This window comes from Ambystoma mexicanum, chromosome 12 (genome assembly GCF_040938575.1).
Source record: "Ambystoma mexicanum isolate Mex_15411 chromosome 12, UKY_AmexF1_1, whole genome shotgun sequence".
Taxonomy (NCBI): domain Eukaryota; kingdom Metazoa; phylum Chordata; class Amphibia; order Caudata; family Ambystomatidae; genus Ambystoma; species Ambystoma mexicanum.
In genome coordinates this window covers 142,509,315-142,581,403 of record NC_090936.1, presented here as the reverse complement: position 1 = coordinate 142,581,403, position 72,089 = coordinate 142,509,315, and positions in this window count along the sequence as shown.

Sequence of the window (72,089 nt, the reverse complement as noted above, 5' to 3'; positions counted from 1 at the left end):
GGAGTCAATATTAGTGTTGGTAATGGTGGAGTCTCCCTGGTGTTTTTTGGTTGTGGCCTTATCAGCTTAGATTATAGTAATAATCTCTGTCATTGGGTCCGAGTCTCCTCGTTGTGAGTTAGCACCAGGTGTTTGGTTGTCGTGTGAGTTTTCACGTATGTTGCTTCTGACGTGCTCCTGAGTGTCTTCACTTCCTTTCCTTGGGTGCGTTGTGATTGAGCACCCTTGTTTCTCCAGATATTCAATCATTTTTATTTTAGTTTGTGTCCAGTCTTCCTGAATTTGTTGCCTAAGAGAGTTGTTTAGAGTCTGCCTGTTACCTTCTCCAGCCATAATGAAACCTTCCAGATGGTCCAGTTTCGTATTCATTGAGGAGATCAGGGACATTTGATCATGCAGTGTATCGTTGAGGGCCTCATACAATTTACTGAATGGGGCGAGGGCGATCGTTACAGTTGACATTATAATCATCAAGTCGGACTTTCTCTGTGATGAATCTCTTGATACTTTGTGGTGTAGTTCACTTAGTCGTCTCGACGGGATGGGTGTAGTAGGTGAAGGGAGCTGTGTACAGACAGGTGTGAACTCCTTCCTGCTTCTAGAATTTAGAATCCTCTCAGGAGATTTTGGGTGGACCTCCACATGAGTGGCCACTGATGAATTTTTGGGTATGCGTTTTCCACCCTCAAAATTTGCACAGTTTTCGCTAAATTTGGAGATTATATGTGGCCTGGTCCACTCTACATTTGTTTCTCGATCTTCCATACTCTGTTTTTGTACTGCAACCAGTTTCTCCGGTTTTGTTTCTCTGGCCTCAGGAGGTGGGATTGTGGACTGGGTGTATGGCTTCAGCATGCCCAAGTTCTGATCGTGATTCATAGGGGGGAGAGAAGGTTTCCTGAAGTGCCATCTGAGAGGGGATTCGTTTTTTTCTGAGCTGTTGTCGTTTATTTTCGATGACCGCTGCACCTTGGTTGTATCTACGGGGGCTAGATTTCTGTCCTCCGTCGTGAATATGCTCTCCAGCATATCTCCATCTGATATTTTAACCAAGGTAGTAACTGGGAGGCTGGCACGTTTCCTGAAGTATGTTCTACTGAGTCTGCTTTGATGGTGTACTTTGCCAAGGGTTTAGGACCCATTTTTTTGTTGTTGTTGGTGGTTTGTGTTTTGGTCCTCCTCACATAGGATCTAGTATGCTTTTCCACCGTAAAACGTCTTCCTTGTGTTTTCTTTTCGTACCAATGGTTGAGTCTTTATTTTCCTGAGATGGTGTGGCAGCTTCTTGGGTTGTTGGTACAAGTTCCTCTCCCAACGGAGTGCCACGTTCTTGTTGATCTTCCAGGCCTGAATTATGTGGCAGTCCCTTTGTGCTTTTGTTCCTACTTCTACTGTTTTCCTGATGTTGCATTGGAGTTTTTGCGCTCTCCTCGTTGGTTGCCCCCATTTTTATATTATCTGTGGGTACAGCTTTATTAGCGCTTGGTTTAGGGGTAGGGTTTTCTTTGGGTAAGCTTAAATCACTTGTTGGGTCTCTCCATTCCTCGTCACCACTTGCCGATTCAATGTCCGAATTGGGGCGAGGCATAGTGTCAATGTCTTCAGTAGTTTCTTTTAGTTTCCCTCCTTTACTGGGGGATTCGATTCTAGTGTTTAGTCCCTTCAGCATGCTTTGGGCTTCAATTCTGTCCTCCTCGTGTTCCAGAATAAGTGTGGTTCTTGCTTCTACCTCCGCCTCAGTGTAAGCCCCCTCCTCCTCCCCTCCCCTCCCTGACTCCTGTTCCTCGCCTCCTGCATCTACAGGCGGCGCCGGCAGGGGGTGGGTCACGAGTGCGTCTGCTCTTGCCGGAGACGGTTCCCTGTGCACCGATGCCTGAACGTCTACTTTCTCCCTCCGAGCTGCAGTCTCCTGCCCCTCCACAACGTGCCGTCAGGGAACACCAGCAGCCCCCTCCGTCGGCTTGCTCTCCTCAACCAGCTGCCTGGCGGCGGACAGCTTTGCAGCACGCGTCTTTCGGGTAGATTTAAATATTATCGATTATTTTGGGGGATGGAGCGTGCGTTTGTTTGGCTTTTTCGGTTCAAGGCTCTCACAAAAATAGGGTCTAGATTGAGGATTGGAGAGCGGGTTAGTGTGTTTCTCTTACCGGTTTCTTCTGACGGCATCCCTCGCCGTAAGTCATGTTTTCCAGGCAGCGGTGTCTTGACTCCGCTTCTCTGCTTTGCTGGGATGGGGGTGGGGGCGAGGGTATAATCTAGGCTCCTTGTTCTTGTTTCAGAGTTTGACTGTTGTTCGCTATACAGTGGGCTGTCCGCCGGGTCTGAGGCTTTTTGAGCCAAAAGTGCTGCGGGTGCAGAAACAACTAGTTCTTCATTTAGTTTTTGCTCGTGCCCATGGACCGCAAGCTCCAGGTCATATGGCTCATCTCGTCCCCTGCAGGTGGCCATTTCCAGTGTAAGCATCTTGCGCTGTGAGTTCTAATTTTTGTTTTGGCTGAGACCAAGTCTGAGACTAAGGCAGAGGGGCGCCTTCCCCTGCCTGCCACAGTTTGCCAATGTCTGCAGCAGTCAGCGACTGCACTCCGCGGCCTGCTTCGCGGCCGCCTAGGGTTTTTGAGAGGTAGCAGGAAATGCCTCTTAATAGAAACCAAGGACAGACTGTCCAAGGTAGTGGTTTGCCAATGTCTGCAGCACTCAGCGACTGCACTCTGTGGCCCGCTCCGCGGTCACCTTGGGTTTTTGAAAGGTAGCAATAAACGCCTCTCAATAGAAACCAAGGACAGACTCTCCAAGGTAGTGGTCTGCTAATGTCTGCAGCACTCAGCGACTGCACTACGCCTTTGCATCTTATTCTTCAAACTGTGTCCTGGTAACACTGGTCATGGCCATCATGGTTTAATAAGTCTGTGGATTCATTGAGAGAGGCTATTTGCCACAATGCACTGCTGAACAGCGCCAGTATTGTCAACTGTCGACCTGCCTCTGAAGCAACTGTATTAATGCCAAGAGGGTACTCGGAATGAGTGAACCATTTTGTTTAGGCACAGCACATCACTTTTGCTCATAACTTCACTTCCCCTCTTTAAAGCAATGGCACTTTAATATACAATTACCAATGTGACTGTCTTTTATGCGCAAAAAGTTTAAAAAAAGGTATTTTCGTACATACAAAAAAAAGGTCATTTTTCTAACAGGCGATTACTATCCTTTCATAAAGCATATTTTTAGGGGATCCTTTTTAATAGGTAATGAGGAGCTGAGGCTCAGACATCTGCTCACATAAAATATTTTGATTGCCCATATGAATTTATGATAGCAAAAGATAATAGCGCTTAAAACTAATTTTGTTTGCCGCCTGATACCCGATTTCACCAGCATTGGACCTTTCATGGATTCACATTCTTTGAATAGTCCCTGTCATCAGGCTGGGAATCGTAGGGAGCCTTATTATTGCATTTTCTTTATAAAAATGTTCCTTCAGTTTAGTAGCCATAGGTGTCGTTTGGGGTGCATTCAGCCTCAGCCAATGGGCCGTCGGGTATCAGGCTCCACCCAGGAGGCCCTCTTTAGTTTCTAACCGCAAGTAGTGCTGAGGAGCCCTGTTACCTCTTTCTCCAAGTGAGAGCTCTGCTGCTTTGGAAAATCTTCAATTGGAAGGAACTTTATCATCTGGACTTTCATTAGCCTTGCTTCTCTCAACAACAGATAAGTGGGAAGGGTGACAATGGAATCTAAACCCAAGAAATCTCTTTTTTAAGAGCCCTGTAACAACTATAGGTTTAAAAATAGTACTCAGGTATATGGTCTGTGCCCAAACCATATTCCTGAGTAATGTGACATTTGCCGCACTTTCAGTGCTAAATAAACGGAGAGACCGTCATACACGTCTCATATGCTGGCTAAATGAGGGTACATTAATTTATCTTTTTATAATGCGCTGGAGCCTGCAGGCATCAGGGTGCAAAAGGATTTGCTAAAGGCATACAGATCAAAAGAGAGGAAAGTTTGTTCATTTGAAAAGGTCTGAAATCATTCTCAGCTCCACAGGCAGTTTATTCCATGTAGACGCAGTTAGTGCTGGAAAGGAACGACCGTTACCCCAACTCTTTTGGTGTGGGACCAACTGAGGAGCATCGTGTCACTTCACCTAGTCTTCCTCATGGATTGCTTCGATTGAATACTATCCCAAAGATATGTCGGGCTAGTCCATACAAGCATTTGTGAGTGATAGTGCAAATTTTAAAAATGATCCTCTCATCAATGGCTGACCAATGAAGAGCTCTTCTGTGTTTGTTGACAGGAGCACCTCTTGGGATACTTTTAACAATAGGGACTGCATCATTCTTCAGTACCTGCATCCTATGGATGCACCTTTTGTTAACCCCGGCCAGAACAGCATTACAATAGTCCAGCCTTGGCATAAGCACTGCCCTTGCTAATGTGGTGCAGTTAGCCTGGGAAAGGAAAGGTTTGATTAACCTAAGTAACTGAAGATAGTATTGTGCTTTCTTTTTACAATATTGCTGGTGCGGGCTTCTGAGCCCAACAAAGACTCAGTCATGATGCCGAGTGTCTTAACCTCTGTAGAGGTATGAATCAAGCGATGTTCAATGCGAAAAAATCTGCATATTCCGCACTCAGCTTCGTTTTTGATAGGGTGGACCGAAATACAAGAAACTCAGACTTGGATCCATTTATACATAGTCTGTTTTCCATCATCCATATCTTAATTGATTCGTACACAAGAGAAATTTCCTCTGAGTCCCTGCTATAGTCCCCACTTAGTTCCTGGGTATCATCTGCATAGTTAGTAAAGCGCACACCCAGCTCATCTAAAAGGTCACAAAGAGGCCAATAAAACACATAAAATAGTGCCGGGGACAAGCAAGCCCCCTGTGGGACGACTCTGCACTCTATGTATTCTGACTCAGAGCTTTCCTCTCCCATAGGAATTTTCCTCCCTCTGAGCCTGAACCAACCACAAGTACAGTCATCAAAGGCTCAGAGAAAGACAGCCTTTTGGTTCTAAAAGCCATAAAAAGACAAAATTGGATTTGCTCCCTAAAACCATTCAGTGGTCGGGGGAAGAGGTGGCGTTACATTAAAAATGCATTCACCGGCAACACCGAAGTCTTCATCGTCAGGCAAGAGGCCGCTGTCAACAAAGGATATGCCTTTATTTACATGATCGTCGCCACCATCTGTACCAACAAAATCGATGACGACCCAGCTTTCTGGGTCACCTTCTCCCAGGAAATCACCACTGCCACCTCCAAGGTCAAGGTCTATGGTCTCAGAACTGAGGGAACCTAATGCTTAAATGTTGCGGTCTTTACAAGTACTGGCATCAATACAGTCGCTAGTGAGTCAGCTAGATGAGAGTCTACCAAAAGCACAGTATAAGGCCAGGGAACTGTTGGGCCCATCAGGGGAAGCACCGGACTGGTACAAGCAATGCCCCGTGGAACATGGGACGAATGCAGTCTCTCAGGATATCTCCCATGATTGAAGATCGTGCTCACTTTGCAAACACGATAAACCCATATGTGTAAGATCCCGGTTCCCAGTGGACTCTTCAGGCCGGAGGGCAAGGTCCCCCAGTAGGAAAGGCTCATCTGATCCAGGACCATCACTGGGGTGGCGCCTGTTGTGTACGTGGTACACTAAGCGCGCATGCGCGGCCCAGCGGGCCGGCGCATGCGCGCCAGTTGATAAAGGCGGCGCCCGGGGCAGTTCGCGCCGGAGCGCCGGAACAGGCGGACGTCTCCAGTGTTCGTTCTTGCGCGGCATAACTGCGCCCTGGGGCCCAGACCCGGGGAGGGCACACACTCCACCACAGTGCCCCCGGGGTCACAACACTGGCGACGAGGAGGTACGGTCCACTTCCGTGCCCGACGACCTCGGAGAGACGGAAGTCTGCCGTATTACGGACCCACGGAGCGCCGGCGGCCATCTTCTCTTTCACTCGCTCCCCGTCACACGTGGCGACAGTGGTTGCGGCCCGACGGGGTGCTCGTGCGCCACTCGCCAGCGGCGTCGGAGAGCACTGACAAGCAATTTTTGGAACGCCCACAGTCCTGCAGGCGCAGGGCTGTGGCACTCGAGAAGAAAGAAGTGGGTTTCACACCCAACCCTGCCACGAGGCCAGGACAAGCCACCCTCTCCCGAGACAGCCAACTGTGAGTACGTGGCGCTGAGATGGGTGAAGAAGCTGACGATGAGGGTGCCGCCGCCCCAATCCCTCGCAGAGCTCGTAGCTCCCTAGCCCCCATGCCAGAATTCGATACTACTGGCCCCCCTTCCAAGCTGGGCCCGAAGTGGCTATTGTGGGTCAAAAGACTAGATATGTTCTTCAGGGCATCTGGGGTGGACGATGATGACGCCAAAATTGCAACCATGATCTATTCAGCAGGCGCAGAAGTCCACAAGATCTACGAATCCCTCGTCATCCCCGTGGTCACATATGACGCAGTCAAGCAGGCACTCAAAGACCATTTTCTCCCCATGGCTAACGTAGATTTTGACAGGTTTGTCATGGGCGCTGAGAGACAATTGGACGACGAGCCCCTAGACAAATTCTGTGCCCGCCTGAGACACCTGGCGACCTCCTGCAGATGGGCCAACGAGGAGGAAATGGTCCGCAACCAACTGCTGCAGGGGTGCAGCTCCGGAAAACTTCGGAGGCAAGTATTGAGGGAGCCGGGCCTGACCCTCCAACAAATTCTGGACCTGGGCAGAGCACACGAGCTGGCGGATGCCAGAGGTGCGAAAATGGACGCTGCCTCGCGACCAGGACATAACGAAGACGCATTTGCAGTAGGACGGTCGGCTGCGGGTAGGTCGAGATGGGCACCGAAAAGGCCTGATACCACATCCACACCAAGCAACACCCCATCGTGCTCGTACTGTGGGTATGACCTCCCCCACAGTGGTGACTGCCTGGCGAAGTCGAGAACATGCGCCCGGTGTGGCACACCGGGGCACTTTGCCAGGATGTGCCGTGCGGCTTCCCCCGTTGCAGCAGTAAGAGGACCAGAGAGAGTTGGACGAGGAGGTGCTCGCAGAGTGAGAGGCATCTCATCGATCGATCAGGGCCTGCAGGACCTGGATCTGGCGGAAGAAGAAGAGGAGGAGGAAGAAGTTTTCTTCATCTCCAGCATCGCGAAAGGTCCCGGCACGAGGCGCCAACCCACATGCACCGTCAACATCAATGACGTTCCCACCCCCATTCTTATCGACACTGGAGCTTCAGTCTGCGTGCTAGCCACCAAACATTATGTAGCCCTACCAGGCCCACCGGAACTGTCAACATCCACAGCAAGAATATATGCGTTCGGTGGTGAAACACCCTTACCCATCCAGGGTGCATTTGTCGCCCCAGTCTCTCATGGACAAAACTCCATCAAAGCTAGATTCTTCGTCACCGACGTCAGCCCACATTCCTTGTTGAGCTGTGCAGTGTCAGAAGCGCTCGACATTGTCCATTTCACATTTGGGGTATACCACGCCGATCTGAAAAGCATGCTACACAAGTTCGGAAGTCTCTTCAAGGGCATCGGCAAACTGAACGCAGACCCCATCCGCCTGCACATCGACAAGTCTGTAAGGCCTACAGCCCTCAAACATCGCCGAATCCCTTTTCACCTGAGGGCCCAAGTGGAGGAGGAGCTACAACAGTTGGTCGACCGAGACATCATCGAAAGGGTGGAAGGCCCCACCCCTTGGGTTTCGCCCATCGTAGTAGCCCCAAAGCCGAAACAGCCGGGGGCTGTACGCATCTGCGTGGATATGAGGCTCCCAAATGCTGCCATCAAAAGGGAGCGCCACCTCACACCCACCCTAGATGACATCGTCGGTGAACTTCAAGGCGCCAAAGTCTTCTCCAAACTGGACCTCAGATCCGGTTACCATCAGTTGGAACTGCACCCCGAGTCGAGGTACATTACGACGTTCACGACGCACGAGGGGTTGTACCAGTACAAGAGACTTAACTTTGGGATCTCGTCAGCGGCTGAGGTCTTCCAGAACGCCATCAGAGGGGCCTTGTCCAGTCTGAAGGGGGTCATTAACATGTCCGACGACATCTTGGTCTTCGCCAGATCGGAAAGTGAACACCTTAAAAGGCTTGAGCGCACATTTGAGAGGCTCCAGGCGGTAGGCCTAACCCTGCACCAAGAAAAGTGCGAATTCCTCAAGGACCGGCTGGAATTCTTCGGGTTCACTTTCCATGCGGGTGGCATATCCCCAGACCCTGGAAAAGTGAAAGACATAAGAGATGCGCCTCCACCGACATCACCAGCGGAGGTTCGGAGCTTCTTAGGGATGGTCAACTACTGCGGCCGATTCATCAAAGACCTGGCCTCCCTGTCAGAACCACTGAGAGCACTTACAAGAAATGACGTGGCTTGGCAGTGGACAGTGACTGAACAAAGATCCTTCAATGCCATCAAAGAAGCCCTGTCAGAGCAGGAGACAATGGCCTACTTCCACCCCAGCCGGGAATCAGAGATTGTGGTCGACGCCAGCCCTGTAGGACTTGGGGCAGTCCTCATGCAGGCTGACGAACTAGGGGCCATGAGACCCATAGCATACGCCAGCAAGGCCCTCACCGACACGGAAAGGCGGTATTCACAAATTGAAAGAGAGGCCCTTGCCATCCTGTGGGGGTGCAAACACTTCAGAATCTACATCCTCGGCAAACCTGTTGTCGTGGTCACCGATCATAAACCCCTGATTCCCATCCTGTCTGGCACATCTTCCAAGCCGCCTCCCCGTATCGAGAGATGGATGCTGTCCCTCATCGAATACGGCGTCAAGTTGGTGTACCGCCCGGGCACTCATAACCCCGCTGACTACCTGTCCCGCCACCCAGGCACGAGGAACGCCCAGAATCCTGTAGAGGTGTCAGACGCTGGAGACGCTGTGCATCTCGTCGTTGAGTCAGCCCTGCCAGTGGCCCTGTCAAGAGAGGACATTGCGGATGACTCAAACTCTGACGAGGCATTCCTACGAGTGAAAAGAGCGGTGGCCACGGGGGAGTGGCGGGACGTCCTCCTAAACAACGCCAGAAGAAACCCAGAGGTGCAGAGAGACCTACAACTGCTGTGGAAAGCTCGACACGAACTCTCGGTGACCACGGACGGCCTGCTGCTGCGTGGAGACCAGATCGTGATCCCCAGGTCCCTGGTCATGAGAGTACTCCAGTTGGCCCACACAGGGCATCAAGGCATGGCGAAGATGAAGGCGCGCCTTAGGCTGAAGGTCTGGTTCCCCGATCTAGAACACAGAGTAGCCGAATTCATGAGGACCTGCATCCCCTGCCAGGCCACGGGTCCGGCGGAAAAGGGTCCGCCCATTCAAGCCATGGAACGGAGCGACGTGCCGTGGGGTACAGTACACGCAGACTTCGGCTCGACCGGCAGAGGCCTATACTTCTTGGTAGTCACAGACCAGTGGTCGAGGTACCCGGAGGTAGAACTCGTGGAATCCACCGCCAGCGATCACACCATCCTGGCCATGGACAAGATCTTCGCCACCCATGGTTTCCCACTTGAGATCTGCTGAGACAATGGAGCGCCGTTCCAAGGGCAGCGCTTTGCCAGATACTGCGCGGAATGAGGCATCAAGCACCGAAAGGTGACCCCGCTGTGGCCGAGGGCCAATGGAGAGGTTGAGCGTTTCATGCGGACGCTTAACAACATTTTTCGTATCTCTGTCAACGGTGGGGAAGACCTGCGCCACAACTTAATCGACTTTCTCCGTGAGTAACGGTCCACCCCACATCGGTCCACCGGAATCACGCCCGCCGAGGCGCTGTTCAGGCGAATACCCAGAGGGCTGATACCGGAAGCGGGAGAACGACGCCCAGGAATGATCGATGGCGCACAGGTGGCAGCAGACAGAGCCGCGAGAAACGAGAGTGAGACAACAAGGAGGAAGCTGCCGGAGAAAGAGATAGCAGTAGGAGACACCGTCCTCGTCCGGAACAGAAAACCGGAAGGGAAACTCTCAATGACTTATGAAACCCAACCAATGGGAGTAACTCACGTCAAAGGCTCCATGGTCACGTCTGCGAACGCGCGCGGGACGGTGACCAGAAATGTGTCCTTCTTCAAGCGCATAGGACCCATGGCCGCGGAAGAAGAACCCGACCCCGGCCAAGGGCTGGCGGCAGAGGCGCCGCCGGAAAGCGTTGAACCGCCCGAAGATCCTGGGAGGCCAGAGAACCTCGAGAGGAGCCCGCCCAGATACCCCCGCAGGGAGGGGCGCCGCCCCCCACAAAGGTTCCAAGATTTCATTATGGACTCGGCAGCCTGAGTAACCAAGTGTGTTAAGTATAAGTTGTTTTGAGCCATGTTGGCTCCCCATGTTTAATGTATTTGTTGTTTGAGGGGGAAAAGGAGGGATGTTGTGTACGTGGTACACTAAGCGCGCATGCGCGGCCCAGCGGGCCGGCGCATGCGCGCCAGTTAATAAAGGCGGCGCCCGGGGCAGTTCGCGCCGGAGCGCCGGAACAGGCGGACGTCTCCATTGTTCGTTCTTGCGCGGCATAACTGCGCGCTGGGGCCCAGACCCGGGGAGGGCACACACTCCACCACAGTGCCTCCGGGGTCACAACAGCGCCCATTGGCAAGAGACCCAATAGCACGCCCTCAAACCTCACCACGGCCCTCGCCGGTCACATGGCCTGACTCCCCAGTTAGGGAGCAGGAAGAAGGAGAGCTACAGACCACTGATACAGATGGGGATGTGGATACACTCACCACCACCACCACTCATTCACCGCCACGGGACGACTGTGATGAACACCATGTGGACATTGATCCAGGTCTAAGTGAACTATCCAAGCTATCTCCACCTGATGAGGTGGTCTCGTTCCATACAATAATATTAAAAGCCTGTGGGGAGTTTGGCCTTGTACTATCTGAACAAAAGAAAGATTGCTTTTTATTTGACTTGAAGCAGAAAAGGCGTAAATCAGTGATATCTACACCCACCCTAGACCACATTTGGAGGAAGGGTTAGTTCTTCTGAGAGACCTTTCTCGGAGCCAGCTCCCAAAGGAAGGTTAGAAAAGAAATACAGGGCTCCTTACAATTCAGCCAAATGTCGAACATCAAAGCTTGCGCCTGATTCGGTAGTGTCAGCTCACAGGGTAACAAGTGCTCTGTGATGCCAGACAACGACAACAGGAAAATGGACACGTTTGGAAGAAAAATATTGGCAACAGGGGCTACCACAGTAGAGGGTGCTAACTCTCTGGCAATCATGACCAGGTACGATATCAGATGTTGCACCGAATAGCCCCAATACCAGAACATCATCCTGCAGATAAACGCAAGGAAGCACAGTGAGGCGAGGAGGAATCTAACCATGCCATCTTTATGGCTGTCGACATTGCCGAGAATGGCTTCAAACAGATTGGAAATGGCACCGTCTTAAGAAGACAAGCCTGGTTAAAATGTACAGAGTTTAGACCAAAGGTGCACAACAAGGTGGTTGAAATGCTGTTCGATGGTGACCAACTCTTCGGGCCTAAGCTTGACGAGGCCTTGAAGGCAATTAAAGTGGATACTGACACAGCTAAATCGCTCACCTGTTGCGAAACAAAACACCCTTTTCGGCCTTTCGGGGTGCGGCAGGGCGTTTCTTCTCCATGACCAGAGGACGACAAAATCAGAAAGGGTCATACTATGCACAAGGATATAGGAAATGCTATCAATAAAAGGCCAAAGACCAGAAACTCATGCAAGGCAGCACACTGGCACCCCTTCACAAAGGAGCAGGCAACAAAAATAGTCCTGTCTCCTCGACCAAGCCGGCCTTCCTACATTTGTGACAGCAAGTTGGAGGCAATCTAAGACACTACCTCTGTCAATGGAATACAATAACCTCAGACAGATGGGTTTTAGACATCATAAAAAAAGGACATATTCTAGACTTCAAAGACATTTCACCTCTATTACCTCTAGGGGAGCGTCCGCCTGCACACCTCAGTGCCTGCAGGCTGGAAGTCATCAAAATGCTCATAAAACAGGAAGTTCAGAGGGTACCAGCAAAAGAAAGGGGAAAGGGAACTTTGTCCCGGTTCTTAGTGGTAAGAAAACCCAACAAAACATGGCGACTCATTTTAGACTTTCAGAGTCTCAACAAATCAATACATTGTTACACTGGCAGACATCATCAAAGTGGTGCAAAATAGTGACTTCCTTGCTTCTCTAGACCTCAAGGACGCCAACATCCACGTGCCAATCCACAGAGCGCAAAGGAGGTTTCTCAGGTTCGAAGTGGGACTGGAGTATTATCAGTTCAAGGTCCTCCCCTTTCGACTAAGATTGGCACTAAGTACATTCACAAAGTGTCTGGCCCCAGTAGCAGCATACCTAAGGAAGAAAGGATTGCATATTTATCCATACCTCAACGATTGGATGGCAAGAGCAAAGACAGAGCAAGAAGCGTTATGGGCAATTCAACATACCACAGCCACACTCAGGTGGCTGAGCTTCTCCAAAAACTACAAGAAGGTTGGTTTTACTGGGGGCATAGTTCAACACCAACAAAGGCTAGGTTTGCCCATCACAGGATAGAGCAGAGTCCATCCTGCATCTGCTTACGGAATTCAGACCAGGAAGGTTTCTTTCAGTCAGACAATATACAAAGCCACTCCGTGCAATGTCATTGTGTATTCCCCTCATCCCTTACTGCCGTCTCCACATGAGACCACTGCAAGAATGTCTTGTGGACCAGTGGGAACAAACAACTGGTACGTGGAACGACAAACTAAAGGTAACAGAACAGCTGGTGGCCCAGTTAGAATGGTGGAACAATCCACAGCGAACTATCCACAGCATATTTTGAAAGAGATGCCATTACAGCACAGGCCGTTCCAGCAAACCCTGCTAACGGACTCGTCACTGAAAGGATGGGGACTGCATGTAAGAAACCTGTCCGTCAAGGGCCAATGGAGCAGGGAGGAAGAACAAATGCAAATAAGCGCGTTGGATATCAGGGCGGTATTCCAGGCATTACGCTCTTTCCTGCCAGTACTCAAAGGCAAGCTGGTGAAGGTGTTGACAGACAACACCACTACCCTGTGTTATGTACGAAAGCAAGGAGGAACACTCTCTCAAACTCATTCTCACTCACACTCATTCTCAAACACTCTAAAAAGAAGCACAAGCGCTGTGGCATTGGGTGATCCAGAATCAGATATCACTACAAGCCTTTCGCCTGCTGTAGTGTCTGAACCCAGTCATGGTAGACATGGCGCAGGGAGCACACAGGAGCCAGCAGGTACAAACAGTAAGTACGCTTAATTGTAGTTACAGGTTAAAGGCTAGAAGTAAGGGGAGAGCATAGATACAGACAACCTTCTAGTACCCCAACTGTAATCCATAGAATCCTGAGGAAACACAAGGTTCCAACCTGACCAGCATTCCATGGTTTGCATTGCCAAATACAATGCAAGCCCACACTATACCTGCCCAGCAAACAGAATGAGACACCAGACCGGCTCAGCACAGAGACAAGTCAATTCCACAAATGGCAGTTGGCAGAGTAACAAGGGTTTTCAAAAAGTGGGGTACTCCCCGATAGACCTGTTTGCCACAGAGGAAAACAGAAAGTGTCCAAAGTTCACCAGTTGAGGATCTCAAGCAAACCTCCTGGGAGTCAACTTCACGCTACATGGGACAACATGTTCGCATTTGCAATGTCAGGGTCAGGTCCTCCACCACAACCCAGATTCGCTAAACCTCAGTGCATGGTTCCTGATCACATAGAATCCGGCAATGTGAATATACCACAGGAATGCACAGACATCTTGAACGCGGCTAGAGCAACAACTACAAATACGTCCTACAAGTACAAGTGGAGACGGTTCTGTGCTTGATGTGGAAATCAGGACACAGTGGGAATTGTACCGCAGGATCTACTGCCTTATTTACTCAAGTTGACGAAGGAATGCCTCTTACATTCATCAATAAAAATGCACTTAGCTGCAATTTCTAGATATATCCGTGGTAAAGACAAGCCTCCACTGTACGGCGCAAGGATAATTAAATATTTTATGAAGGGCCTGTTACTCACGTATCCACCGAAGCAAAACCTGAGCCCCAATGGAGCCTTAACATTGTGTTGGCTGCTTTTATGAGACCGCTGTTTGAGCCTATGGGCACTGCACACATCTGGCGTGTATCCTGGAAGACAGTGTTCCTATTATCTTTCACATTGTTCAGGAGAACATAAGAGCAACAAGCACTGTCTGTGAAGGTACCATGTCTGCGCCTCACAAAGGACAGAGTCTTGTTAAGAACTAACCCACACTTTGTCCCGAAAGTGCCTACTGAGTTCCATACGCATTCAGACATAATCCTGCTGGCATACATCTCTAACCCTTAAATGCCAGCAGAGAGACGACTACACACATTAGACCTTCGCAGGGTCATCAAGTTTTATAGTGACAGAACTAAATCCTTCAGGAGGTCGTCGCAGCTACTGGCAGCATTTGGCCCCCCAATAAGGGAAGGGCAATTTCCAAACAAGGAATCGCCAGATGGATAACGGCTACCAATGCAAAGGTTCATACAGATGCTAAGAAACCACTGCAGGGAGCGATAAAAGCCCACTCAATGAAAGCGATAGGGGCTTCCGAGGCCTTGTGGGCAGGCATCCTGCTGCTGGAAATTTGCAGGGCAGCTACCTGGGCAGCACTGCATACCTTTGTCAAGCACTACGGCCTGGAAAGCCGGATCCAGGGTGAAGCAAGAGTGGGGCAAGCCGTGTATAACCCCTGTTTCAGTAAGGTGAAAATTCCTGGAGTAGGTTCTACTTCTCTATAGAGTTGAGTTTTCTCCCCTGCTGCTCCGGTTAATTTTTAATACTGCTATTTATTCTATTCAAAGCATGTGAATCCATGAAAGATCCAATGCTGGAGAAGGAGTTTGGTGCTTACCTGTAACTCCTGTTCTCCAGCATTGGAATCTTTCATGGATTCACATGCTCCCACCTACTACCGTGAGGGTCAAAAAAACGAATATACAACTGACTACTCCAGGGGTTAGAATCTGAAGTGTGGAGCCTGATACTCGATGTCCCATTGATTGGGGTTGACTGCACCAAAAAGGACACATATGGGCTACTAGAGTGAAGGATAATTTCATAAAGAAAATGTAATAATACGGTTACCATGGATTCCCAGCCTGCAATGGTGAATATTCAAAGCATGTGAGTCCATGAAAGATACCAATGCTGGAGAACAGGAGTTACAGGTAAGCAACATACTCCTTGTCTTGCTCTGGCATTGTGAAACTGGCATGGTAATTTTATAGAGGCAGTTCCAAAATGCTTAGTAATCTTCAGAATGGCACATTGAGCTCAATTTTTGCAACACAATATTCTATTCGAGCAGCACCCAACGCAGGTCAACACATTAAGAATTATATTATTTGAAGCATCTTGGAATATTTGAGCCACATTGACATACACTCTGAATGTAATACAGCATGTGCTGGCTGTGCCTTGGCATATGTACTACTTATGCAGTACTTAAAATAGTTATGTTTTCCTTTGCATTTTTAAGGTGACTCACCACGCTAAATAAATACTGTAAAATAGAAGAGACGTAGTAATCATTGCCTGGTTTGCTGGTAACACTACATCAGTGTTTTTTATTCAGACACATCAAAATCTCATTGAGGTGTTAACATTTTTAGAAACCTTTATGTTGTGGTATGCCTCTACATAGGATCCTTACTTGCTGTACCTAGGAAATCAAGCCGCACCTCACTGATGAGGAGAAACCAGTACAAAACTTGTCTGAGTTTGCTTCTGTTCCCCAGTAAAGGGGACGTTACCCAACTGTTTCGGTCGGTCTACCCCACTGGTGGCAGGACCGAGACTGATCTTCATATGACTGGTCTCCTTCTGCGATGGCGCAGTGAGTTCAAAAAGGTTGGAAACACAATCTAGTCACAATTCTCAGTTATTCTGACTGATTCAAAGCTTTTTATGTTCTCTGACAAAACGTCAAACGATTATCAAAAATGTCTAAATCCTCTACCCCAAAGAATGAGTTCAAGAAATGTGTCGACTGTGGGTCGAAAATGGCCATAACCGAACCTCATTGCATTTGTTTGTGGTGCCTCGGCACTGCCCACAGGTCGGTTGACTGTGGAACCTGTCAGTCCATGATGGAGAAATCGTTCAAGGAACAAAAGGGGAAGTTCGCTACGGGTAAGCCCCCTCAGAAATCCCCTTCCACAACACATTCCAAAAGACGTTGATTGGACGAATCGAGGGGTGAGTCGCCACTGAGGAAATGTTCCAAGAAACGTTCACACTCTCAAAGTGGTTCTCGCCATTCCTCCTAAAAAAAATGAAAGCAATGAAGTCACACGTCTAGGGCCTCGTCCTTTGACTCCTCGCCTGAACGCAGAGTAGCCTGCCCAGGTAAGTCAGCTTCCAATGCTGAATGGGAGGCCATTAGGCTTAAAATCATGAACATGTTTTTAAGCCTGTTTTTAAGGGCTGCCTGACCCCCTCAAAAGATAGGATGGAAGGCCATGAACCTGTCAAGCCTATTAAGGCTGAAAAAGAGGCATAAAAAGGCTATAAATTGCGCACCCTCAAACCCGGGTGAAAATCCGCTGACCCATCGCAAGCCCTCGAGGCATCAACTTGAGGAGAGGCTCAGTCCTCGAACCTCAAAGGCTCCTTCGAGTCACGTGTTGAACCCGTTGAGGCCGGTACCATCAATGTCGAAGGAGTGAAAACCTTCAACAACCTCGAAAGAAAACGAAAGGTCTTTCAAGCCTCTTTTGAAAAAGGAGTTTTTCAAATCCAGATCTGTTCCTCTTGCAGGAGATTTCCAGTCTGCTCTGGAAAGGTGCAATAGAACCAGTACCTGTGATAAAGAGGAATAGGGGGTGGTACTCCCCTTAATTTTTGATCCCCAATAATGACGGAGGAATTGAGACCTATTTTTGACTTGAGATACTTGAACAAGTTCAAAATGGTTACCCTTTCTCAGATCATTCACGCCCTCCAGCTTCAGGATTAGATGGTGTCATTGGACCTTCACAATGCTTACTTTCATGTGCCTATCTGTCACAAGCACAGAAAGTACCTGAGGTTCAGCCTTGGCAGTTCTCATTATCAATTTTGAGTTCTGCCATTCAGGCTGACCTCTGCCTGGAGGATTTTCACCAAGTGGATGGTGGTGGTGGTGGCAGCGAGTCTCAGGAGAGGGAGGATCCACGTCTACCCCTATCTGGACGATTGGCTGATCAGGGCCCATTCTCCTGAACATGTCCTGGAACATCTCAGCGTAACCTGCCACTCTCTCCACAGACTTGGCTTCTCAATCAATTTCAAGAAGTCCCACATGATACCTTCCCAAAAGCTCAAATTCATTGGAGTGATCCTGGATGCTTCCTCTGTGAAAGCCTCGTCACCCAAGGGGAGGGCACAACACATTCAGCAGATGGTCACCAAATTCCAGAATGCGAAGTGTCTTCCGGCCTTCGATTTCCTAAGTTTGCTTGGCCTCATGGCAACCTGAATTATTCTGTTCCCGGAGGCTCATCGGAGAATGAGATCCCTCCAGTGGGCCCTCAGGTCCCAGTGGTCTCAGTTTTCCTGCAAGATGTCAGATCTACTTCAGGTTCTGAGCAGGCCAGCACAGGATCTCCTGTGGTGACGCTGGGCGGACAACATTCTGAAGGGGGAACCTTTTTGGCAGTCATGGCCAGAAATTACAGTAGTTATCTTTATGGCTGTCTACATTGCCGAGAATGGCTTCAAACAGATTGGAAATGGCACCGTCTTAAGAAGACAAGCCTGGTTAAAATGTACAGAGTTTAGGCCAAAGGTGCACAACAAGGTGGTTGAAATGCTGTTCGATGGTGACCAACTCTTCGGGCCTAAGCTTGACGAGGCCTTGAAGGCAATTAAAGTGGATACTGACACAGCTAAATCGCTCACCTGTTGCGAAACAAAACACCCTTTTCGGCCCTTTCGGGGTGCGGCAGGGCGTTTCTTCTCCATGACCAGAGGAGGACGACAAAATCAGAAAGGGTCATACTATGCACAAGGATATAGGAAATGCTATCAATATAAGGCCAAAGACCACAAACTCATGCAAGGCAGCACACTGGCACCCCTTCACAAAGGAGCAGGCAACAAAAATAGGCCTGTCTCCTCGACCAAGCCGGCCTTCCTACATTTGTGACAGCAAGTTGGAGGCAATCTAAGACACTACCTCTGTCAATGGAATACAATAACCTCAGACAGATGGGTTTTAGACATCATAAAAAAGGACATATTCTAGACTTCAAAGACATTTCACCTCTATTACCTCTAGGGCAGCGTCCGCCTGCACATCTCAGTGCCTGCAGGCAGGAAGTCATCAAAATGCTCATAAAACAGGAAGTTCAGAGGGTACCAGCAAAAGAAAGGGGAAAGGGAACTTTGTCCCGGTTCTTAGTGGTAAGAAAACCCAACAAAACATGGCGACTCATTTTAGACTTTCAGAGTCTCAACAAATCAATATATGGTTACACTGGCAGACATCATCAAAGTGGTGCAAAATAGTGACTTCCTTGCTTCTCTAGACTTCAAGGACGCCAACATCCACGTGCCAATCCACAGAGCGCAAAGGAGGTTTCTCAGGTTCGAAGTGGGACTGGAGTATTATCAGTTCAAGGTCCTCCCTTTTCGACTAAGATTGGCGCTAAGTACATTCGCAAAGTGCCTGGCCCCAGTAGCAGCATACCTAAGGAGGAAAGGATTGCATATTTATCCATACCTCAACGATTGGATGGCAAGAGCAAAGACAGAGCAAGAAGCGTTATGGGCAATTCAACATACCACAGCCACAATCAGGTGGCTGAGCTTCTCCATAAACTACAAGAAGGTTGGTTTTACTGGGGGCATAGTTCAACACCAACAAAGGCTAGGTTTGCCCATCACAGGACAGAGCAGAGTCCATCCTGCATCTGCTTACGGAATTCAGACCAGGAAGGTTTCTTTCAGTCAGACAATACACAAAGCCACTCCGCACAATGTCATTGTGTATTCCCCTCATCCCTTACTGCCGTCTCCACATGAGACCACTGCAAGAATGTCTTGTGGACCAGTGGGAACAAACAACTGGTACGTGGAACGACAAGCTAAAGGTAACAGAACAGCTGGTGGCCCAGTTAGAATGGTGGAACAATCCACAGCGAACTATCCACAGCATATTTTGAAAGAGATGCCATTACAGCACAGGCCGTTCCAGCAAACCCTGCTAACGGACTCGTCACTGAAAGGATGGGGACTGCATGTAAGAAACCTGTCCGTCAAGGGCCAATGGAGCAGGGAGGAAGAACAAATGCAAATAAGCGCGTTGGATATCAGGGCGGTATTCCAGGCATTACGCTCTTTCCTGCCAGTACTCAAAGGCAAGCTGGTGAAGGTGTTGACAGACAACACCACTACCCTTTGTTATGTACGAAAGCAAGGAGGAACAGTCTCTCAAACTCATTCTCACTCACACTCATTCTCAAACACTCTAAAAAGAAGCACAAGCGCTGTGGCATTGGGTGATCCAGAATCAGATATCACTACAAGCCTTTCGCCTGCTGTAGTGTCTGAACCCAGTCATGGTAGACATGGCGCAGGGAGCACACAGGAGCCAGCAGGTACAAACAGTAAGTACGCTTTATTGTAGTTACAGGTTATAGGCTAGAAGTAAGGGGAGAGCATAGATACAGACAACCTTCTAGTCCCCCAACTGTAATCCATAGAATTCTGAGGGAACACAAGGTTCCAACCTGACCAGCATTCCATGGTTTGCATTGCCAAATACAATGTAAGCCCACACTATACCTGCCCAGCAAACAGAATGAGACACCAGACCGGCTCAGCAGAGAGACAAGTCAATTCCACAAATGGCAGTTGGCAGAGTAACAAGGGTTTTCAAAAAGTGGGGTACTCCCCGATAGACCTGTTTGCCACAGAGGAAAACAGAAAGTGTCCAAAGTTCACCAGTTGAGGATCTCAAGCAAACCTCCTGGGAGTCAACTTCACGCTACGTGGGACAACATGTTTGCATTCGCAATGTCAGGGTCAGGTCCTCCACCACAACCCAGATTCGCTAAACCTCAGTGCATGGTTCCTGATCACATAGAATCCGGCAATGTGAATATACCACAGGAATGCACAGACATCTTGAACGCGGCTAGAGCAACAACTACAAATACGTCCTACAAGTACAAGTGGAGACGGTTCTGTGCTTGATGTGGAAATCAGGACACAGTGGGAATTGTACCGCAGGATCTACTGCCTTATTTACTCAAGTTGACGAAGGAATGCCTCTTACATTCATCAATAAAAGTGCACTTAGCTGCAATTTCTAGATATATCTGTGGTAAAGACAAGCCTCCACTGTACGGCACAAGGATAATTAAATATTTTATGAAGGGCCTTCACGTATCCACCGAAGCAAAACCTGAGCCCCAATGGAGCCTTAACATTGTGTTGGCTGCTTTTATGAGACCGCTGTTTGAGCCTATGGGCACTGCACACATCTGGCGTGTATCCTGGAAGACAGTGTTCCTATTATCTTTCACATCGTTCAGGAGAACATAAGAGCAACAAGCACTGTCTGTGAAGGTACCATGTCTGCGCCTCACAAAGGACAGAGTCTTGTTAAGAACTAACCCATACTTTGTCCCGAAAGTGCCTACTGAGTTCCATATGCATTCAGACATAATCCTGCTGGCATACATCTCTAACCCTTAAATGCCAGCAGAGAGAGGACTACACACATTAGACCTTCGCAGTGTCATCAAGTTTTATAGTGACAGAACTAAATCCTTCAGGAGGTCGTCACAGCTACTGGCAGCATTTGGCCCCCCAATAAGGGAAGGGCAATTTCCAAACAAGGAATCGCCAGATGGATAACGGCTACCAATGCAAAGGTTCATACAGATGCTAAGAAACCACTGCAGGGAGCGATAAAAGCCCACTCAATGAAAGCGATAGGGGCTTCCGAGGCCTGTGGGCAGGCATCCTGCTGCTGGAAATTTGTAGGCCAGCTACCTGGGCAGCACTGCATACCTTTGTCAAGCACTACGACCTCGAAAGCCGGATCCAGGGTGAAGCAAGAGTGGGGCAAGCAGTGTATAACCCCTGTTTCAGTAAGGTGAAAATTCCTGGAGTAGGTTCTACTTCTCTATAGAGTTGAGTTTTCTCCCCTGCTGCTCCGGTTAATTTTTAATACTGCTATTTATTCTATTCAAAGCATGTGAATCCATGAAAGATCCAATGCTGGAGAAGGAGTTTGGTGCTTACCTGTAACTCCTGTTCTCCAGCATTGGAATCTTTCATGGATTCACATGCTCCCACCTACTACCGCGAGGGTCGAAAAAACGAATATACAACTGACTGCTCCAGGGGTTAGAATCTGAAGTGTGGAGCCTGATACTCGATGTCCCATTGATTGGGGTTGACTGCACGAAAAAGGACACATATGGGCTACTAAAGTGAAGGATAATTTCATAAAGAAAATGTAATAATAAGGTTACCATGGATTCCCAGCCTGACAATGGTGAATATTCAAAGCATGTAAGTCCATGAAAGATACCAATGCTGGAGAACAGGAGTTACAGGTAAGCAACATATTCCTTGTCTTGCTCTGGCATTGTGAAACTGGCATGGTAATTTTATAGATGCAGTTCCAAACTGCTTAGCAATCTTCAGGGGATACGTTAAACTTGAAACACAATTTGCTTACTGGGGCAGTCTAGCATGGTATTTGAAGGCACTGGCGTGGCATGCAAATTCACCTAATTATGGCCATTTGAATCTGACATGGCACGTTAATATTAGTAGTGTAAATCACAAACTTGAGCTCAATTTTTGCAACACATTGGCCCTCATTAGGACCCTGGCGCTAAGGGGTTTGCGCCAGCGTTAGCTGCGCCGACCCCTTACCGCCAACTACGAGTTTCCATAGCGCCATGGTCATTTTTCCGCCCGCTTTTTGCGGGCGTAAAAATCCATGGCGCTATGGGACCTCGGTGTTAATTACGCCACCGTAGTGTACGGTGGCGTAATTAACACCTTCCCCACTCCCATTGAGCCCTATGGGACCGAAATGGGAATGGGGAAGGGTAAATGGGTCAATGGGGACTTACCGCCCCGCCGACCTCGGAATGGGGCGGTAAGTCCGCCATCCGCCATGGCGTAAAGGGACTTTGCGCCATGGCGGAAAAGTCCGCCGATGGCGGAAAAAATCCGCCAGGGTCCTAATGAGGGCCATTGTTCTATTCGAGCAGCACCCAACGCAGGTCAACACATTAAGAATTATATTATTTGAAGCATCTTGGAATATTTGAGCCACATTGACATACACTCTGAATGTAATACAGCATGTGCTGGCTGTGCCTTGGCATATGTACTACTTATGCAGTACTTAAAATAGTTATGTTTTCCTTTGCATTTTTAAGGTGACTCACCACATTAAATAAATACTGTAAAATAGAAGAGACGTAGTAATCATTGCCTGGTTTGCTGGTAACACTACATCAGTGTTTTTTATTCAGACACATCAAAATCTCATTGAGTTGTTAACCTTTTTAGAAACCTTTATGTTGTGGTATGCCTCTACATAGGATCCTTACTTGCTGTACCTAGGAAATCAAGCCGCACCTCACTGATGAGGAGAAACCAGTACAAAACTTGTCTGAGTTTGCTTCTGTTCCCCAGTAAAGGGGACGTTACCTAACTGTTTGGGTCGGTCTACCCCACTGGTGGCAGGACCGAGACTGATCTTCATATGACTGGTCTCCTTCTGCGATGGCGCAGTGAGTTCAAAAAGGTTGGAAACACAACCTAGTCACAATTCTCAGTGACTCTGACTGATTCAAAGCTTTTTATGTTCTCTGACAAAACTTCAAACGATTATCAAAAATGTCTAAATCCTCTACCCCGAAGACTGAGTTCAAGAAATGTGTCGACTTTGGGTCGAAAATGGCCATAACCGAACCTCATTGCATTTGTTTGTGGTGCCTCGGCACTGCCCACAGGTCGGTTGACTGTGGAGCCTGTCAGTCCATGATGGATAAATCGTTCAAGGAACAAAAGGGGAAGTTCGCTACGGGTAAGCCCCCTCAGAAATCCCCTTCCACAACACAATCCAAAAGACGTTGATTGGACGAATCGAGGGGTGAGTCGCCACTGAGGAAATGTTCCAAGAAACGTTCATGCTCTCAAAGTGGTTCTCGCCATTCCTCCTAAAAAAAATGAAAGCAATGAAGTCACAGGTCTAGGGCCTCGTCCTTTGACTCCTCGCCTGAACACAGAGTAGCCTACCCAGGTAAGTCAGCTTCCAATGCTGAATGGAAGGCCATTAGGCTTAAAATCATTAAAATGTTTGAGGAGGCTGCCTGACGCCCTCAAAAGATAGGATGGAAGGCCATGAACCTGTCAAGCCTATTAAGGCTGAAAAAGAGGCAGAAAAAGGCTATAAATTGCGCGCCCTCGAACCCGGGTGAAAAGCCGCTGACCCATCGCGAGCCCTCGAGGCATCAACTTGAGGCGAGGCTCAGTCCTCGAACCTCAAAGGCTCCTTCGAGTCACGTGTTGAACCCGTTGAGGCCGGTACCATCAATGTCGAAGGAGTGAAAACCTTCAACAACCTCGAAAGAAAATGAAAGGTCTTTCAAGCCTCTTTTGAAAAAGGAGTTTTTCAAATCCCTTTCCTCGATTTTAGAGGAACATGAACTTTCCGATCAAGACACTGCACCTTTTGGGCTGGAGTAAGGGACACCCAGTGTTCCTGAGGCCTTCATATCTGAAGAGTCGAGAATGAAGGATTTATATAAAAATCTTCAGAGTGAAGCGGCCTGAAAACTTCCACTGATATTGAATGTGAAAAATCTCATTCGTATGAGCATGCTGAGGCCTTTTACAGACAGTTTATGAATAAAGTAACCTAATACCTGGATTGGGGAAGACCAGCTACACCCTTTGAGCAGGATGATCTGATGGACATTGGGATAAGGGTCTGCAAAAAGACCCTGTTTTAGCTTTTCATTCAGCTTTTCAGAAAAGCGTCAATGTTAACTGGGAGTCTCCGGCAGTCAGTAAAAATCAGACCAAAAAATATAGAACCTCAAGCATTAATCTGGAATATCTTTCAAGGCACCCTGCCCTGGAAAGCCTTGTGGTACAGGCAGCAACATCTTCAACAAGGCAGGCAGCTTACCTTACCATTCCACCAGGAAGAAACGACACGCGTTACGATGCACTGGTTAAGAAGGTATTTTCAGCCAGCAGTATGGCTTTAAAATCGATCAATGCCATTTGTGATATTGCAAAATGTGCCTACACCTTGTGGGATTGCATTTCTATGGCAGTTGAACACATCCATGAGGGAGAGGAGAGAGAAAGAATTTTGAACATTGTAAAGGATGGAAAGGATGCTATGTGTGAGTGTCTCTAATCAGGTCTGGACTCTGCTGATAATGTTAGCAGTGCCATGGCAGCGAGTACAGTTATGCGCAGATTTGCGTTGTTTAGGAAGTCGAGTTTTGCACCTGATGTGCAGTCCAGACAACTCATCATGCCTTTTGACAGTACTCAATTGTTTGGCAGCAAGGCTGATGAGAGCCTTGGGAAGTTACAGACCTTAAAATCTGCGGCCAAGTCACTTAGTGCCACTATCAGACAGCCACAACCATTGCCCCCCACAGCTGATGCTTGGTGGGGTAGGCCCTTTTGTTATTATTCCTCATTTGGAAGAGTGAGAGGGCTGGGCAGTCAAAGAGGTCAGAGAAGATTCCCTCGTCATGGACGAGGAAGAGGTATTAAGTCCCCACAAGCATCGGCTTCTTTACCCTCAGCTGCTGTTTCAGCTTCCTCATAACCACTCACAGGTCTTAATCCACTGGACCCAAGTGGGAGGCAGGGCATTACTTCTGATGCTGGGCCTTGCAAACAGTATCCCAGGGTTTCTGCCTCCCCTTTTAAAAAAGGCCTCCGGATCATCCACCAGGGAGCCACTGCTTCAGGATTCCAGATCTGTTTTTCTTGCAGGAGATTTCCAGTCTGCTCAGGAAAGGTGCAATAGAACCAGTACCTGTGATAAAGAGGAATAGGGGGTGGTACTCCCCTTAATTTTTGATCCCCAATAATGACGGAGGAATTGAGACCTATTTTTGACTTGAAATACTTGAACAAGTTCAAAATGGTTACCCTTTCTCAGATCATTCACGCCCTCCAGCTTCAGGATTAAATGGTGTCATTGGACCTACACAATGCTTACTTTCATGTAGCTGTCACAAGCACAGAAAGTATCTGGGGTTCAGCCTTGGCAGTTCTCATTATCAATTTTGAGTTCTGCCATTCAGGCTGACCTCTGCCTGGAGGATTTTCACCAAGTGGATGGTGGTGGTGGTGGCAGCGAGTCTCAGGAGAGGGAGGATCCACATCTACCCCTACCTGGACAATTGGCTGATCAGGGTCCATTCTCCTGAACATGTCCTCGAACATCTCAGCGTAACCTGCCACTCTCTCCACAGACTTGGCTTCTCAATCAATTTCAAGAAGTCCCACATGATACCTTCCCAAAAGCTCAAATTCATTGGAGTGATCCTGGATGCTTCCTCTGTGAAAGCCTCGTCACCCAAGGGGAGGGCACAACACATTCAGCAGATGGTCACCAAATTCCAGAATGCAAAGTGTGTTCCGGCCTTCGATTTCCTAAGTTTGCTTGGCCTCATGGCAACCTGAATTATTCTGGTCCCAGAGGCTCATCGGAGAATGAGATCCCTCCAGTGGGCCCTCACATCCCAGTGGTCGCAGTTTTCAGGCAAGATGTCAGATCTACCTCAGGTTCTGAGCAGGCCAGCACAGGATCTCCTGTGGTGGCGCTGGGAGGACAACATTCTGAAGGGGGAACCTTTTTGGCAGTCATGGCCGGAGATTACAGTAGTTACGTACGCCTCACTAATGGGGTGGGGAGCCCACGCCAATGATCTGACAGTCAGTGGCCTTTGATCTCAATCAGAGTCCAAACTACACAACAACCTTTTGAAGCTGAGGACAATCAGACTAGTGCTGAAGGCCTTCCATCCCGCTGAACAGGGAAAAAATGTCCTGATAATGACGGACAACACAGTGGACATGTACTACCTCAACAAGACAGGAGGTGTGGGATCACTAGCAGTGTACAGAGAGGCAATGCAGCTCTGGTTCTGGGCAATGTAATAAGGAAGCTCCTCATGAGCAGTTCACCTAGCCGGAGAGGAGAACACATCGGCGGATCTTCTGAGCAGGCAGAGCACAGTCTCCCACGAGTATGAACTAGCTCAGGAAGTCCTTCAAGAGATCTTCATGTTTTGGGGAACTCCTGAAGTAGATCTGTTTGCGTCCAGTGTCACTCGGAAGTGCGAGAAATTCTGCTCCAGGGAATTTCCCCCACGATTGTGAGTTTCCACTCCTGCACACATATCCTCCAGTCCCCTTCTTTCCTCATGTAATCAGGAGGTTGAGAAAGTTAAGGAAATCCATGCTCCTAATTGCTCTGTAATGGGCCAGGAGGACATAATACCCAGACCGTCTGGACAGACACCTCTACCCTCCAATTAGTCTTCCACAAAGAGAGGACCTTTTCTCGCAAGAAGAGGGTCAGGTTCTCCATACAGGTCAAGACTCTCAATCTTCATGCATGGTTTCTGAGAGGTTTGAAAGACCAAAGGAAATATCGAGGCTTAGTACCACCAAAAAGAAATACGCCAATCACGAGTTTAGAGTTATATGTATACTTTTTAATCAAAGTACAGATAGCTATCTGGCTCCCAATCCCCTCGCAGTGCGTACCAGTAGACTCCGTGAGGGAAGAGAGTGCTGGACATCACAAAGCATGCATTATTTATACACAGTCCCGGTCGCTTCGTCCAGCCCTTCTCCAAACGAATAAGTTACAAAAAGGATTCATGCCCAGTTCACTTGACAATTACAACAATATTGTTTTTACATACTAGACATGTTTTCGTGTCCACAAAATACAACGGTTACAACTTTGTTCTATCTGGTCATGTTGGTTCTCCAGCTGAAAGTAAGTCCAGTTTCAAGAAACAAACTCAATGGATTTCTGCAAAGGCAAATAGTTTTAATTGTTCTACATTCAGTCCCAGTGTTGTATAAGGATGAAGCTATTGGTGCAGACCACACTTGAATTGATGTTCAATTCGTCTCCGTGGTTTCTTAGCACAGGGAAAACACTCTTTTTGCAGCAGCCTCAATGTTGACATAGTTCAAAGTTCATTGAAGCTGAAGTGGAGCTGAAGTGGAGCCGAAAAACACATAGTTCAATTTGGAACAGCAAGCAGGAGAAAATCAAAATGGCGGACGATTCTAAAATGGCGGTTTAGTCAATTCTATTCAGATCTGTTTAAACATGGTTTTCAGTACAAATGCGAATGCGCTTAGACCAATGTTCGTAATCAGACGATATTATGCAAATATAGTTTGACAGGTTGAGGTACAAGGATTGGGACCTCCCAGAAGACGTGATGGAGATTTTGCTTTCTGCCAGAAGGCCAGCAACAAAATATCTGTATCGCTGCCATTGGAACAACTTCTTCAGCTGGGTGTGCTTTCTATTTTTAAGCGCACTTCTGAGGAAATGTCTTACTTTAAGATGCCACTGTTAATTCAATTCTTAAAAGGGCTCACAAATGTGTTCTCTCCAGCCCCTTTTGTGGTTCCCGTTTGGGATTTGAGTCTAGTGCTAAAATTCCTCATATGTGCCCTGTTTGAGCCACGTCATTCTTGCCCATTGAGTCTGCTGAATTTAAACACTATCTTCTTAACGGCTATAACTTCTGCTCGCAGGGTCAGCGAGTTGCAGTTCTTGTCATGTAAGCCTCCATTTACAATTCTCTACAAATAAAAGGTGGTGTAAAGAGTCCGACCTACTTTTCCACTAAAGGTGGTTTCGGATTTCCATATATCCCAAAAGATTGTACTGCCAACTTTTTACCCGTCACCTCACTCTAATAAAGAGAAAGAAAGACTTCCCAGGCTGAACCCCAAAAGAGCTTTAAGATTTTATATTTCTCGATTGGCTTAACTGAGACAAGACAATCAACTTTTTATTGCACATTCCGGGCACAAACTGGGGCTCGCAGTTACTAAGCAAACCTTGGATAATTTCATGCATTACAGAGTGTTACAGACTAGCTGATAAAGAGGCCCCAGTCGGTTTACGGGCTCATTCCAGAAGGGGTATGGCTACTTCATCTACCTTACAAAGAGGGGTGCCAATTCAGGACATTTGTGCGGCAGCCACTTGGTCATCTGTACACACCTTTATAAAATACTATTGCCTAGACTTTGCGTCAGGGCAGGTGGCGGGATTTGGAAAAGCTGTGCTTCAAAGCATTCATGACAGACTTTGAACATTCTTACTTCCTTCTCCAATACCATACTGCTTCGGGAGGCTATCATAAGATGAGGAATATGTGGGAGGACCCAATCCGTTCGAAGAACAAGTTACTTACCCCAGGTAACATTCTTTCAACTGGATGTTCCTCCCACGTATTCCTAGTCACCCCTCTCATCCTACCCCTCAGTAGAATTTCTATGCATTACACCTTTCGTTTATTAAACTTCTGGTCTCTGTGACCTCAAAAATGCAGTTATTCTGTGAGAAAAAGGTGAAAAAACGGATAATTGAAGTAACGGGTGCAGTGCGTGCTATTTATACTGTCGAGGACGTCAACCTTGAAAGGGGACAGAGGCCTTCGAGGGACATCGTGTTGGAGATGGCGACGCACAGCGCTCTCTACCGCAAAAATATTTCAGAAGCTGCTGACACTGAAATGGAGATATCATAGGACAAGGAATACGTGGAAGGAACATCCAGTCGAAAGAACGTTACCAGGGGTAAGTAATTTGTTCTTCTGTGCTTTCTTAAAGCTGAAGTGGGAGAAACAGCACCCGATGCATTTTAGACAACCAGTCCATTGTCAGGGTTAATTCTGTTCTGTAAAGCAACTATGACACCAGTGGACTGAAAACCTTGTTCCACGTGTTGAAAAGGATAAAGAGTGGTAGGCCCTGTGTACTTCACTAGAACTTCCTAGAAACCGCGGTCCTCAGAGACAAGGTAAACATGGAATGTAGGGAATTGCAGGGGGCATTCTGTACAGTTAAGGGAGGCTTCCAATATATTGTTTCCATCTCCCTCGGACTTTCCTTCCTGTACCCTGCACTTCCTCTAGCACAAAGCACTTTAAGTGTGATGTCATAAGGGAACATTCCACCACTTACTTTCAAGAACAAATGTGGACCCCTAAAACAGGCTAGCTTTAGTCCAATCACCTGTGGACCTTTACCTTTAAAGTAAAGGGTCTACCACCACTTCTTTGAATCGTCTCCGGAATTCAAACCTGTAAGAAGATTTATTTGGACCCTGTTGGGAGGGCAGTCCTTTCCAAAGTCCTCCAGTTGTAAGGTGAAGTCAGGTGTTCCATGTCAGAGGCAGGCTCTGTCCCCTAACCATCCTCAGGGACCATCGGGCGGAAACCTGCTGCTTGAACAAAACCTGCAAATTTGCCAGCCATACTGCTACTGAGGACCTAACTTGTTGAAGGATCCCTGAAAAGTGTGTGCAAGATTCCCCCGTGTTTGGGAGCCTGAACAAAGGACTCATCCTGTCCTAGAGACTCCGGAGTGGAACCTACAGCTCATGAGAGCCAAGACAGCCAGGATTCCTGCCATTTCACTGTGGAACCAGTGCGAGTTGTGATTTGAACATGTCGACCCAGGCAAATCACCAGGACCCTCTTGAACCGACTTTGGCACTTATTGTATTTCAAACTGCAGTCCACCCATTCAAACAAGTTTGCCACTGTGCCAGCTGAAGCCCGTCCTCGCCTCGGCCCGAACAGAGAAGTGCTTCTGCGCTTTCATTCCTTGACTCCCGTTCACCCCAAAAGCCTCTCCATCGTTGATCGAGTTCACGACCAAACCGCTGCTGGTTTTCTCCTTGAAAGAGCCACATCAAACCACCTCGCCTGAGCATCCTGTTTTCAGCCCTCGAACCTCCACTGTCGAATTGAACCTGGTGATCCGCAACGCTTTAACTGCTTCAAAACGCAGCCTTCTTCTAGTTCAACAGCGCTTCGACACCTGCTCGCTGATAGACGACTGCGACTGCCACATCTCAAACTTGCTCAAACTTCCCAACAGTGTGGAGAGACCCGGTTTGATGCCATCGAACCGCCCAGACAATTGCAAAGTTATTATTGACTGATATTGGCCCTCTCCCATGTCCATCTTCAGGCCCTAGAAACTCGATATGCCATTTTAATCCCTTTTGCAACCTCAAGAACATGTGCTTTTGAACGCTGGGTTTATATTGCCTTTTCTTCTCTGTCTCATTACCCAGAGTGCTGCATCCATTCTATTTTTGCATATTCTGTTTTCGTTCTACAGTGGTCGATTTTTACGGTATTTTCTAGTTAGTTATTATTGTACATGGTGTGTTTGTTTAATGAATATATGTTTTATAAAACCTTGATTGGACATTCCTTTATTTCGCACTGTTATACTTCGCTGTTTGGGTTGCTACTGAGCAGGATCGTAGGAGACACATAACATCATTGGGAGACTGCAGTGCCCACTACTGTAAACTCACCCTCAGCTACACCACTTTTGCTGTACCCCCGAAAACATGGCACATCTGTGGCTGCCATTCATACTTGCAGATGGGTGCCCCTGGGCCCTCCCCACCCTTTTGAGCATAGCTTTCTAATTTGTTATGTATTAAGTCTGTTTTCGACATGTTGATTGATGTCTGATTGATGTCAGGCACTCTATTTAGCTTCATTGCAGCTTTCATTTCCCTACAAAGGTCATCGAAGCATGATTACCTACACATTTCAAGCACACGATTCACAGCGGGGCATTTTGAAATAAAACGAAGAACTGCTGAGTTTGGGTATAGTCAGTAGATTATCTACAGTACAGCCAGCTGCCTTATCACTTAAGAAACATTGGTGTTCTGAAGGGAAAAACAGTGTATTCCTTCTGGTTCCGTATCAAAATATCTTGAAACACAAAAACAGACAACTAATATACTGACTTAAACAAAATGAGTGCAAAATATCAACCTCACTAAAATTACACACATACACCAAAATGATGACCTCATAGTCACATAATGCAAAATAAATGCAAAATGTCTACCTAAGAAAAGTGCTCAAGATAATTAGCAACAAGGGCAGTAAGTTGCGTGCTAGTCTGTGTGCCTCGGCCACCTCTCTGCCTACCACAACTTCATATCCGGAAAAACACTGAAACTAGAAGACATACCTCCTTCTTAAGAGGCACTGGCTGGATGCAGCGAAAGGCACAGAAAACTGTGCAGGCTCCTTAAAAAGCAGGCCGGCTTTACCTGCCTGACACTAAATGGGGTGTTGCAAACTGAGTTTAATTAGCATTTTTTATATTAAGTAATATTTTCACATTCAGCATAGCACTACTTGTTATTATTATAATGGATATCAGGTGATTTCGTGGCTCATCAGGAGATGAGGGGTTTAAGAAAGGACCAGGAATGCAATGCCGAAAAGACAATTCTGCATATATCGCATTAAATGAATCAATTTTAAGTAAAACTCGAAGCGTTGAACTAGTTGTGCACTATCTGATCAGTGTTATGGTTAGTCTTGTTGCTCCTAAGTGCATTTTTTAGATATGTGTCCCCATTCAGGTGTGACACCGTCTGTATTAGCAAGCTTCTACTGGCCTATATGGCAGTAGGGCTTGAACAGTCCTGCATTGAATCTATTAGGTACATAGCTCAACAGTTTGCAGAAGGATACGTCTTTTGCAATGACATCCTTAAGTTATCAGGGTATATCCGGGGCACACGATTGTGCACCCACTAAATAACATATGCCTTCTGCCTGGACAGGGCTCTTTCCGTAAATTCACTTTCCCATGCGTGTGTGAGCTCAGGCTGGTTTTTGGTGCCAGTGCACTTGTTGCAAGCGCACAGTGTGTAAAGTGAACCCCTCCCACTTTGGGTGGTTCATGCCGTTTTTTTCTCTCCTCGCTTTCTTGTACATGCTCATGCTGTTTGAAAGAGATCTGGGTGCACTGATACACCTGATGAACAACCGTACGACAAAGAACAAACATGATAAGAACCTAACTGAAAAGAACATCAGTGCATGATGGGAACATGGCGTCCAAGTTCCCTGCCACTATTCATAAAGATATGGAAAGTAGCCGCATTCCCTGCTGGGAGTGGAAGTCTAAGCCACAGGCTTAAAAGAGAAGGTGGTTGAAGTGAAAGTGATAACTTGCTGGGAATTGAAGTCCAATCTCCCTGGCTCCAGTGAGAAAAAATGAACAGCAAAGCATGCTGGGAAATGAAGTGCAAGTTCCCGACCATCCAAAACTGATAAAGTGACTGACAAACAGTTACCTTTCATTTTGAACCAGATCTTGAATACAGTGTTGCTTTTAATTGATGATGGTGGTAGTAATCAAGGTGGCTATCCGAGTCAGTTTACCGTTCTCTACTGATTGATCTACTAGGAATCTTCGAGTAATGAGCAGAATTCCTGGATGAGTCTCACGAAATACCCTGTCATCCACATGGCATGAACCAGCATGTTCCCCCTCTGGTGCAAACACATCTCCTCACTGGCGGGCATCTACTTAAACTGCAGTCAGAACTCAGATGAGACACAGCCATGAGTCACCTGCAGTCTATTCTTGTTTAGGAGAGTAACTGCCTAATGTCTCAGGCGCTCAAAATGCCAATGCATATCCTGCCACCTCATCTTCCCTTTTCTGTGCATTCTGCCCACGAGAGTAAACTAGGTCCATGCACACTGAGTAGCACATGCTGAGTTTGTACACGCACATTCACTTAAGTAAAAGATTGGCAGAATGCTTGAAAGGTACATTAGAACGCACTTATTATCTGAACCACTGGCAAAGATGCCAATTGATAGGGTGTGTTTCACGCCATTAAAAAAAAGGATCAATCATAGATTGACAGCCAATGTTTTTAGTAACAGATTGGGGGCTCATGTTTGGGAGTAAAAGGGGGTTGAGAGGGTCTGATGGACCACCATGTCAGCTAATCGATGGTTTGCAATGTATGTCGAAAGGTAAAGGTTATTTGTGCCATCAGAACACATGCAATAAGTAACAGATGTGGGCACCTGCCTGCAAGATCTGGACTGGCATGGCAGCACGGCACCGCTCTTTTATAGGCTGCACAGTAGTTCATGTCAGAGAGAAGAAGTCAAGCTTAGAATGATAGCAGAGGCGTTGCGCTAGAAAGGCAAAGTTATTATTTGGCATATGCAAATATTTTATTGGGCCAAATTCTATCCTCCCGACCCCAAAAAAGCGCCACCAAATCTGACGATATTCCTGCATTTATCTCTGGATGGATGGTACAATATGAGACGGTGAAACAACCCACTTGCATAATTGCCTTTACTTGGAAAGACTGAAAAATAATAATTGACTAGCGAGCTGACTGTCGCCCTACCGTGTAAGATGCCACAGAGAGCCGCTGCTTTAGTGTCAGCGTGACACTGTAGGTTTGTGTGAGTGTAGTCTTCTGGGCATATGCACTCATTTCTTTTTGTAGGCATCACTGCTGATGCTTATCAACAGGACCGCTGCACCAATATTTGGCCCATTGGTGGAAGTTATTAGCTTTACCAACAAACACTTTCACTGGTTCATTTCCACAGAATCTCTGCCAGTCCCGCCTTTCAGCCCAGTGCACGTGTGAGCAGAGTGTGTGACTGAATGCAACTAGAGGGCCACGGGGCCAGTGTGGGCCTCGTTCTCTGCATTCTTTGCAGGAAGAAAAGGGGACAAACCAACATTATTTGAAAATGTGATTTTCCAAGACAAAAAGGACAACACATCTCATGCCCAGGCATTCGCACGGTCGCAAGGCACGGACCAGTCCTATCCTCACCTGAAAATGTCAATCAACAAAATCAGTGGTTTGGCACTGCAGTGCCCGACTCTTTTTGCCGGCCTGAGCACACGTTGCTGCTTGTCTGCTCCACTTGCCTCCTCAACGTGCAACGTCACTCAGCTCAGCAGCCAGCAGACCCAGCACTGGTTCCCACTGCTGCGCTGTAGTGCACTGTGCATCATGTGATGTGAGCACAGTGGCACTGAGCAAGCAGTCAATCAGCAGAGGGCACTTGCGGTTTATTGCATGCTCCGGGCGGTGCGTGCCCCTCAAATGCACGAGGGCAGAAAATAAATAGCACTGGCAGGCAGCGCTGGCCACAAGCGAAGGCTTCACTTCAGTTGCAAAAATAACCCCTGCCTTTCCCTCGCTTGAGATTGTGGGGGATAAATGACAATATATCCCCCCACTTAAAATTGTGGGTGGGATTTGTCCTCCCTGTCCCCTCCCATTTCCTACCCCCATGCTACTGACCACATTCACACCCTTCTTGAGAGTATAGCCTTCCCTCGACCCAGGTTACCACAAAAGGCAAAGGTGGTATAGCTCTTAATGGACTGTGGCTGTTTTACCTTTATGGTTGTGTTGGCTCTTGGTTTGTAGAAGTGTGAGGGCTGAGTGGGCACTTTTGCCTCTACTCATTCTTGTACTCCTGTAGGTCAGAAGTCAATTTGTCACATGGATTTACCGCCATGTTTACCGCACCACCATATTCTGTGTTTGTCCTTGAAGTGAAGGATTTACCTTCAATGCAACAATTGGTAGAATTACCATGGTCGAAATGGCAGTTTATGGTAATTCTGACAAACTTCCCATGAAGTCCTATAATGTACAAACATTGGTATTTACATCGCCCTTCCACCGCTCCTAATCCTGTGGTAAACCCATGGGACCAACTGGCATTAATGGCAAATGATTCTGGCAGTATTGCCACAGATTTGCTGCCATATTACCGCCAAACTCGTAATGAGGCCCATTGCCTTCCATTCCCGTTAAGAAATGATGAGGAACGTTTCCCATTGACTTTTCGGAGCCCACGCTCGGATAATTGTGCTGCTAATGTGAAAGCTCTTTTCGCCTCCACGAGGGAAATGAAGTTACTGTATTTTCCACATGCAGATGAATTCACTAGTCCTGTTTCCTGGGCCATAAAAACCTCCCTGCTTTCCCACTAAACTGCTGTTGCAATTATTGATTCGCTAAAGAAACGAAATATCGTCCTGCTGTTTGCTCCCCTTTAATCCGATGCCCTTTGGTCTTCGAGGCATTGCTCACAGCCACAGCGGCAGGGAGTGGTTGTGACTTTTGTGACTTGTGCTGGTTTGAGTTTCCTTTTCGCTTCAGGCTCCATTTCCCCCATCAATTGGCTTTTCTGCCCTTTCTCTGCATTCCTAATGAACCATGATTTATTTTTCAGATTTCCCTTTTCTTCAGTCTGGTCATTAGATTTATTGTAAGGCTGATGCCTAATTGCAACCATACCGAAAAGCTAAATGGCCTTTGACAGCAACAATGTGGCTAAGAAAACCCTGTAATATTGTTCTGATGCGCTTCCCACAATATATGATGGAATGTCCCTTATGTATTTTTTAATTACTTTGTGTGGATTTAACAACTGCCCTTCTAGCCTTTTTTAGACAAACTAAATAATGCATTATTTAATGTTTACGGAACCAGTCGTCCATGAATGTGCTGCTCCCTATTTTTTCTTATTGTATCCCATATATGTCATGTTTATTCTGTATTTGTGCTTCGACCCAATCGTCTTCATATTCTTAATGCAAGCTAATGAATCGTGGCACGTGTAAAGAGGCGATCAAAAAAAGCCCACTAAGGAGCCTGTCACGAATCGCCTGGTAGTGGTAACTTTGGCGGTAGATTTACCATCTGCCCAATTCAGGTTTGTGCCAAATACCCCTGGTGGTATACTATGGGACTACCACCGGTAATTTTCCAGGCGGACTTTGAGCAGAAAGTTCCCCTTTTTTTATCTCCACATCAAAGGTGGCGGTAAATATTTCAAAGTGGCTACAACATTTAAAAGAAATGTGTACTACACAGTGGGGAAGGGCAGGTGTAGACGTGTCTGATGCCCGCTGTGGCCACCTTAACCATGAGATGCAAAAAAGGGTCAAAATGGACCACCTTGTGCATTACCAAAATGTACCGTAGTCATATGAACCACTAGTGTACATTACCCATTTCCACTGCAAAGGGCGCCACACTTTTGTCGGGCTAGTGGCTTTTTCTCCCGTTCTTACTGCACCAAGCGTTGGATTGGATCTGGAGGTCCCTCCCATAAGGAAACAGACTTGGTCATAACCCTTGATGTGTCACTCTTGTGGCGAAGCCCGTCACTGCAAAGGGTGCCACATTCCTGTTGGCTACTGGCTTTGTCTCCTGTCCTTGCCACACCAAGCGTTGGATTGGGTCTGGATGTCCCTCCCCTAAGGAAAGGGAAGCGCTTGTTGTGTACGGGTCTCCAAACAAACCTGGTGATGTACAATAAATGCTAGAACGCCCTCTGACGACGAAGCAGCAGTTGCGGGGTAGTCGCACACCTGAGTGGAGGTGATATTATGGTGCTGCATGCAGTGCGCAGCGGCCTTGTTCATTAGCCTCTGCCACAAGGGACGTAGACCAGCACGGTTAGAACACTGGTGACAAACGATGGGATCCATCCACAGCCAGGATGAACATGTGGCGCATTTAAAAAAAAAAGAAACACATTTGCGAGAGGAGCACAGCCCAAGAGGCAGAGCAAACACAGAAGACAACTCAGTTGTCCAGGTGGGTGAACAGAATACACAGTACACCACACCGTCAACCACGTGCAGCCATCTACACTATATGATTTCAAATGGCCGCCACCCCACCCCCAGCAATTCCTGCTAGCCTGGCGCCAAACTTTACCCCCAGTACCACACCATGCATGCAAGGACACGGGGGAATGCCCATGGCCCAGTTCGACCCATACCTTGAACCATCATCAGTAGGGCCCAGAACACTTTGGATAAAAAAATTCGAAAGGGCCATGGACTGTAAAGACATTGCCTCACTCAGAAAATGCGGACTCACCAACTATTGTGTGTGGGAGATAACACACTACACATCTTTAACTCGACCCCCCACACCCGGACACGGATGATGTGCAAAAATCAGCAAAAGATTTCCTCACGCATCATTTCATGCCCCAACTCAACCTGGACTATGACATCTTTAACTTTTGCATGACAGTCCAAGGGGAGGCCGAAATGCTCGATGCATACCACTCTTGACTGCACGACTGGACCTGTCATGCAAGTTCAAGGACGTCGATAAAGAGATCAGACGGAAGGTCATTACAGGACTGTTCTCAGAAAAGCTAAGAAGAATCATAATGAGCGAGAAAGGCATTCCCCTATCCCACAACCTAGAATATAGCCGACAGAGGGAACTCTTGCATGCCGAGCCACACACATGAACACAACGTTCCACAGGCTACAAATTTCACCCACCATGACAATTGTGGCAGTTACCGACAAGCCACTGCCACAGGGTGAAGACCATGGCCATGCCTGCACACCTAGATGAAGAAATTCGTGCCCCAAGGTCTGCGGATGGTGCGGTGGACAACGACACGGCTGGTGCAACTGCCTGGCACAAGGGACCACATGCAGCGCATGTGGTCACCTAGACCACTATGTGAAAGTCTGCAGACCCTCTGGTAACTTGACTGGCCAATGCCCTCCCACTGGGAGATCACCCCCCATGGACAGCAAGCAAGCAAAGGCATGCCAAGTCGAGGTTGAGAGCGATTCCTAATCGGCAGAATCGAAAGACGAAGAGCACCGTATGATGACAGCCATTATAGCCCACCAGATCAAGAAAAAAAAGGCAAAGGTACACCTCATCTCTGCACTCGTGTGGGGAAACCAGGGAGAGAAGAAGAAGAAAAAGAAGCCCTGTAGCAGCATAATGGTGGGGGAACAAGAAGTCACAATGACAATTGATACTGGGGCCTCACTAAGTGTGATTCCCCTCGACACCCTATGCACATTCGACACCCAACCAGCGTTGAGATCCACCAGTACACAACTTTACGCATTTCGAAGCAGAAAACCCCTCCCAGTGGTTGGGCAGTTCTGAACCACACTCAGCAGAGCAGGAGGACCCAACATACAATCGGAAATCTATGTTGTGGACACAGGGATCAGATGTTTACGTAGCTGGAACTCTGCAGAAGACCTAGGGCTAATCAAGTTCCTCTGCGACATATCAAACGACAATGACATCGACGAGCTCCAGTCAAAACATCACAAACTATTCGAAGGGATCAGATGCCTCAAAGGCAAAGTAATAAAACTGCACATTGACCCAACCATACAACCACAAGCAGTGCAGAACCAGCTAATTCCCTTCCACATGAGGGACCTAATAGCCAAAGTATTGCACAACCTAGAAAGGGCCAGAATCATAGAGGAAGTGACAGGGCCAACACCATGGGTCTCCCAAATGGTGGTGACAAAGAAACCAAAGCAGTCCGGGAAAATCAGAATCTGCATAGACATGCGCCTCCCCAATTCAGCCATTGTCTGGGAGAGACATATCACTTCAACCCTCAACAAGATCATCGCTGACCTCAAACGGTCCAAAATGATCTCTAAAATAGACCTGAAGGCAGTTTATCATCAACTCAAGTTACACAAAGACTTGAGGTACGTAACCATATACTCAATGCACCCGGGGTTGAGGAGGTACAAGCATTTACATTTTGGGATATCGTCCGCTGTGGGGGTCTTCCAACAAACAATACGTCAGCGAAGACATCCTAGTACATGTCAAGGACAAGGAAGAACACATGGTTAGGTTGGCGGCAGTTCTCGACAGGCTGGAGAAAGCTGGCCAGACCATTCACAGAGGCAAAATGCAGGTTTCTCAAGGAGGAGCTTATGTTCTTTGAATAAATATTGAATAGCCAGGGCGTGTCAGCAGACCCGTTGAAGGTGGCCGACATCAAGGAAGCAGTGCCACCAAAAACACCCACTGAAGTACGCAGTTTTTGGGGATGGCCACCTACTGCAGGAGGATTATAAACAACCTGGCCACCCTATTGGAACCATTGAGAGCCATGACCAGATTGGGTACAAAATGCCAATGGGACATTAGAAGCATTCAACAGCATCAAAGAAGCACTATCAACCAGCACCACGACTGCCTACTATGACACCGATCTGCCCACGGAATTGCATGTGGATACAGGCACAGTTGGATTCGGGGCAGTACTGGTGCAAACCACCTCAGAGAGGGACACACGATCTGTGGTGTACACTTGCAGAGCCCTTTACCCCACAGAACAGCGGTACTCACACATTGAAAAAGATGCCTTTTGCTGTCCTTTGGGGTTGAAGGCTTTTTCATCTATACCTGTATGGGCGAAAATTCAAAACATTCACAGATCACAAACCACTGATCCTCATTTTCATGGGCTCGGCGCCACACCCCCCGGCATGAGTGGGAAAGTGGCTACTTGAGCTGCAGCAGTACGAGTTCGACCTTGCATACAAGCTGGGCGCAGACAATCCAGGAGACTTCTTATCCAGGCATCCACAAGCAGCCACTGAAGTCGAAATCTCAGAATCAGCAGAGATGGAAGAACACATATGCTCAGTTGTGGAGGCAGCAAAACAAAAGGTGGTGAGCATGTCCAATCTGATCGAAGCCACCAACAACGACCGATGCTGCACCGTTACAAAAAACGCTATCATGAGAAGACTATGGAGCTCATTCCTCCAATAACCGAAACCGCACTGCAGAGGCAAGAGAGTTTCTGTCAGCCATTTTTACTGTCTGCCATGAACTGTCGATTACGGATGAAGGCCTCATCCTGAGGGGGGTTTGCATCCTGAACCATCCGAACTACAAGGGAGAATAATAGTCCTGGCTCACGAAGGCCACCAAGGCGTGGTCCGGACAAAGGAAATGATCATTGACGCAAAAGTCGAGGAAGTCATCAAAGCATTCCTCCCGTATCTGTCTGTTCATCACCCGGCTAACAAGTGTCAATGTGGATTGCCAATGAGTCTCCTTGCTGCACACAACAAAAATGAACATTGCCACTATTCCATAGCAGTCATAAAAGTTTGTCACCCAGCAGCGTTCTCCTGACAGGAACATGAGCCAGAATTCAACAGCTCCCCTTCCATCTTCACCTTAAGTACCAGGCTATTATGCAAGTCTATACAAAAACCACAGGAGCCCCACCACGGCCTGAGCCAATACAAAACGCCCCAAGAGGCACATCATGGTTGGTAGGCATCAACCTCTGCACTGTACAAGCAGGGACCTACCTCTTAGTTGCTATAGATGAACACTCTCGCTAAGTCAAAATAGTGAACTCAACGGCAGGACAGGCCGTAATACCGGCAATACAGAAGATGTTTGCGACACACGGTCTGCCCAGGCAATTGAAAATGTGACAACGGACCACCATTCCAAGGAGCTGACTCTGCAAAGTACATGATCGACCTACAGATCACACACCACCTCATTATGCTGCAATGGCCCCAAGCGAATGGTGACACAGAACGTTTCATGAGAACAATAAATAAGGTCCTCAGGATTGCAAAGGTTCAAGCAGCTCTATGGGAATTCAAACGGTTTTTCTTCCTCCGCAACTACCAGCTGACCCCTCACGCCTCAACCAATATACCCCCAGCTGACAACATCTTCCGGACAATATTACAATCTTCCAAAACTCACCACTGCTACAAGAAAGGTAAATCAATTGACAAAAAGGGGGCACACGATAAGAGAATAAGGACGAATGAGTATATGAGCCGTAAGCGATGAGCGAGGAAGTCGCACACCAAAGTGGGGGACCAAATGCTCGTTTTCTGCAACCCATCGAGGACTAAGCTGTCAAGTGTGTTCAAAGCAGAACCCTGGGCAGTGACAGAACGGAAGGGAACGATGATCACTGCAAGCCAGCACAGAAAACGGCATGGTTCAAGAAAGTCCCCTGGATGCTGCAGAGAGAAGGGAGAGACCAAATAGAGGCTAGAGCAACAACACAGGAGGAGTCGATAGTGAGGGACCAGGATCAAGGAGACTGGCACCTGGCTGACAACCTTGTCAGCACGAGACACCCAAAGCAGCTGGAAGGAGGGTGCTAAACCCCCAGACCAGCCCATGGCAGCTGCCCAGACCAACAACAAGCAGAGCCAAAGCCGACCAGCCCCTGTCCAGGCCCGACAGGCCGGCAGCACAGCCGATATCACCTGAGAGCAGCTGTGAAGCCTCCAGACAAGCTAAGTGACTATGTGCAAAGATAAGGACTTGAATGTGTTTTGTTTGATTAATGGGGAAGAAGAGGAATGTTGTGTACACATCCCCATGCAAACGTGGTGACATACAATAAATGCCAGAATGTCCTCCGACGACGGAGCGGCAGTTGCGGGACAGTGACACACTGTCATGATATTATTGTGCTGCGCGCAGCATGCAGCGGTCTGGGCTATAAGCCTCTACCATGCGGGCCGGAGCGCCTGCACCGTTAGAACAGTACTCTTAACTCCTAGTGGGTAATCCTTTCAGCAAAGCCCCCGCTGCAAAGGGCACTGCACTTCTGTTGGGCTGGTGGTTAACCCCTAAAGTGCCAAGGGCGAGTATGCTCATCCTTTTTCCATACACTTGCATAATAGCCTGGCACTTAAGGTGAAGACGGAAAGGGGAGCTGTTGAATTCTGGCTCACGATCCTGCGAGGAGAACGCCACTGGGTGATGAGCTTTCATGACTGCTATGAAATAGTGGCAATGTTCATTTTTGTTGTGTGCCACAAGGAGACTCATCAGCAATCCACAGTTACACTTGTTAGCCGGGTGATGAACATTATGTCCCTTTCAAGGGCTCTGGAAAAACCCAAGGTGTTATCTTTTTGTCTGACATCTGACTCTTGCCTGGTATTCCGAGGCAGCCCTTTCAAATCTGAACAGAATACTATTAGGCATTGTTGTGTACCATTGTTCGATGACACCTGTAAGGCAGGGTTAGATAATTCTGCCATTGATAACACCGTTGTACTCATTTCACGCATAATTGTTAACAGCTACTGGCAGTTGTTAACAGTTACTGGCAGCACAGATTTTCTCCTTTCCGTTTGGCTTATTTGTAAGGAAGATCACCCTGTTGCAAAATGTAGCATTTGGCATATTCTGCACAGCAAGGTAGAGGGGTCTAAGAGTGCGGCGGACTTGGGTGGCCCTTTAAGTCCGACGGACGTGCCCTGTGTTCTACCCCCTTGGATCATAGCACATTGTTGACTCTCGATCCTGATTGCCATTATAATGAAGCAAAAGTGAAAGACTCTGATTCCAACCCTTCCGGAAGATCACTGCTGGAAGAAATTCTACAAGACGCTCAACCCTATTAATGAGGTCAATCAACTGATCTCTGAAATTCAAGATTTTATTCAAGACATTGACTGTCTGGGTGGCAGTGGCCCCAAGGGGAGGGGAGCTATGGGAGAAGAAGCGAGGGGCAGTCTCCTAGATGTGCATATGAAAGTAATTGTGGGTAATGGCACAGCTTCAGGTATAGGTGCAGGGTCTAATTGTGTGTTGGTTGATGATGATGCTATAGAGCCGCTAGGAGCTATTCAGACAGCTGCACCTCGCTCTACTCCCCTCCAGACTAAAAAGGCCAAGGATCCTCTGGTGGACTGTGAGGTCGATAAAAAGAAGGACAGGAGGGGGGAGAACTTTTTTTACTACCAGTGGTCTCTGCTGTCCCAGCAGCCATTAACGATGCCATTTGGGGAGTTGTAGAGATCTACCCCTCCTTGATGGCAACTAACAACGTAGAACCCCTTGCGACCCAGGCCTATGTTGAACTTCCAGCAAGGCTTTTCCTGAAGAGTGGGATGAGTGGAAAGAGTTTTCTGTGCTAATTAACCCTATTTTTCCTTTATCTAATAGATACACCTCGCTATTACCAGAGGAAACTCCAGGTATGGGAACAAATAGAAGCAAAGGGCTAACTAAAATCCCAGCTAAACGGCATACACAAATCTTGCAAATCGCACAGCCGAGTGTCAAGCAGAAACTTAGAGGTGTCAAATTCACTAAAACCAAAGTGTGCGGTTGTGAAACTTGTATAATTAGTTTGATGAATGAGGTTAAATCCCTCAGGGACTCAATTCCTTAACATTCTGAAAGGTCTGGTAAATGAAATGGGGGACTGGAGGGACTCTCTACATCTATTAACCTCGTGTTTAGCACAACAGGATCAATCAGGGCTAGATATAACATTTTCTAGCGCAAAGCCCTTGATAGAGAGAATAATCTAGGAAGTGGTGTGATGTCCAAAAGGGGGAACTAAGGAGGCTGCAAGTGTAAATCAGATTCATCTAGCAGACTCTGGTATGATAGCCATAATAAACAGGATTCCTCCACCAATATCGAACGAGCAACTTCCTGCGCATATTCCCTGTGGTGGAGATGATCCTATAACACAATAGTATCAACAGCTATGTAAAGAACCACCCTCCAGCAGTCTACAGGAGGCTCCTTCCGGTTGCCCCACCGATAGATAGGAGAAAGATGTCTGCAGAGGGAAATAGGCTCAGTCTACAATCAAGTATTTTTGGCCCATCAGTAACCATTGGTGCCATGTTCCCAGGCTGTCTTTGACAGTGATTGAGTCCTGTGAGGAAGGCATGGTGTCAACAATAAGACAGACACAAGTGACCACAGTTGAAGGGTGTTTATTGAACTTCAAAAAGGGTTTGAAAAGTGCCTATCTAATCCTAAATCTACAGATGGGAGCAAGCTATGACCATCAAATAATAATAACGCAGTCCTAGTGGTAGCTTATCAAAATAAAAGGGCCTATACTAATACATCTATTGCCAATCCTTACCTCTAAATACGAATAGTGTGGGAAATAGTGTTACGAAAATGAAAGAAGCGTTCACAAAATGATATGTCAGGATGTTCAGGCTGTTGGCCTCCCTTCCCCACGTTTTCAGCATGGGACAAGGTGGTTCACTTGAGCGCAGCATAGTCTCTGTCTTCTTTAGCCTGAGGATACAGTTCAGTCATTAGCATCAGGGCCTTCTGTGCTCAAGTCTCTTTGCTTATCAAAGTCTCTTCATTCAGGTGACCTGATGCGACCAAATAAACGATACGTTATTTTCGTCTTTCAGATTTTCACAAATACTCAATTAAGGTGGTTCACTATTCACCCCGGATCCCCCTCAGCCAGCCTCAGATCCCTTTAACACAATGTCCGTCACCTTGTATCCCCCTCATCTGGGCTCAGATCCTCTTAACACAATGTTCGTAGGATATTCTTTTTCGGGTGGCTCACGATTCACCGTGGATCCCCCTCAGCTAGGCTCAGATCCATTTTAGCACAATTAGTCTCCCTCGGCCGGGCTCGGACCAATTTCAATTAACGTGAACTATTGAAGACTTTTGAATGTGCACTGGGTTTGGCTTGACCTGTTGCAGGACCACTTTGATTTCACAATTCCTTTCCTTTTAACATTCGCCACCTCTCAGTTGGATACCTAACAGAGACTTTTGACTGAGCAGCCACAAGGTGCTGGCCCACTCTGTCTACGTTATTGTATCTTGACATCAAAGTTCAGTCACCCATTTGCTGTTTTAATTATATTTGCGCAGCTTGCCGCATATGCTTCACACACTGTTCTCTTCAGTTTTCTCTATACATTGTTGCTGCTTGCAACCTTGTCTTCAACACAGACCGGTCTGGTATCAGTCTCCCCAACTCACCGGCTGTGCTGACTTTGCTGGTGCTGCTTTGTTGTAGGAGCCAAGGACAGTACCACAGCAGCAAACTATTGCCCCGCCTTGACTAGCAACGCAGGAGATCCCTGGGTACCTCCGAAACACAATGCAGTATTCTTCAGCTCTGATTCCGGGTATTACGTTTCCTATTCTCAAAGGCTCATGAAAGTTACAGTCTTTCAGTGAAAAGATCAAGGGCAATTCCCCACTCCATGCAATCCTCTTCGGTCTTGCCATCTTTTGCCATGTATTAAACCGCCATATTGGAACTGCTGCTTCCTCGTGTGCTTTGCCTCACTCAGAGTGTGCTTTAGTGCTCCGCCTTTTATCCCTGTGGGGAAGTGTGATGGAAGTCAGGCGTGTGTAATGATCAGTAATTGCATGGCTCGGCCTGCCCATTGTATTGGGACACGTCAGGTATACGGCTCTGGTGTTAGTCCATTTTCTCTCATAGTGAGCTGTCCGTGAGAAAGTGTTTGTGTTGGAAAAAGGGGGGGGGGGGTGAGTTCCTAAGTATCCTACCAGGTTGGATGGGATAAAAGTGTTACAGGGAAGGGGATACCATGTCTCGCCATCCCGTTTACGACTTCCACGCCCCAAAGACCCCTCATACAGGTGATCCTCCCTTACTGGTCCACGCCCAGGTACTAGATCAAAAAGCGATGACTGTGTCCTAGCCACCTGGATGACAGATCCCCGGGGACTTGCGGGTGAGACACCTTCAGGTTTATCACAGTCCCAAGCATCACTAATTAATAAATGTATACATTGGTTAAGAAGAGTAAAAGGGTGCACTTCTGGGTTGAGATGCCCAATATTCATTTTGATTGCATTTGTTAATGACTTCTTGGTGGAAGGGCTCTTGGCAATTGATCTTAGAACATTAGAACATATCCACCCATGTGTACCAACAAAGCTTCAGGATGCATCTATGGGTGGATCTACGGCAGCAGAATAGTGCCATACCCCCATTCAGAACAATCAATGTAAACAAGGGGGAAGAATGGTGCAAGAAACTGAAATCATTTCACCATCTGTGTGTTAGGAAAGATTTTGTAATTGTAGGTAATTTTCCTTCCATGTGGCAACCCCTAAACTTTTTGCTGTTGTTTTTCACCTTGTTCTCGACTTTGCCAGAGAAGTGCAGCCTTCTGCCGCACTCCTCTGGGCTTTCGCTCCTTTCTTACGGGGAAACTGACATGCCCTTAAGACAGTCAGTACCGGGAAACGCTGTTTCCCGTAGTTTCTTTTATCATGTTGCGGCTTTCGTGCAACATGACACAAGAGGGCACTCTAAGCTGAGTTACTGCTCTCTTGGGTCTCTAGCCTTCTACAGGCCCTAGATACTCTTTTAGGATTGTAACTGATCGGTGCAAGTGATTCACGGACGGGAATGGTGGCAGCGATCGTTTCTTGTGTTTTGAGCTCCTTTTGGCGTTCTAAGCGCGTTTTCCGCACTTAACCCAAAATGGTGGCCTGGCTCCCAAAATGGCCAGACCACGAGGCTCCTTTGTCCTGTCCGCTGACCGTCTTGCTCCCTTCACCTTCCCCAGGTCGAGCCGACCCGGGGCCTTCCTTATTTGGGCATGTACTTTCCCGCGAAACACAGATGCTTTCGCGGGCTTCTACATGTCTTGTGTGTGCCTCCAGGATGTGGGCTGGGATGTCTGGTCCCAATACACATCCTGGGTGCCAGAGAGTCTAGGGTGGTGTGAATGCCTGGGACCACCGTGGTCCGTGATTGGTCCACGAATGGTGTGAGTGTTGATGAGCGGATCTCCCATTGGGTCCCCTCCGTTTTGGCGCGAAGGGAACCGGGGCTGGAAACACCACTACCATGTCGATCTCCTGAGTTCTCACAAACGAAGGAATACACGAGACAAGTATCCTGCAACCAAGAGGCTGAACCGAGGAATCGCTGGTGACCCACTGATGGACTTCTCCTCTGCACTGCTGTCGCCTTGTGAAACCCTTTTTACCTTTGATCGAACCAGAAGGCCTGTACTGGTACTTCGACCCTTGGAATAGGGGGAACAGCTATTCTCGGCATCTTCACCATCTCCTGCTAGTAAGCCTTCGGAAGCGTCTCTGGGCCATCCAGTAGACTGACCAGCTTACACGGAGTCTTGCTCTGTAACCGCCGCCAGGTTTTGTAGTATTTCGAGTCCTTGTCTCTATCACACGCTTCGTACACTTGGCGTTCCCAGGTCTGAAGTGAGTAGTGTACATTTGGCTCAGATACACACGGCCGCTCCGTTGCCCTGCCGTGGTAACAAACTGTGCGGGTTTCTTCGATTGGGACGTCTTTTACTCAACTCTGCTGCTGCAGACTCAACACGACGACGAGACGACAAGACGTTCCCTGCTCTTCTGAACCTGCCAGCGACTGAAACGGACGCGGAGAAGCCTGGGTCTGCTTGCATCGGGGACCGGTGAGTAACATAGCTAGGAACTGGTCACCCTCCTGCAGGAGCCTGCAGGAGCCCATAGCTTTTCCCCGCTGTGTCAAAACAGCACCCTTTTCCGTACTCGTGCTCTGCTTCTGCCCAGTGGAGGCTGCGCTTGAGTCGCGGAACTTGTTCTTCTTCATTTATGCACTAAACTGAACTGCCTGATTTCCCTCGAAGAGCTTCCCCTTTTGCCCGTTGGCACCAGCGTGTGCAGGTACTTTTGAGCACAAGGCTCCACTCTTCGTAGGGCTCGGACGTCCTTTTAGTTAGGTGCCTCTGAAGGCGGACTGGGTCTAAGCATTATTTCGCACTGCCTGTTTCCCTTCCCTTTTAGGTGGACTACACATTTCGTGCATCTAACGCTTGAGACTTGTTGTATTTGTATATATATTGTATTGGTATGGTATTTGTTGGTTTACTATCGTTATATGGTGATTTTCTCGCTACGGTCATTGTTTTAAAGGACTTGGAATAAATGTGTATATATTTTTAATATAACACCTGTTTGGAGTAGTTTGTAAGTGTCCTTGCTTTGTGTGCTCATTGTGGGCTTTCAGTCACTCTCACCCCTCTTGAGACCTAGTCTTGACCGCCGCGATCGCTACCTTGATTGGTCTGGCTCGTCCAGAGGTTACCGTGTTCCAAGTAATTAGCCTTCTGAACTTCTGCGCCACCAGGACAGAGTTCAGAAATCCGTCTTAACAAATTGGTGTACAGCGGTGGGATACGACTGAAGGTATCCAGTGTTGCGCACGAACTAAGGCATTTCAGGTTATTCCAACTAGGACACGTAGTGAATTGTTGTAGTATAACTTTAAAAAGTCCATAGTCCTATCTAACAGTATGGAAACAAATACCTTGTTAACTTTAAATGCTTCCAAATCAGAAACATTGAAAAAGATGTGTGCGGAGAGAGGTGTTTCCTCTCAAGGCACGAAATTGGAAATGATCCAAAGAATCGTGGCGTGGCAAGAAGCGCAGCTTGACGCTATAACTTCTGAGGACAGTGCGGAAGGAGGTGGGGCTGCTCTCACTGGTAGAACCGACGGTTCTACCGCTGCACTGATCCACCGCGACCACGAGGACAGGGAGGATGAGATGTCTAATGTTTCCTCTGCCAGTGCTGATGGGGAGGCTATGCTTGAATTCAAGAAGCAAGAGCTGCGGTTTAGGCAGCAGGAGCTTGAATTCAGCATAGCCAAACTAAAAATCGAACAGGCAGAAAAACAAAAAGACAGGGATCACCAGTTGGAACTGGCCAAGCTTCAGGTTGCAAATGGGACCAAGGGTCCTGGACATGGGTCTGGGGCCTCCTCTCATCCATGGTTTCCGAAAGATCTGCTCAGTGTGTATGAGGAAAGGAATGACATTATGGACTGGCTGAATGCGTTTGAGTATGCATGCGAAGTTCAACAAGTTGACAGTGCTGATAAGATTGCCTGGTTACTCAGCAGACTGCCCCATTCTGGCTGTAGTGCCATTATGGAAATGTCGAAGGCTGAGCGAGCTGATTTCGCAATGTTAAAGCAAACTCTCATTTTAAAGTTTGGGAAGACTCCGACCCAATATTTGAAACGTTTCAGAGAGTATAAGAAAAAGGAAGGTGGTACTTGGGTATCTTATGTCACTGAATCCTTGAAAAACTTAACTGGCTGGGTCGAAGGTTATAAGGTTTCTACCTTCGAAGGCATGATAAATCTTGTCAAGCTGGAACACATTTTTGCATCTTCTTCCCCGGAGCTTAAGCAGCATTTGGCCGATTCGAAGGAGATAGATCCTAAGAAGCTGGCCATTGCAGCAGACTTATGGGTGTCACATCGAGTGTCCCATAAGGACAAAACTCATCCTGGTAAGCAGGAGGAAGGTAAAAAGTCCAAAGATAAGGAGGGTGGAGAATCTGATAAATCTTCTTCCCAAAAGTGCCACAAAAAGAAAAATAAGGGTAAGACACAAGAGAACTCACAGGGTAGTGGAGGTCAGCCTCCGAAACAGAACTCTGGTTACAATAAGCCTCCCTATGTAAACAGACCCAATGGATCTTGTTTTGCTTGTGGAGCAACTGACCACGTGAAGGGGGATCCCCGGTGTAAGGTTAGACCTTTGGGGGTCCACTCCGCTAATCTGGCCTTCTCCTCCTACGAGAAAGAAGAGATTACAGGAGCATCCTTCTCCTCAGACTCATTTCCCAGCGGGATAGAGGCTGAGGTAGTTTTAGTTTCCCTGGGTTCCTGGGAGCCTAAAGTCGCAGAGGCTTATGCTAGGATTCCGGATAATACCAAGCACTACTTTAAAGACAGTGTGCTGATCAATGGAGTAGATACTCCAGCTCTTAGGGATAGTGGGTGCAGTCGCACTGTAGTGGATTCTACCTTGGTAGACTCAGAGGAAGTTGCCAGAGCTACTCTGATGCCCACTAAGTTGGCTGACGGCCCACTCCGTATGTTCCCAGTATTACCTGTAAATTCTTCTTTAAATGGTACAGCAGTCAGGATTCCAGTGAGCATTCAGAGAAACGTCCCGGGAAAGGTCTTGTTAGGTAATGATCTCAGAGCTTTAGGGCTCGTAGGAGACACTGCCGAAAGACCCTACACACGGTCTCAAGCACGGGCAGCATTGGCCAAGACCAATACGCCGCCCCAGCCGAAGGGGAAACCCAAGGCGAAAGGAGTCAACAAGTCAAGATGAGGGAAAGAGAATATTCCCCCGAGCTCGCCTACGCCAAGGAGAAGACAGCATTTTCTACTCCAGACGGCCTTTACCAATTCCGGGTAATGCCGTTCGGGTTGAAGAATGCACCTGCCACTTTCCAGAGGCTTGTGAATCATGTTTTGAATGGGTTGGACGAATTCTGTCTTGCATATCTGGACGATATAGCAGTTTTCAGTGCCACCTGGGAAGACCATGTGAAACACCTCGGGATTGTGCTCCAGGCTCTTCAGAAAGCACACTTGACCATAAAGGCTAGTAAATGCCAGATTGGACAGGGCTCAGTGGTTTACCTTGGACATGAAGTAGGTGGAGGGAGGATACAGCCTCTACCCAGTAAAGTACAAGCAGTACAAGACTGGCCTACCCCCACTACACAAACCCAAGTGAGAGCCTTCTTAGGACTCACGGGGTATTACCGCAATTTTGTGGCAGACTACGGCACCATAGCTGCCCCTCTGACTGCCCTCACAACTCCGAAGAAACCCAAGAAGGTAACTTGGACCGACGAGTGTGAGAAGGCCTTCAATGGCTTAAAAGACTCCTTGTGCCAGGCCCCTGTCCTCAGGGCCCCTGATTATCAAAGACCTTTTATCGTGCAGACGGATGCCTCTGACACTGGGATAGGAGCTGTACTATCACAAGTAGATGAGAAGGGTAAGGAACACCCTATTGGTTTTATTAGCCGCCAGCTTAATGACAGAGAGCTCAGATGGTCCACGGTAGAGAAAGAATGTTTCTCTGTTGTGTGGGCCCTAAGGAAGCTGAGGCCCTACCTCTATGGGACCCACTTCACTGTGCAAACTGACCATAAGCCCTTAAAGTGGCTAATGAACATGAAGGGGGAGAATCCAAAGTTGCTTAGGTGGTCCATAAGTCTACAAGGCTTCGACTTCACTATTGAGCATAGGCCAGGTGTCCAACATAGCAATGCTGATGGGTTGTCCAGAATGTTTAACCGACCTGAACAAGAGACTCATCCAGGGGTGGATTAGTTCCCCCTGTCCATAGTCTGGGAGGGGCGAGTGTTAGGAAAGATTTCGTAATTGTAGGTCATTTTCCTTCCATGTGGCAACCCCTAAACTTTTTGCTGTTGTTTTTCACCTTGTTCTTGACTTTGCCAGAGAAGTGCAGCCTTCTGCCGCACTCCTCTGGGCTTTCGCTCCTTTCTTACGGGGAAACTGACATGCCCTTAAAACAGTCAGTAACGGGAAACGCTGTTTCCCGTAGTTTCTTTTATCATGTTGCGGCTTTCGTGCAACATGACACAAGAGGGCACTGTAAGCTAAGTTACTGCTCTCTTGGGTCTCTAGCCTTCTACAGGCCCTAGATACTCTTTTAGGATTGTAACTGATCGGTGCAAGTGATTCACGGACGGGAATGGTGGCAGCGATTGTTTCTTGTGTTTTGAGCTCCTTTTGGCGTTCTAAGCGCGTTTTCCGCACTTAACCCAAAATGGTGGCCTGGCTCCCAAAATGGCCAGACCACGAGGCTCCTTTGTCCTGTCCGCTGACCGTCTTGCTCCCATCACCTTCCCCAGGTCGAGCCGACCCGGGGCCTTCCTTATTTGGGCATGTACTTTCCCGCGAAACACGGATGCTTTCGCGGGCTTCTACATGTCTTGTGTGTGCCTCCAGGATGTGGGCTGGGATGTCTGGTCCGAATACACATCCTGGATGCCAGAGAGTCTAGGGTGGTGTGAATGCCTGGGACCACCGTGGTCCGTGATTGGTCCACGAATGGTGTGAGTGTTGATGAGCGGATCTCCCATTGGGTCCCCTCCGTTTTGGCGCGAAGGGAACCGTGGATAAGAGGGGGCTGGAAACACCACTACCATGTCGATCTCCTGAGTTCTCACGAACGAAGGAATACAGGAGCCAAGTATCCTCCAACCAAGAGGCTGAACCGAGGAATCGCTGGTGACCCGCTGAAGGACTTCTCCTCTGCACTGCTGTCGCCTTGTGAAACCCTTTTTACCTTTGATCGAACCAGAAGGCCTGTACTGGTACTTCGACCCTTGGAATAGCGGGAACAGCTATTCTCGACATCTTCACCATCTCCTGCTAGTAAGCCTTCGGAAGCGTCTCTGGGCCATCCAGTAGACTGACCAGTTTACACGGGAGTCTTGCTCTGTAACCGCCGCCAGGTTGTGTAGTATTTCGAGTCCTTGTCACTCTCACACGCTTCGTACACTTGGCGTTCCCAGGTCTGAAGTGAGTAGTGTACATTTGGCTCAGATACACACGGCCGCTCCGTTGCCCTGCTGTGGTAACAAACTGTGCGGGTTTCTTCGATTGGGACGTCTTTTACTCAACTCTGCTGCTGCAGACTCAACACGACGACGAGACGTTCCCTGCTCTTCTGAACCTGCCAGCGACTGAAACAGATGCGGAGAAGCCTGGGTCTGCTTGCATCGGGGACCGGTGAGTAGCATAGCTAGGAACTGGTCGCCCTCCTGCAGGAGCCCATAGCTTTTCCCCGCTGTGTCAAAACAGCACCCTTTTCCATACTCGCGCTCTGCTTCTGCCCAGTGGAGGCTGCGCTTGAGTCGCGGAACTTGTTCTTCTTCATTTATGCACTAAACTGAACTGCCTGATTTCCCTCGAAGAGCTTCCCCTTTTGCCTGTTGGCACCAGCGTGTGCAGGTACTTTTGAGCACAAGGCTCCACTCTTCGTAGGGCTCGGACTTCCTTTTAGTTAGGTGCCTCTGAAGGCGGACTGGGTCTAAGCATTATTTCGCACTGCCTGTTTTCCTTCCCTTTTAGGTGGACTACACATTTCGTGCATCTAACGCTTGAGACTTGTTGTATTTGTATATATATTGTATTGGTATGGTATGTGTTGGTTTACTATCGTTATATTGTGATTTTCTCGCTACGGTCATTGTTTTAAAGGCCTTGGAATAAATGTGTATATATTTTTAATATAACACCTGTTTGGAGTAGTTTGTAAGTGTCCTTGCTTTGTGTGCTCATTGCGGGCTTTCAGTCACCCTCACCCCTCTTGAGACCTAGTCCTGACCGCCGCGATCACTACCTTGATTGGTCTGGCTCGTCCAGAGGTTACCCTGTTCCAAGTAATTAGGTTGGCCTTCTGAACTTCTGCGCCACCAGGACAGAGTTCAGAAATCCAGCCAATAGGGTTGATTTTGGGGTAATTTTTGAGCAGAGTCTTGAGGGAGTTGATCGACTTACCATCCTGACGCAAAGTTGCAGATTCCTTTGGTGTGAGCCTTCTGGAACTGGCACAAATCTACCCAGCCAATTATTTGTAACAGACCATGCTTGTAAACCAGTATAATGGGCTAGAGAGGTGGAGCATGGTAACAAGCACTGTCCTTATGAGGCCATTACTCAGAAACCATCTGAAAGGAAGGGGTGTCAGATACCACAGTTTTGGTGGTATTTACAGACCTGGCCGAGTCTATTTTCCCTTTTGTAACAAGCAACCGGAAAGTGGAAAAAGCTTATGCAGTGGTTAGGCATAAATGGTATGAGGAGAAATGTGTGCATGCAGAACACAACTGCTGGATACTTTAGCAACTGGTAAACTGGTTGACAGGGCGCTTTTGCATGTTAGCAGATCTGACTACAAGAACCTAATCAAGAGGAAAAAAGCAGAACTTTTAAAGTTTGAATGCAATCGCCCTGGCACAGCCCATGCGAGGGGGGATAGTGGGATATTTTGGAAGCTTGTCTCTGATGTGGGGGCTAAGGAGAAGAATGATTTGCAAATACATTTTACCCCAGATCAATGCTGCACCCATTTTTCAGAACTCTACGATGGGGGAATGGATTATGGTTTATCGTCTGTCTCTGTTCCTGAAACAAGATCTGAGGATCCTATGGACAGAGGGCTAGAGGACGTTATTCTTGCAATTAAATCGCATAAACAAGAAAAAGCCCCAAGCCACGATAGAGTGAGGGCCGACTTATTTAAAGATGAGCTAGTTATTTGGGCTCATACTCGCTGGAAAATCTTTATGGCATACATTAACCAGAATTCAGTTCCTGCCTTGTGGTGGAACGCTGAAATCATACTTATATATAAAAAGAGGGCATAGATAACCCGGCTAAATGCCAGTCTATTTCTCTATTGGATAGCAAGGGAAACATTTTTGCCAAGGTGATATTGAAACACATACAAGAGTGGGTTGACCAAATTGATGTCACACACGCAATCCAAGCAGGGTTTCAAAAGGGGAGGGGTTCAGTGGATCAAAGGTTCCACCTTTTTCTGATCATGCAGAAGTATACAGTCTTGAGGAAGGCGAATGTGTATGCCATCTTCGTCAACCTCAAGACTGCATTTGATGAAATCCTGCTATATATACTTTGGAAGGTTTTTCAAGGGAGAAAGATGCCACATAATATTCTAGCAGTTGTCCAATCCCTGAACATTGACAACAAAGCAGTGGTTCGATATGGGCTGGCAGGGGAGGTGACACCCCCATTTGATGTGACGAAAGGGGTGCGGCAGGTGTGGGTCCTCGTCCCACTCTAAGTTTGTATCTATATTGGGGAAGTCATTTCCACCCCGCTTAAGGAATTCTGGGATCCACCCAAATTAAGCTCAGAGAGATATCTGGCACTTTTCTTTGCAGACGATGCAGTAATATTATCAACAACGCCACAGGGAATGCAAGCAGCCCTGGAGTCATTTGTGAAGAAATGTGAGGAGCTCAAGCTTTCGCTGAATATAAGTAAAACTAAATCCATGGTGTTTAAGCCAAAATTTGTAAAACAACGAAGGTTGGTAATTAAAGTGGAAGGACTGTCGCTTGAGCATGTTACCTTCTATGATTACCCGAGGGTCAGGTTTCATGAGAATGGGACCTGGACCTCCCAGGTTGCAAAAGCACACATTAATTTGGAACAGTATAGTGGAGGTGTCGGGTCATTTTTTGTGAGCATGGCAGAAAAGCCTTTTCTCCTGCGTTAAATGTGTATAGAAACAGATGGTCATGTCTACTTCTTATGGAGAGGAAATATAGGGCTATACCCTATCTGCTAAACCCAGCACTTGCCACTTGCTGGCTGCACTACCACCTATATTTATTTATTTTACTTATTTATTTATTCTGATCTCTCCTCTGTTCCGCACTTTCCACCTCTACCCCCAATGCACTTTCCCCCCTTTCCCTTTCCCATGCATTTCTTAATGTCACTGGGCTTAGTAAGACCCTTGTTTTTGTTCTCCCCTGTTTCTCTCCCTTTACCTGGTCACGCTCTGAAACACTTGTGTATGAGCGCGATATAAATAAAATATCATATCATATATCATAACTTCTTTTTACTATTTTGGCATGTTGAAAAGTTTCTTCTGAGTGGCCAGAGTATATATGCAGGTGCTAATAACCATAAACAATGGCCCGAATACGAGTTTGCCAAAAAAGACAAAAAGTTAAAGTAACTGAATTGCTGACGCATGTACTGTTCCGCCGAATTAAATGTTACCAAAAAATTGGCAGTAACTTCACTGGTGCTAATTCTGCTGCTGGGATCAGTGCCAGAGGAACTATTGACAAGAACTACCAGAAATTCCCGCCGGGCTTCCAATGGTGGCATTATCCTAGGAAATTAAACGCAAATTCCACTTTATTCCAAGATTAAATCCCACTGAAATGCCACCAAAAGCAGGACCTAATTCTTTCAAAAACGCAGTGGCGTAACCATTGTCAAGGATCTGGAGGTAAATGCATCCAGGCAATGGAACTAAAGCCACATGTGCACCTAATCGGTCCTGAAGGGGAATGTGGCCCACATCTCCCCCAAACACACTGAAAAACACCGTGCAGCCACTAGCAGTAGCAACCTTTGAGCAGTAGAACATCCTGATGTAGGGTGAGCTGTCGAGCCATGCTCATCAGCAGTGTCACAGAATACAACCTGCACAAAGGTGGAAGTGATGCCAAGTAAGGAGAGCGGCCATTTTGCAGGTCAGGCCATTGTCCTGGTCACTAACCAATGCGCAGAGCATAGCACTGTATCGCATTTCCTGGGAGACCATAGTGCCGGGGGATTTAGAAGGTAGGATCAACATAAGAATCGCCTTTCCTCCACTGCTGAAGCCTGTGTCGGCGATGCACTTTTTTGCCACATGCATTTTTCCCTCACACTGTGGACGTGCTGCATGATAAGTTACATCTCACGTTTTCAATAGTGCCGGGGCAGGTGCTGGATGTGCTCATGCATTATTCACCCCAGCACCTCCCTAAGTGTACAGGTGACCTATGACACATTCCTGACTTCGACCAACTACAGTGCCTGTTTCCCAGATTCAGCCAATGAGGCGTTGGATCTGTATAACAGTACACTGCCTCCATACATGGAGATCTTCAGAGGGCAACTGACCTTGATCCTTGGTAAGTAGAAATACCATAGAAAAACCCAGAGGGGTCACAAGCAAGGAGGGCACGAATGACTGTGAGGGGTGTTCACCTATGCAATGGCAATGTAATGCATATTCTGCCACAGTCTTGTGCATGAAGGATGTGCCCGCCGACATAAAACATAAGAAATCCCATGGCAGAAATACATAATCCCACATGTCCAAAGACTGAACTACAGGTACCACGATGCATAGGAAAACCATATCTAAACAGGTCACACTAACAGGCAGCTATGTCACGAAGGCAGCACCCCACGAATGACATTTCCTAAGTACATGATCACTATCAGAAAGTGCAGATGATTATCTGAAAGCATATCAGAGCACATGCATGAGTGCCGAGTACCGGAGATCCTCAGGTCATGTGCCCATGAGCAATCCATTAACACTGTTTAATTGAATGTTTGCTAGGTCTGATGGGTGAGCGATGTTGGAAATGGGGGAGCTTCCCTAGTGACATTAAACATTCCTCCCCCAATTCCTTGAGGCATGACACAATCTTCTAAAATGGTTTTGGTCGCAAATTGTTGAAACTCCTTAAGTAGTTCAATCTAAAATTGGCCAATTTATCACATCATAATGTCACCAATGTTAAGATTGGCCACTGCGACGTTGAACACCATCGTTATGGCCAAACAGGGATGGGAATGCATAACACCCTACAATAATGATATAAAACAAGAAACTGACACAACTGCAAATAAAAAGTCCATCATAAAAATATGAACTAATAAAACTACTTAACATTGTTGACATTACGATGTGATGAGTTGACCAATTTTAGATTCAACTAATTGAGGAGTTTAACCAATTATTAGCCAAAACCATTTTAGAAGATTGAAAAGTAAACACAAATTGTTTTGTTTTTGCACTTGAGATATAATAAATTGATATAATTTCAAATGTATTAATGATTATATGTGTAAGGCATAATTTTCAAAGCCTTGACAAGTACCAAGGGGTGCAACACATACATGTGTACAGTGAAGGCAATAAGAAAAATATAACAATGTTTGACATGAAACTGGAACCATTGGAGTGCTGACACACTTCTCAATGTAAATGTACAAGAGTCTCTCTAGAAGTGAAGTAAAAATGTTAACTTCTGAAACAGACTAGTTTCTCCTTGTGGGCAATAAGATAGTGTTACTATTTGGGCACAAGAAAGCTTTTGTAATCTATAATGTAAACTATTACTTAAAGAAAAAAGAAACGTGTGCTTGAGTGCAAAGAGAATACTTTTACTGTAGGCATTATCATTAGTTACTGGATAAGAGTGTTTACACTGTATGGCGGATGCAGCTGCTTGTTTTACACACAAACTTGAAATAGAAATATATATATATATCCATTTTTCTTTTTATTTGCTTTAATTAAGAACACATTTTTAGCAAAGAATACAACAGAGGCAGCTCTGTATTACATCAATGGCCAGAAAAAGAAAAGAAAAGAGAAAATAAAAAGAAAAAATCCATTCCTAATTGTCAAAAGGAAAAGAAAACACATAAATGCATTCCTTCACATGGGAAGAAAAAGTTCCAGGAATTTAGTCAAGGCGATCATGTGACACGGTTTATTCTCTGCTATTGACCACCAAAATGTCCGGTTCTTCACACTGGAGATCCGACATTAGATGCCTGAAGTACTTAGTGTGATTTTCTGCTAAGGCTGGTCAGGAGGTGACCAAGTGCTTTATTGTTTCCACTACTAACGTGTCTTTACAGAATTGACATTTGTTAGAGTCAGATTGCCCATGGATTGCTTGAATCTTGTTCGTCGGAAGTAGGTTGAAACGGATCCGGTGGAAATGTTCTATCAATTTTCGATCTCGAGACTGGTTTAGGTATCCACATACTTCATCGAGCTTCCTGGGTTCTGGTGGAATGTGGGCCGTCAATTTGTCGAGAGTATGGATCCAGTCTAACTCCTGCAACTTGCATTTGATCAGCATCGGGTTAGTAAGGAGAATGTCAAGTGTGGACCCAGTCCCTTCTGACAGGGCACATGTTTTCCTTCTCCAGCTCCGCAACCCAGGAGTGTCGGAGACAATGATCTCCTTATGCAGCATTTCGAAGATTTCTGGGCGGTTAGGTAGAAAACATTTCTGCAGAAAAGCTAAATTCTTCCAGTCGGCAAATTGATTTTAACGATGACAACCCCAGTTCTCGGCATATTATTTGGATTGGTGTTGCTACTGAAAGACTAAAAACCTTTTTCCAAAAAAGGCTTTCTACATGTGGCCAAACCGTGGATGGAATATTGGGCATGGCTTCAGATCCGTAGGTGATAGTTGGAACGGCTTTAGATTTATAGAAGATGAGCACTGGAAGCATCGAGAATCACCCATATTTGATATTTATGGCATGTGTAACGCTCACCTGATTCTCGCAGAGGCGCCGGTCTTGACTGGGCGACTACCGTATCTTCAAAGGTGATGTGCAGCACCCGGTTGGCTCTTTGGGCTGGACCTCTGTGCCCTGTATGCCTGACGTGCAGAGTAAGATGTCTGCAGATAGAAAATACGGGGTTAATGAACTGGGGTTATTGGGGTGTCCATATCTCTTTCCCCTTCTCCTCTCCTGTAGACCCCCACAGGTTAACGCCCTCACCTTAGGTAAGTGAATGCCGAGCTCTCCATCTGCCTCGGGGCAGGGTGCTGTAACCAGTTTCTTCACTGGATAGGTAGCGCAGGCCTCTTGACTTCAGAGGACTGCTGTCCGTCGTTTACTGCACGAACGGTAAGTTTCGAGTAACTCAAATGTCTTTAAAGTCTTTAATAATGATGTCTCTTGTTTTGCAGGGTTGCGGCGATGGCGGATGACGGGCTGAAGTGAGTTGAAGATGGAGCCCGTGTGATGGATAGAAGCGCCTGGAAGCACGTAAGTAAGCGCTTGTTGCCAGCTTCACGATGCGCTCTAACTGTATTTTTATTTTGCAGGTACAAGTTCGGAGCGGCTGCAGGGTGCCGGGATACCCACTGGGTTAGATGTGGAAAGGAGTAATGGCACGTGAGTATTAAAGTTCCCCAATGTCTTTAAACGCACCTTGTTTTGTCTTTCAGATGCGGGATGCAGCGCCGACGGCCTCCGGAGCGTGCAAAGAGTTGGTAAGCTTTTGTCTTTCAGATGCCGGAATGCAGTGTGAAGACCTCCGGAGCGCACGAAGATTAGGTAAGCCTTTGCCTTTCAGATGCCGGAATGCTAACCTGTTCTTTCTTGTCTTTATAGGTGTTGCTGAAGACTGGATTCAGGATGGTAAGCCTTTTTCCTTAGGCCCAGGACCGGATGCAGAAGACACGATGAGCGTTCTGCTGCAGAGGGTGCAGAATAACGCAAAGCAAGATTCATCCACCGGGTGTGGTTTAAATAGCCTCCTGTAGTGCTTAGGTGTCTCCTTCCACAGCCACGCCTAAGTAAGAAAAGAGTTCCTGGTAAGAAAAGAGTTCCTGCCTTCCAGAAGAGTTCCAGTGTTCTGAATCTAGGGAGTGGCTCCAGCCCCACCCAACAGGAAAAGTAGTTCCAAACAGAAGAGGATCAGAGGCTCAACTGGCAGGCAAGTAAGCAGCATGGTCTGCTGCAGGTAAGTCCACCCAAGCATTATGAGCCCGGCGCTTCCAGCGCTGGGACTGGGCATATTTATGAGCCTGGTGCCACTGGCGCCAGGACTGGGTCCAAAAGGTCCCAATTGGGACTGGTTGGCACTCGGAACCTGGGTTATGGATCTGCTTCCAAGGGAGTTGGGAAAACCCTGACCTTTTGGAAGCAGAGATCATGACAGTATGTGCTTGGCTGGCCAATGCTTCGGTTTTGGCTCTTAAATGGTACACCATAGGAGCTTCCGTGGTTGTGTCACTGAGACAGATTCCCAAATACTTGAAAGTGGTAACTTGTTCAATGGAACAACCCTCAAGCAACCACGAGTACTGATGTCTTCCTTTATTTGAATTGCCTAGGCTTAGGATTTTTGTTTTAGATTTGTTGATCTCTAAGCAATTAGTTTGTATAAAGTTTACTAGGCCATTCAGTTGCCGCTGAAGTCCTATAGGCGTCTCATCTATTAGGACTATGTCGTTGGGGTAGAGTATGCGTGGTAGCAAAACACCTCTGACCGTCGGTGGAAAAACTCTTAAGTCAGGGTCTGGGTTCTTGATTTCGGCCAGAAAGAAATTGAATAATGCTGCAGCCATTGGACATTCTTTTTTTTTTTTTTTTTTTATTGAGTTAGCTGTTATAAACAACTTTTCAATATACAAAATTAGACAATTTAAAAAGATAAATACACAAATCATTTGGTTACATTCATAGATAATGTACATACTCAAGCTGCCAAGTTGTCATAACGATGCAGAAGACCAAGGCCAAGACCAAGGCATACAACATACTTCAACCGGATTATCCTTAAGCCTTAGACTCTGGATCAACTACAATCAGATAATTCACAGAACTAGGTTTCACCAGGAGATCAAACAAATCATTGCCAGTGTATCAGATATAGGCTGCCTGAGAGTGTAACTTTCCTCATTTATCAATGTCCCAATTCACCGCAGATAGAAAATTAAATAGAGCTATCTGAACAGAGTAATTGTTAAAACACAGTAAAAACGACCATCGCATTTCAGGGTCGATAGTTGCTAAGATGCTAATCACTTTTGAGAAGCACCGTGATCTAAGGGTTACCAGTTGGACACAGTGACAGACTAAATGCTCAAGGGACTCAGTTGTAGTTGCATCCTTACAGAATCTACATATTGTAAGCATTCGCGATCTCAGGTTACGTCTTGCTTGGACTGCGTAAGTCGGCCATAAATCAAAACGAGCTCTTAGAAGGCCTCCTCTGAATAATGCTGATGGAGATTGCAGAAGATAAGACTCGGGGCTTTTAGCTGGTTTGGGCCAGAATCGAAATCGACATGGTTGACGGTACCTTTGGCATTTTTCGAGGGTCTTAAGCCAATCAAGTTGGAATAAGAGGGTTCGAGACTTCTCTGGGTTAGAAGTCAATAGGTCAATTGATACGTTTGCATCCGCTAAGGCTGCCAAACAGAAATCAATCCATTGTTTTACAAAGTGCTTGTCAGTTGTTAGCATATAATCAGCAATTATCGAGAGGATGGTTATTTTGGGAGAAGCCATGACACATTTACGCAGGAGCATACAGCAACGCCACGTATAAATCACCTGCATTGAAATAAGACCAAGTTCATATCGCAGCCAACAGCCAGGGACACAATTAGGTAGGGCAAGCACAGCCCGCCAGTATTTACTTTCGAATCTATCTAGAATTAGAATCAAATTTTTACAATTCAAAAGTGTTTCAGTGCCATATAAAATACAGGGGATCGCTTTCATGGTCCAAAAAGTTATGGCCGGTTTGATAGTAAATTTACCAAATTTATATAATATTATTTTTGTTTGAGAAATGGCCGTGTGCAGCTTAACCTCAAGGTGCTCAACCTGTCTACAGGATGTCTTGGAACCATCAAAGTCAACGCCTAGATAGGTATAGTTTGAGACAGTCACTAGTGGAATATTATTTATTGCCCACTTTAACTTATAGCTATGGAGGCGATTTGCTTGATAAACTACAATCTGTGTTTTTTTGGTATTGACAATGAGTTGATTCTCCTGTAGATACTTGCTAAAGGTAGCAATCAAGTTCTGGAGGCCCTTCGGGGTTTTTGAAATAAGAACTATGTCATCAGCATAGTTCAAATTTGTTATTTTTATACCATTTAAAATGGGAGCATCAGAGGATGTTTGCGAGAAATTATTGCTTAAATCGTGAATAAAGTAATTAAAAATTGCAGCAGCTAATAAACAACCTTGTTTCAAACCTCTAGCTGTCTTGATTGGGGCTGACAACAAGCCCTCTAAGGTAAGTCTAACTCGAATCGACGTTGCACCATGAAACGCATGGATGATATCGAGAAGGGCTGGTGGACAACTATCTCGTACAAGTTTTGCCATAAGTAATGGGCGAGAAACAGAATCAAAAGCTGTATGTAGGTCAATGAACGCGAAGTAAACTGATTGTTTCTGTGATTGGCTAAGTGCTTTAATTGCATGGAGGGTTAATAGATTAATACCGGTCCCCATTCCTGCAACAAACCCCGTTTGATGCCAGTCACGCTTACCACTACGTTCTGTCCATTGATTAAATTCCATCAATACTAGCTTTGCAAAGAGTTTACCTGGAGCGTCCAACAAGGCAATAGGGCGATAATTTCTGGGGTCAGCACGATCACCCTTCTTATAGATTGGGACAATTACTGAAGATAGCCAAGAAGTTGGCAATCTACGGTGGATCATTATTTGAGCAAAAATTGCATTAAGATTACGAGCCCAGAGGCTTGGATTGTCCTTCAACATGATGTTATGGAGGCCATCGGGTCCGGCAGCACGAGATGAACTTAGCTTCTGAATCAGTTCTTCAAGTAAGGACGGACAACAGTCGATGTGCCAGGCTGTGGAGGATCGAAGCTGATAGGCCTTTGGATAAAAGCTTGGATCACTATATAAATCTGAAAAATGAGTTATCAAGATATCCTCTTTAACGGTTCCTGTTTGTAGATACGCTTGAGTTTGATTTGGTTTGTAATTAAGGTGACGCCATATCTCCGCAGAATTTTTGGACCAAATTGCAGAGAGCATGGCTTCACCGTCATGTTGGTATATGCGAGCACGGCGTCCACGAATCCAATTATGATATTTGCATTTTGCCGTTTTTAATGCAGAGATGAGGTTTGTCATATTTGACCTAAGAATTGATCGCTTTTCCTTACGATATTCTGCCTTACGAGTTTTAATTGCCAGATCAAAAGTGTGGCTATGGGTTTTAGCGTATGGGTTTGGAACAATAGTGTTTAGGAAAGGCTCAAGAAAATCAATATATTCGATCAGATTAGACGAGTTATCTGAGGTGTGTAAGGCGTGGGTAAACTTCGCCAGGTTCCCATGGGACCATTTTAAACGGGTCTTGGAGTTGTTTACCATTAGAGGTTGGGACATCCATTGTCTGGGTGTGCTATTAAGTGACCATATATATTGTAATGAAAGCAAATGATGGTCACTTGTCGGTTGTTGAAGGATTTCAAACGAAATAACCTCCGAGAACATGGCATCTGAAACATACATATAGTCGATGATACTATGGCTGGAGTCTCTCTGCCAAGTGGCCTTTGGTGGGATATCATTGGCTACCGAACCATTCACCATTCGCATATTACAATCCGACATAAACCTTGAACAGGTGGTAACGGCCTTCGTCATGATTTTAAGAGAAGAGGATAAACAATCCATGTTTATGTCGCCCATGATAAAGGTTTCTGTAATACCAGCAGTAACTGATATGAGGTCAATAAGCCCTCTTAACCCCTCAAAAAAGGTTGGATCGGGTATCCCTACCGGATTACGGTAGATATTAATCAGGGCTATTGTATGATTTTTACAGTTAATTTTCACCAATTGCATATAGATGTTCACTTGGCTCCAGGCTTCAATTCGAAATCCCAATTTTTTATTTACAGCCACCATTAAACCTGACGAAGGCCGACCACGTGGACCCATCTTTGCAGGTAACAGAATGACATCAAAATTATCCCATGTAGGGGGTTCCAGGTACCAAGTCTCTTGAAGAGCAATTATCGCATAACCTGCTAAGGTTTTTAAGGATGTCAGTAGATGAGCATGACCACGAGTATTCCAAGAGGCGATCCCAATGGCATGGGGTTGTAGGGTAGTTGGTGGTTAGTAACTCTCAGCCTGCGTATCTTCACGAGAGCTTGAATAGGTTTTAAGCCGCTGGGCACTGGGAGTATTGTTACAATTTGTAGTGCGATCCGGGTCTTGAGCTAGCAAAAAACCCATATTAAATAGGGACATTTTTGCTAGCCATATAGTATTTAGAACTAATCCTGAGGGAATCCATAGTCGCACAATCGCTGTTGAATCATCAGAAATATATTCTACTTGGGCGATATCTAGAGATGTTAAATCCTCTAGTTCGTATACATCGCCAAAAATGTTCAAAACACTTTGTCTATTTAAATTAAATTTAGGGTATGGGCCTTCACGACATTTCAGGATTAGCGTATGACAAGCTTTAGTAGGCAAAGTCAAATGCCGAGTCAGTTTATGATTACATTTGCTCGGATCCTGATAAATGAACGATTTGTCACTTCGATCTAAATTATATTGAGGAGTTCGTGAAGTCGAACTGGGAACTCGATTTGATACATTCGAGTCTCCGTTTTTTGTTAGATTCAGCAGGGTTGTTGGTTGAACAACCGGTGATGACCATGAGACCGTTTTTGCATGGGTATCCGGAGCCAATTTCGTTATTGGGTCCCTATGGACCGGACCACGTTCATCTAAATAAGCATCCAACGCCTTACGCATTTCCCTCAGAATATCAGCCTTTCGTAGATCATTTTCATAGATCTTAGATGTCAATAATTGTTTATCTGAGGGAGTAACCGAAGACTGTGGCAAGAACGGGGCATTGGTGATGTCAGTATGGTCATTTTCAAGGACTTCAACCAGAGCGTCCAGCGGGTCATGTCTCACGGGAGGGGCGTCTAATAAATCATGTACCACAAGGGGGGCAGGTACCACATGCACAACAGGGGTAGTTGTAACATTTGCCAAGGAAACTGGGGAGGTGGATACAGAGTCACGAGGCATAGTACAAGACGCAGTGATCTTTTTCAAGAAGGCGCGTATAGACGCTTTTGGCACTCGAGCCACAGCCATTTTCTTATTCTTTTTTGTTTGTTTTTTGGTGAGAGACTTGATAGTCTGCCTAAGTTGCAATGGAACAGCAACAGTACTTTCAGATGTAAGATGAGAATTTTCCTCAATAAACACCGTGTTAGGATTATTCTCAGATATGTGAGCATTGTTGTTCACTGTAGGCAGGGCATTATCAGACATCAAATTCGATATAATTGAGTCTTGTACACTGATCCATGATTGATACTCAGTAGCCGGAGTAACCGATGATTTTGGCGGACTAGAGGTAATAATATGTGGGATGTTGGGCACCGTTGGATATTCAAGAACTGTTGAGGGAGTTGGAACAAAATCAGGAGGAGGTAATGGAGGGACACAGGTCGATATTAACCGATTGCCGGTTGATAGACAACTCGGCATGCCGACCATTAGGTGGGGTTCAGGCTGAGATACCAATTTCACAGACTGTGTCCATAACAATAGCTCATCCAACTTGGATTCTTGTTTTGTTATTTTCCCATCCAATACTTCAAAAAGTTTAAACAAAGCCGCTAAAGTGGTGTTAATTGCCGTCAGTGTGGTATGTAACAGTAAGGACTGACTTTCAACGGAGATGCCTGTTGGATCAGCCCTTTGAGGGCGTGGAGTTGGGTGAACATATGAAATTGCTGACAAAGAATGAACTGATGTTGGGGATTCAGATTTTGCATGTGAATGCTGGGAGTTGCAAATCGTTATGGGAGATTCGTGCTGACGCGCATGAAGAGACACCTCTTGGTCATCAATTATATCGGGAGTGTAGTCAGTGGAAATGGATGAGTGTATACCTAGTGTATCAGTTACTGGGGAGATCGGACAGGGTGAGTTTAGCATAGTGTTATCGGAAAGCTCACAAGGCACCCTTAAACCAGCAACAATTCGGTAGGTAGGGCGCTGTGAAAGTAGCGCAGGGTGATTGCTTCGCTTGAATAGATTAAATGGTTGGTGGGGTTTTTCTATCGGCTGCCCTCCTTGTTTAGGCGTCGATAAACACAACGGTTGCATCACTGTTTCTCGAGACCCCCTTGGTGTCAATGGACATGGGGTCAAAACAATAGACTTAAAAGAAGTCTTTTTTTGTTGCATCATGATCTGATTACCATCAAAGGTATTGCAGACATTTGTCATTGGTGGCATGTCAGTTTTCAGGGAATAAGGTCGACTACGTGTAAGCATTTCAATGTCGCAAATGAGCGTCCAGTCACTCAGTTACCTCAAATATAGCACCCAAGGTGGACTATTTTGTACGTAATACTCTATAAAAGACCTGGAAAAAAAAAAAAAAAAAAAAAACACTTACACGAAAGATAGGATGTCAATTAGGCCACCTCCACCGTCAATACGGCAAAGCGGCTAAGCGGTACTCAAACCGGTACTCGCCCGAGTGCGCGCGCGCTGTGCGCGTGCGCAAAATGTTTGTAGAGTGAGCGACTTCACCACGCAGCCAATCGCCGCAGAGAGAGGGGTGGGGCTTGGGCACACAGGTCCGGTGCAGTAAGCGCCAATGAACACCAAAGTAGGCTAAAAAACAAAGCAATCAACACTGTATCACATTCCCTGCATTTGCAACAGTGTCAATAAAGTTTTTTTTTTTTTTTCCCAGGAACAAAAAAAAAAGTCTTTTGTATCACCTCCTCAGGAAAGCGTCCAGAGCAAAGTCCAACAAAGTCCAACAGGAGCACAGGAGCGGAGCAGCAATCAACGCGGCTAAGCGGTACTCAAACCGGTACTCGCCCGAGTGCGCGCACGCTGTGCGCGTGCGCAAAATATTTGTAGAGTGAGCGACTTCACCACGCAGCCAATCGCCGCAGAGAGAGGGGTGGGGCTTGGGCACACAGGTCCGGTGCAGTAAGCGCCAATGAACACCAAAGTAGGCTCCTCAGGAAAGCGTCCAGAGCAAAGTCCAACAAAGTCCAACAGGAGCACAGGAGCGGAGCAGCAATCAACGCGGCTAAGCGGTACTCAAACCGGTACTCGCCCGAGTGCGCCATTGGACATTCCCGTTAAACACCTTTGGCAGTGGGGATTTCCTTGGAGAGCAGACCTGCTTTATTTAGTCGAACTCCTAAAGATGTGGTGCAGCGGAAGGCTTTTATGGGATCCAGTAATGGTTTTGGACAATTCTTTGCCTCCAATTTGCTCCACAACCTCGGACGGTCGATCTGGTCAAATGCTTGGACCAGATCTACAAAGGCCATGAAGACTTTCGGTTTCCCTTGTTTCACACGACATTTCAGCATGTTGAGAATAAAGATGTTTGCAATAGTCCCGACGCCTTTCACAAACCCAGTTTTTAGTGGGTTGTTTACTCTTGAGTTCTTACACCAAGAGCTGAAGTGATCTAACATGATTGAGCTGTACAGCTTTCCGATTACATCGAGGAGGGAGATGGGACGATAGTTCTTTGGATCACTGCAGTGCCCATTCTTAAAGATGTGGACCACAATCGCCTTTCTCTAAGAAAATATAAGTAGGACACTTTTATGTAATAATTCTAGCCATGGATTATTTGTTTTCCCCGCAGGTTTGTACAAGGATAATCCATCTGCAAAAGCCCTGCGCATACAATTACAAATAAATCCTCCTCATTATGCTTGCATGTCAGGCAGGGTTTAATTGTATTCGTGAACACTTCTTACTATGCACACATGGTAAGCAGTGCACACAATGGAAATGTAACCCTGCCCAACAAGCGGGCATGTCGGGGAAGGTTGCATCACAATTGTGAGTGCCACTTGGCATGCAAGCATAGGAAGTGAATCTTATAATGAAAGTTAATGCTGCCTGGCATGCCAGCAGAGCAGTCAGTTTTTACTCACTTTGCACCGCAGAGTCAAAATATGAAGGGCGAAAGGTGGCGTACATGCTTGTTCGTCGTCTTTTGCCCTTTACATTTGCATGCCACAGTGCAAATGATGAAAATTTGGTGGCGCGGACATGGCTATTCCTGAGTGCAAATGTACCAGGTCTCCTCCATTAAATCACGGTCAGGAGCAACATGAGCTCCATTGTTGAATTCAGTCTTAATGGTGTTGATGGTGGGGCACTTTGTTGTGAATATGGTGTGCTCCCCACATGTGAGACGATGGAATACAGCACCTGGGTGAGAATGCTACTGAATGTTGGCTTTGAAATGCCAGCTACATGTCCCACAGAGGTATGGAAAGACTGGCACACACATGCAAGAACCTCCTCACCATCAGAATTAGATGGAATGGCTGTATACATGTTGATCTCTGCCTCTAGGTCTGCAGCTATAGTATCTGTCAGGTCCATGATGCTCCTGGTCGAATCTGCTGAGCATGTGCTGTGCTGACCTGGACACATGCCCTTGACAGAGGGGTTCTGGTTATTTACCGACATCTGTGATATGCCCTGAAGGGTGCAGAATGATGTATGTCAATATCCAGTGTGCATATCTGTGTGCATTTCATACCCTTCATGTACAAGCTATTTGCAGAATGTCCCATTTTACACATAGATGCTATCTTGGACATGCAGCACAGCAATGCCATGGGATGCAACACATGGATGATGTAGGTTTGGGCCGGTGTTGCGTCTGCCCTGCTAGGTGGTATGCAGTAAGCCTGTTACTCTGTCCTTCCGGAACATAGGACCCCACATATGTATACAATTCATTTGCTGCACTGACCATACATATTGTCCTGCATGGCCACCTGGTGCTGCTCCATCTTCAGCTGCCCACTTCCTCCAGGGCTGCCATTCTCCAAATAAAAAATGTGCAGACCATCCAAATAAGGGGAATGGTCTACACATTTTAATTTGTCTTCTCAAATTCAGAAGGGTGATGCAAATAAAATGTGCGGAAACAAACACTTTGCTCTGTGCGTCTATGCAAGAGACGTGGGGGGCACACAATGCATGATAGGGTAATTCCTGACCCGTACATGCATTTCTTTAAAACGTGGAACAGCTGTAGTGTTCGCAGCTCATGTACCACTTACTTACAATCCCTCCGATAGGGATAGAAATGCGTTTTGCTTAATAAGCAAGAGGGCCGGCCAGCACATCACATTACATATTTGTGTAAAAGGTGACATGGGCATTTCTCAACGTAAAGCAATTTAAAAAAAAAATGCATTCTGCAATTATTTTTTCCTTTGCATTACTTTTTGTTAATTTGGCACAAAGTATTGTTTTTAATATGTGACTTATTTTTGACAGATGAACCTAAGCTCATTTTGGCTTCCATGATCAAAAAGAAACCGCATGGTGCAAGTCATCAGTAGTTTAGACATGTTGCTTTCTTTGAACATCGCTTTCAGGAAAAGTTCTGACATATCACATTAACTTTATACTTTGTTTGCTTTGAACATGTGCTAGCAAAACCTACTGCTTATAGCAACATTTCAACAGCATGAAACTGTCATGAGCTTAACCCAAATCTTTCACCTGAATCTCTTAAAAGTTTGCCAGAACACAAAGCAATCGGATACAGAGCAATTGTGTGGTTTGGGCATACTTCTTCACCCAGGCCTAGCCATCATTAGTGCAACAGAGGCGTCACTTTCAGGAGAAAACAGTCTAATAACAGGTTTCTTGTGAAATTCATCAAGGGAGGGAAAGTTCGGTACGCCAATGAATGGAAGTAAACAGGTTGCGGGGCCATTGGTTCCAGAGACTAATCTCAGGTTGCTCGAAATGTCTCCCCAATTCCAGTTTCATTGGAAACCCAGAATCAATGTCCTGCAGAAGCTGTGCACATACCCAACAGCTGGTGACATTGTGTGTACAAGCATGTTGCCATGTAGCATGCAGTAGCGGTTTTTACTCTCGATCGAAGTGTGCACATCCGGATTTTGCGAAGGATGACAGGAGGTGTTAAAGGCATAGAAACCCATATTTGAATAATTCCTTTAACTTCAGTTCATTCGCAGTTCCTGGTTAGCTCAACAAATACAGAAGCAAGTCCTCTTAAACTTTCAATGAATTGATATGCAGCATGCATTGCCACAAGCAAGAAGAATAATGCTGTTGCCCACAAGCGGGGACTATCACCCTAGTGTGGAAGTGATGGAGTGGGAAATTCAGGGATAGCTTACATTTTTTCAGACAGACGCATACATGTTTATTTATGTATTTATTTATTGTGCATTCGTAAGGCGCTTATACATCAAGTAAATTGTGTTTCAAAATCAATATGCCAACAGTGAGTGAGAAGTGAAATATCTCGAGCAGTCGAGTTCCCTGTAGCTTTGCCTTCTTTCTCTCACATTCTCAGTCACTTATTCTACAATCCTGTTAGTTAGTGAGGTTTATTCTGCCCTTTGGTGCAATCAACATCTTTTAAGAAACACAAGCAAAGAGTGCTACCATCCTCTTCGAGGGGGCTGGGAGGTTGTACTTGTGGGGAAAGGTAGGCTCAGTCGCTTGGCAGACAGGAACTTGCCTGTGCTCAGCTTCTCAAGCAACACCTGTATTCACCTGTGGTGAGACTGCAGTATCATTTGTGGCTGAAGGTAAAGTAAACAGCTGATGGAGCTTTAGCAACTGGTGTAGAAAAATTTAAAGCAGAATCATGTTCCGAGGGGGGTGATTTCGAGATCCTCCGGAAGAAGTGATCGGAGCAGGGGGTCTCTGGAGATGCCATAGTCTGTCTTATTCATCAGATGGTGTCTGAAATTTTCAGCACTGAGACTACCACGCCAGATCCCTGACCCTTGATGGCACACCGTCTCATAAAATGTACCTGGTGAGGGTCTCTCAAGTATGGTTAAAGTGCCAACTTGCTCTGGTGCACTCTCAGAAAAAACCAACCACCTGGTTGGAGTGAATGGCTTCTGATAGCGCTTCCTTTACCTCAGGATAGAGAAGGTTGATGGTTTTCACAAGAACTTAGAATAGTTCAATGCAGCCTGATCTTCGAGGTGGTGACTTATGCTACGTGGAGTAGGAGGAACGTGCTGGGAGTCTCACAGAAAGACTCCAAATGAGAAGGTGGTGTGTGTTTGCTGGAAAGAATGTGTGTGTCCTGGATTCGTCAAGTGAACTGTATTATCTAAGCCTCTCTTAAAAATCTGGGGAAAGAGGGCATGGCTTCTTGCAAACCACCGTGGAAGCCTCATGATTACGTACTGTAAATTGCTTTATGTAAAGGCAGCACATAGTGGCTGGAATGGAGAAGACCGCGGACAAGTGAAATGGATTGCAGATGCAGGGATCGTAGCTGGGTTAGGAACAGCAGAAAAATGGGCAAACGCTGCATTTGCACCACAGAGGTTGTGTACAAATCAATAGGTCTTATTGAAAGGCTTTTTCACAGACGAAATAGGGGCATTGTAGGAGCAAACATTGCTTGCTGAGCAGAGATTCACTGGAATAGGATAATGTAGGATATGTTGATGAGGTGTGGTTGGGTTTAGAGTAATGCCTACTGGTCCTACATTCAATATGTGTCCTGCCTCATTTGGATTTGAGGACCATAATTCAGGAGGAACCTAGTGCAAACATCCCTGTTACAACAAGGGAGCGTTTTGCCACCATGACCTGTCCATTCTATTTGGAGATTCTTTCAAGAGAACCATATATTCTAGTTCTCTATGCACAGTAACATACAAACAAACAAACAAACAAACAGACAAATACCATCAGGGAAAGAGTAAATAGTGCAACCCATTTAACAAAGCAGATTCATTCCCAAAAGATTCACATGCATCGAAGGGCTAAGCAGGAAAGCATGATGTTCAGAGTCACAGTTAAGGGTCATATTTTTTTAATTTATTTGATTGCATTCAAATTGTAACAACAATTTTTTAGCAACAAATAGTACATAAAATCAAATCAATTGAAATCAAAAACCCAAATAAAGAGGGTGTGTTTAAAAAGAAAGAAAAGGGTAAAAAGGAAAAGATGCCCCGGAAAGTCGGTCTAGGTGACAGACAATTACGCAGAAAACAGTATTAAAAGTCTTTTGTCTATTACGGTTTAACCCCATCTGGTAAAACT